Here is a 70,524-nt window from a genome sequence, read left to right as displayed (position 1 = left end):
AGGCTATCAATGATGAGATGCAATCCATGATGGGAAATAATACTTAGGTATTATTGGATCTTCCTCCTACTTGTAAACCAATCGGTTGCAAGTGGGTTTTTTGGAAAGCAAATGAAGATTAATGGTACTATTGATAAGTTTAAGGCCTGTTTAGTGACACAAGGCTTTGAACAAAAGCTTGGTATTGATCATTTCGATACATATGCACTAGTTGCAAGGATAACCACTATTAGGTATTGGTAGCTTTAGCTACAATTTATCATCTAGAGGTCCATCAAAAGGATGTTAAAATCGCATTTTTATAGGGGGAATTAGATGAGGAGGTTTATATGACACAACCCAAAGGGTTTGTTTTGGAGGGACAAGACCAAAAGGTGTGTAAACTTGTTAAATCCTTATATGGACTCAAACAAGCACCTAAGCAATGGCATCAAAAATTTGATGACAATATTTTGTCCTTTAGATTCAAATTAAATCAAGTTCATAAGTGCGTATATAGAAAATTTGATGGCCGTGGTAATGGGGTTATCTATTTTCTATATGTTAATGACATGCTCATCTTTGCGGTACTAGTTTTGCACAAGTCCAAGAGACAAAAGACCTTTTGTCTATGTCCTTTAAAATGAAGGATATAGGGAGACTGATGTGATCTTAGGTATTAAGATCATAAGAGATGGTAACCGAATCAAGCTAAGTCAATCTCACTACATTGAGAAAATACTTAAGCGATTTAGCATGCTTAATAAGGCACCAGTCTATACTCCCATGGAACCAAGTATGAAATTTGCCAAACATACAAGACTACCAATTTCATAATTTGCCAATCATTAGATCTTTGATTTTTGCCATGACTTGTACAAGACCAGACATAGCATTTGCGGTTGGTAAACTAAGTAGATCTACAAGCAACCCGGGTCCCCATCATTGGATGGAGATAAGAGGAGCATTAAGATACTTGTTGCGTACCATGGATTATGGTATTACGTATAGTGGTGAATGTCATGTTTTGGAAGGGTATTCCAATGCTAGTTGGATCATTAATGAAGAGGATAACTCTTTAACTAGTGGTTGGGTGTTTGTTTATGGGGAGGAGCCAAATCATGGTCCTTAAAGAAATAAACATGTATAGATGATTCCATCATGTCCGCGAAATTCATAGCACTTGCCTCGGCAGCAAGTGAAGCGGAGTGGTTAAGAAATCTTATGTTTGAGATACCTTTGTTACCTAAGCCAATTTCACCGGTGGTGATTCATGCAGATTGCATGATGGCTTTAGGTAGGGCTTATAGTCAAGTGTGTAATGGTAAGTATCGTCATATTGCTCTTAGGCACAGCCTAGTGCAAGGACTTATCACTAATGGGGACATAACTTTTAACTATGTGAACACTAAGTTCAATGTGGCCGATTCATTCACTAAAGCCATGGGTAGGGATTCAGTTAAACAAGCATCAATTGAAATCGGATTATGTCCATAAAAGTCAATTGAAAAAAGCCCAATTCACACTCAAGTAACATCATGACTTGAATTCAATGTGGTAAAGCTCCTTTTGATTTTTGTAAGCAACAAGTTTTAATAGCTCACTGTTGCTTTGGACTAGAGCTGTTCATGGACGGGCTACCCGCCAGGCTCGGCCAACTCTGCTCGAAAAACGAACAGAATTGGACAACGTTTTTCAAAAAAAATTAAAATTTGGATGTGTAAGACCCGCCCGCCGAGATAAATGGGCGGGCAGCGACGCCAAAAAAATATTCGCGAGTACACCCAACCGCCCGCAAGTTTAATAAATTAATTATTAAATAATTAATTTTATTGATTATGAAACTAGTAGTCTACTGTCGAGTATTACTAGTCTACTACATACCCAACTTTACTAATTAGAGTATATACCCACTTTAATAATTTTTTTAAATTTATTATGATTAGAGAGGTATATGTATGGACTTGTACTCCGTAGTAAGATAAATCGATAACGTAATGCTTTTGTTGCATTATCCAACATAATTTTTATATTCATGTAATTTGAGTATTTTGAGACTTTTTATGTATTTGGAGTATTTTGGACAACGTATTGTATTAGTTGTTATTAAAACTTAACTTTATAATTTGTATTATATTTTTAATTTTTATATAATAAATACCTGTCAACCCGCGGCTCCTGTCCGCTTTAAATATGGGCGGGTAGCGACATAAAAAAAAAGTCCCGCAAATGCGGGCAGGCTTTTGAATATTTGAGTCTACGGGTAGATTTTTTAGGTACTACCCGGTCTGCTATCCTCCCAAGCCCGCCCATAAACACCTCTACCATAGACCATGATGAATGAGGTAGTTGTCCATTGAAAGTTCTTAAGGTCAAGAATTGAAAAGCTATTAGTGTTGTATCCATTTTCACGAGGATATGTTTTATACGTAATAAGAACCTACCTATATAAGTTTGAAGTGTGGCCGCTACAAGTAGTCAAGATTTGCATACCGACTATGATAAACTTATGTATAAGACACGGACACGGTATTATAATGTGTCAGGTTAATGACTTTGTGTTATTGATTTTGTGTATACTTTATCTTTGAGTGGTTGGATGGGTCATTTGATTCAAATCTGTAGGGATATTAATTCTGGCTCGATCACTTGTAAAGTGTATTGTAGTAGGCGTTAATTCAATCTGTGGGGACATTAGCGTTGATGCATGAAATGGAATTATAAATTTTGTTTGTAAAAGAAAAAGTGGTTTTAATATACTCTAAATGGGGGAGGATTGTTGGACATTTAGTGTATATTAATCCGAACAAATATGACCAAGTACTACAAATAGTAGTGGAATAAAGTGTATTAAAAATACAAAGTCCAAAGGGGTCAAAGGGAAGGACAAAAAACAAATTAGAAACTGAGTCAACGGGAAAAGTCGACTTAGCTTTTCTATAGAGGGGAACCAAAGCCGAATCGACTTTGGTTGCTGTCCAACCTCAGTTTTTTCTTTTTGTTTTCTTTGATCAATGGACATTGAATTCCTTTTCTTGTTCACTTCTTATTCTGATTTTATGAGGTGTGCCAAGACATGAAATAATGCTCATAAATACCACTATAAACATGGTATTGATGAATGTTCATTAAGCTTGATCATCAATAGTAATTAATGTCCCTTAACTCTTGGGTATGCTATAAGTAGTATAAATATAGGGTCTTGGGTGAAGGATGCTCACACACTTTTCTGAATTCTCTTCTGATCCTTGCTTTCTCTCTTGTTTGTGTTTTTTCAACAAGAGTTGTAAACTTTTTGTTAATCTTCCAAGTTTATTGTAGCAGGAGCGGCAATCTTGATATGTAATTAACATTAGTGACAATGTTTATAATAATGTGGAAGTCTCAAAATGCCGATCTGCCAAAACTTTAAAAAAACTAAAATTTATTTATGACAAACGATAAATATTACATAAGATTTGGAAAATCAAATACATATCGTTTGTTCCAAAAACAAGTAAATTTAAGTACATCAATTAGATCATCAATATCAAGGGATAACAAAATGCAACTAAGTCCTCAATATCATAACTAAATTGTAGTTGTGGCATGGATCGAAACCTGAAACTAAATCCTGCAAAATTCTACCATCCATGATACGGATGACAGCCTATTGAATCGGTCATCGCTTAACGCTGAGCATAGATCCCTATCCACACCATATTTACAAAATAATAATTAAAGTACGAACTTATAATTAATTGATACCACCGTATACTTTTACTATATTCTTTACTGTTCCATACTTTTAAGTCATTATTAAGATACCATTCTCAGGGCTGGCAGAAGTACATTATTGCTACTTATAGAATTCGGTAATCTTAATACTTAAGTAAGTTCATTTGCTTAATACTCATAATCGTACCATGCATCATAACATCAATAGTAATCAAGTTTATCATAAATCAACAAGCACAACAATATGACACCTGATATATGTAAGGGTCTGGCTAGATTAGGGTCGAAGTCCTATATCTAACAGTGGTGGGAGTCGTCACCCCTCCAATACAATTATGCTCGAGCTTCTACAGGACAGGTAGCTTACCCTCTATCTTACATCGCATTTTACGTGCCGGCTAGCACGGGCTCCGGGATTTTACATGTCGATCCATGGTTCGACATTACCTTACTATCAGGGTCATTCAATCAATACACAGATAATTTCATACAAGCACATCACATTTTTATCGCTAAAAATTCACTTTGACTTTGACAATCGTAGGTGAAAATTTTCCTTTATCTAATATAATCATATTGAATTTACTTTTAAACCCTTATAAATTTTTAGTTTAGCATTTACACTTAGTAGTACCTCCTCTAACTTATAACTTAATAATTCATTTGTCGATGCCAAATAAAATCACTCTCATAATTTAATATTCTAGTAATAGTAATTAAATTAATATTTTTCACGAGTGGCTACTAAAGTCTTATTCAACTTGGAATAAACTCTTAGAAGTCAATTTTACCCAACTTTAATTCAACAAAACTTATTCTTTCGCTAAATTAATTATTTTATTTATAACTCCAATTTAAATTTTATAACTTTCACCGAAATCAATATTTCAAGTGAACTTTATAATTCTCATAAAATTTCATTTTTCATTATTTTTAGTTGCAAGTCAAATGAAATTTTATAATTTTCTCAAAAAAAATAAATATTTCAAGTAAACTTTACAATTTTCACAAATTCAATTTTTTTTTGACTTCACGATAATTAATGTTTTCAAATAACTTTGAAATTTTCAAACACTTTAATTTTTTTAGTTGTAATTCAAGTGAAATTTTATAAATTCACGAAAATTAATATTTTCAAATAAACTTTATAATTTTCACAATTTCAATATTTAATGCTTATAAAAGGTTATTCACAAGTATATTTGTAGCTTATTATAAACATTTAGTAACTTATTATATTATTTGATATATAAGTATTTATTATATAGTTTTTATTTTTCTTTTATTCAATTTTTTTGTTTATAGCCTACTTTTAGAATATTTTCACCTATAAACAACTAAATGTAATTCATCACAATAAATCATAAATTTAAATAATTAACATAATCTATAAAAAATAGAAACTTATACTCTTTAATTTAGAAATTTAGTATAACTTTGAGGACCCTTAAATAACAACATTTTTAATATAATCTTAGTTAATATAACATGTTCACAGGATTACACACAAAACAAAAAAATTTATTGAACTAACAATTACATACTAAGAAAAATTTTAGCATGAACATACTTAATATATACACCTAATATAACACACACAAAAAAAAAATATATACTAGTATTAATTTACACTTAACATTTCTAGAATAAAATCTTTAACCCAAATTCCTAAACAAATTTATCCTAAAATATTATGAACATAAACATAATTAATAAAATATAATCATAATTTCATCAACTAAAATCCTTAACTAAACATGTTTCATACTTAGCGTATTATAAGGTAAATATAATGTAAAATTCCACATAAAAAGTAGCGTAAGAAGTTATACCATACTAACACCAAAGCTTAGTACTAAGTACTAATTAGGAAAATAATAAGTAAGGTCCTCCAAGCTAAATACTCCAAGCTCCAATGCTCCAAAAGTGATGTTCTTATAAGCTCCATTTTCTTGAATTTCTTCAACTATTAATATTAGGAAATTTAGTAAGTGATTTTATGAAGTAAAGTTTGGAGGAAAAAGTGAAGAGATTAAATGGCTAAAATGGACTAGAAACTCATGGATAAAAGGTGTCTTTTGATAGTTTTGTTCAATTTTACCAAGAAAATCTCTTGGGTAAAAACTAGCATGGGACAAAAGGGTAATGCATTGGATAAAAGAAATTGCAAAAACCTTTCCCAAATCTCCAAGTCATAACCGGCCAACATAGAGGATATGGGTTTTGAAATTTTTTTCTAACTTTTCTTTACTTATGTAAGTAACCAGAGTATTTAAATATTAGGGTAGGTTTTGACTAAAGTTAATTTAGGTGATTAAAATTAGTTTAGGTAAACTAGCTTAAAAACTTACTTAGAGTAAATAATAATAATAATAATAATAATAATAAAATATACTAGTTTAAAATAGTTTAAATAAAAGTCTTAAAGTAGTTAAAATAATCGTTAACAAAGTTAATTAAGAAAATAAGAATTTTTAAACGTAAAATTTTACTAAACCGTAAACTAATTAACTGATTTTGAGATTTTCGTAATATAAAGTAAGAATCAAAAAGTTTGGGATATAATAATAGTAAAAATAAAAATAATAAGAAAATTAAATTTTCATATTCGGAATAGTTTAAGAAATCGAGCAAGTATTAGGAACTTAAAGGAATTAAATAAGTAAAGAATGTGGAAATCGAATTGGAAATTAAATTACAAATCAAATCAAGAAATAAATAAGACAAAAAAAATTTATGATTAAAAGGAATATAAGATTTTGGGAAGTAGATAAAGTTGGAGCTTAATAATCAAGAATTAGGAATTAAACTGAATAAATTAAGAATGGATTAAGATTAGAAATTTCGAGCCTGTTACATTTATATTTCATTCAAACATTGTTGTTAAGTATATCTTAAGTACTAACGGCCCGTTTGGTAGGTGGTAAGTTGAGAATGAAAACTAGTGTAATTTTGGTTGAAAAATCTCTTGGCTATCTCGATGGCCATGCTTGTCCAACTTTAATCATCTCATTTTCTTTATCAAATTCATTTTAATGTATTACTATTGGGAGATATGGTATTAAGTGGTAATGAAAATTTGTAAACAAAAAAATTTTTTTTTTGGTATATTGAGTTGTTTGTATCTCGTTGTGAATTTCCAGGTTCAAATCCAAATACCTTTATGGGGAAAATATCACAAAAGGAAAGTGAGCACACGCCTACAACTTGTATAAAGTTTCCAGGTAATGGTCTTCATTACAATAGCATCTTCAAGTTCTTTATAGTGTAATTGTGTAAGTTTATCTATCTTAGTCATCTACAAAGGGGAAATACAAATTCCTCCAAATTGTAATTTGTATCTGGAAAAATTACCGTGAATAATACAACTTTTCATTAATTTGCCTATAACAATATCAACTTTTTATTAACTATGAATAACACCAATTTAAAAGATTTTTTTCTAGAATAATACAAACCTTAGTTTATTAACTAATTTACCAATTTTTTTGTCATATAATATCCTATAGTTTGATTTTTAACATGTTAGGGATATTCTTGGAAAATACTCCCAAAAGTTGATATTATTCATGATTAATCAAAAGTTGGTACTATTGTAGGGAAATAAGCAAAAAGGTTGTATAATCATTTTTCTTTGTATTTCATAAAGTTATTTTGCAATAGAATTAGATGACTGATTTGATAAGTAAGAAATTGCTTATTTGCATGTAATGCTTTCACCCAGAAAACAAATTTGCTGCTTTTGATACCAAAAAATTGTTGCAACTTGCTCAATTTTATCCTGGTGAAATTTCAAGTAATAATTTATTGTACTTCGAGTATCAACTTGAAAATTTCATTTATAATGTTTGAAGTGACAAAATATTTTGGGGCATAAAGAATTTGAATGAGCATTCTATAAAACTTGTTGAGCTGAATAAGCATTTGACACATGCGAAGGTGTATCTCCTTTTGAAGTTAGTGTTGGTGTATCTCCTTTTGAAATTAGTGTTGACCCTTCTTGTGGCGAGAGCATCAGTTAAAAGATCATTTTCTGCAATGACATTTATCAAAAATAGACTCCGTAATAGAATGGGTGATGAGTTTCTAAATGATAATTTAGTCACTTATATGGAGCATGATATATTTGAAAATTTTCTTTATAAAGATATTGCTAAACTATTAAGTTTTTTATGACATATTTCTGCATTATGTATATTTTTTACCTTACTTTTTATGATGGTTTTCTTTTTTCTTAATGTAGATGAACACATGAACTGATGGACAAAGATTGCGCACTTGAGTGCTAGTTGATCAAGAAATGCTCAATTTGTTATTGTGAAGCGTCAATCGAGTTTTATCTTCGTTTTACTTTATTTATGTTATAATATTCAAGTTACGCTTTACTTGTTATTGAGAATCAAGACGCTTTTATTAACCTCGCAAACTCATGTTTTAAATTTTAGGTCCGCCATTGCCTAAGATTATGATTTTTAATTTGTTATTTTTATTTGAACATCAGTAACTAAGTTTTCTGAAAGAACTTATGTAACTAAGGGTCTGTTCTCTTCGTCTGATCTGATTGGATCTGACTTGAATTTATTACTAATCTGATCTGGTCAGGTCTAATCTGGTCTGATTTAGTCTGATCCGATCAAAATCTTTCTGATCTTGTCTGATCTGATCTGATGTCGTCTGATCTGATCTGATCTTATTTGGTTATTATTATTATTATTATTATTATTATTATTATTATTATTATTATTATTATTATTATTATTATTATAGTGAAAGATTATATTCCATTTCATAGAAAGAGGCTTTTACAAGAAGTTGGTGGGGAATCGAGCAAAAAGCTGAGCATCCACACCCTTTTGGATACATAAAGTTAGTCTCTGAAAAATGTAGGCTCTCGACTTGGTGCTTCCTGAGTGACTCGAAGCAAAAGAACCAACACTTGCTAACAAATCGAGTGCTTCTTCACCTAACTCTCCAAAGGTAGAGAAAGTAAAAGGGATGAATTTTTAATTGTAACCATTCTCCTCACACTTCACAGTGTACTTATTCTTCTTTCGTTCTGCAGCATTGGTTAAAGAAGCACCCGGTGCCCATGAGGTAATCCCTGTGGCAGCAAAAGGCGAGCTACCGGTGACATCCACACATGAATCGTTTCCATGAAGCCAGTTAAATAGAAGGATATCAGCAGGTCTAAGATCTTTCCCTACCTCTGAAGAAAACCCTAGCGGCACCTCTTTGCGGACTGAAATTCTAGCTTTGCAACATATATCCACGCGTATGTTCCAAACCAAATTGTGCCGAAACTTCACGCCAATCTCGCTGGAGCAATGTACAGCGTGGTCCCCCCATTATTATTATTATTATTATTATTATTATTATTATTATTATTATTATTATTATTATCTAATTAAGAAATTAATTAATAAATACTAATATTAGTTAATTAATTAATTAATTAATAATAATGTCATTAACATTATTATAATTATTATATAATCATTTATATTATTATTATTTAATTAATTAATTAATTAATTAATAAATATTGTTAGTTAATTAATTAATTAATATAATAATATTATTACATTATTTATATTATTAACATTATTATTTATATTTATTTATTAATTATTTAAATAATTAATTAATATTAATATTAATTATAATATTAATAAAAATAATAATAATAAGAATAATAATAATAATAATAATAATAATAATAATTATTATTATTAATTAAATTATTTAATAATATCGTTTTATTATTTAATTAATTAATTCAATAATAAGTTAGTATTGTTAATTATTATTATTATTATTAATTGGAAACAATAATTAATAACACCTAATAATAATAATAATAATAATAATAATAATAATAATAATAATAATAATAATAATAATAATAATAATAATAGTAATAATAATAATAATAATAATAATAATAATAATAATAATAATAATAATAATAATAATAATAATAATAATAATAATAATAATAAGTAATCATGATTTGATCTAATCTGGTCTGGTATGATCTGATCTGATTTTATCTGATTTAAATTGATCTTGTCTGATCTGATTTGATTTCGATACGAATAAGTAATAAGTTCAAAAATAAATTGAGGGCATGTTTGGTTGGCTCTTTTTTAATGGTATGGAATGGTTTTACAACCATTCCAATGTTGGTTAGGCCTTTTTACATTGGGATATCATACCCTCTGGATTCTCATCCCATTCCAATCCTCTAGAATCTCATACCCTCCTACCCCCCAAGTTTCAAACTCCATTTCATCCCATATTCAAACCCTAATTTCAGAAAAGTGGTGAAGAGGAGGATAAAGGTCGTGGTGGTGGTGCACGAGGGCCAAAACTGGCTGGAGAGCAGCCTTAAATCGGACAACAGCTGGCGGCTGCTCGTGGGTTGGCTGCCGGATACTCACAGCGAGGGAGGAGGGAGAAGAGAGTGTGCTGCGGTGGCCGCCTGCAGAGGAGAACAAAACGACACGACCCGCTGCTGGTGGTGGACACAGTGGCGCGGCTGCTGGTTCTTCAACTGAGGGAGGGACGTGAGAGAAGAGGGAAGAGAGAAAGAAGGAGAAGGAAGAGAAGGAGGAATGACAGCCTTAAATTATTATTATTATTATTATTATCATGTTTATTTATTTATTTTTATCTCAATTCATTTTCTTGCGAGACCTAACTAAGAGACTCACCTTCGTGGGCTCACACATTTTAATTAAATAATCATTTTGATTCGAACCTCTTTATTTAAGAAATCGTAACTATATTTTTGATATATATGTATATGAGTTAACATTTAAATTCATGTATGCAAGAAATTTATTAAAACTAATTTCAGAAATAATTAAATATATATATATATATATATATATATATATATATATATATATATATATATATATATATATATATATATATATATATATATATATATATATATATATATATATATATATATATATATATATATATATATATATATATATATATATATATATATATATATATAAACTGGACAGAGAATCCATTCCATAATTGAACCAAACAGTGTGAATGGATTGAATATCTATTACAGGATTGAACCAAACAGTTTTAGTCTGGTATGGGGTTCTGAATCCATACCATCTTAGTATAGGGTTCCATACCATTCCAATCCTGCTCACTAAATCAAACGGACCCTGAAAAGAACATGGTCTAAGTTGCCTTTTTAAACATCAAATTTAAATTTCAATCAGTGTAGTGTAATTCATATTAATCTTAAACTCAAATTATTTTTTACTCCAATTACAAAACCCTAAAACTTCCTCTTGCGTCACTCTCAAAACATCACCCACCCATTCCTCCGCAGGTTGCTCCATGCCCGTCCGGGACAGCCCACAGCACAGCCCCTGCCGCCGGTCCGCCGTATAACCCAGCCGCTGCCGCCTGTCCGGCTGTTTGTCGCTGCTGCCTGTCGGAGTGTAGGCTGTCACAATCACAAAACGAAAACCCTAAAAATCAGAATTTTGATATTCTTAAGGTACTTTCACTCTTAATCTTAATCTTTATGTTCTAATATTTAAACTTAATCTTAAATTCTTAATCTTGATGTTCGAATATTTAATCTTAATGTTGAAGTTTTTGTTAGAATGTTATGTCTTGATTATTTTTGATTATCTTCTTTGAATAGTTGAATTGAATATTTGTCAATATTGATGTATTAATGTGTTTGTTAATGTTAATGTATTTGTTTATCTTGAATAATAGAATATTTCTTGATTTTTTTTTGTTTATCTCTTTGAATAATTGAATAGGTCTTCTTAATTATTATTGGATTTTTGGGTTGAATTACACAAATTGTGGGTTTAAATTGACTAGGAAAGGTGAAATTTTTATGGGTAGTTCATAAAAGGTGTGATGATTAGTGCCACTTTAAGGTGGAATGAGATAAATGAGTATTCTAGGATTATTAGTGTTGAGAGTAGTGTTTTTTAGGTGGAATTGAGATAAGGGGTAGCGGTATGCGGATGGATTCTTAATTCTGATACAGGTTCAGTTCCTTATAGTGATCCTAGGCTATTTAGGCAACTTGCTGTCTGTGTGATGCAGAACAACCATCACCATGGATTTGTTGGTGAAATTGTGGAGAAGAAGAGGACTCTTTAGGCCAATCCTTCGTATCGAAATTCAGAGTTTCTTCTTGATATGGATAAGCTCACACGGGAGAGTAATAGGTAGACAGAATCTGGTGGAGGCAAGAGGCATAGTGGGTCTGAATTCTATTATGGGTTTAGAATTGATTGATGGTCAAGGGTTCTGGGTCTAGGCTTGTTCAAAAAAATCCGACTCTTAAATGGCGGGTCATGAAATAGAAATAAAGCCCGTGTTTACCGGGTCGGGTCATGGGCCTCAAAATAATTTAAAACGGGTACTCGTCCCATTTGTTATTTCATGGAATTTTTAAAAAATGTGTACTTTACCGACTTTTCTCCCGATTCCTCCAGCAATGCAAACCCTACAAAGTGCTAATAACCTCTTTCAATTTGAAGTCCATTAAGGCGCCGTTTCACACTATCTTTTCCAATTCTATGATTTTCTCCTTCCTTCTCTATACTCCTTCAATTCTTTTCCCTTAAATAATTTTTTCTCTTCTTTGATTTTCCGGTGCTAGAGTCCTAGACTCCTAGTAACACTGTGTCCAGCTTTTTTTACGGTAAATTAGTTTTTTTTATAGATTTTTTTCAAGATTAATTTTAGATTTTTAGTTATTCTTGGCTTTATTTTTTGGTTTCAGTTGTGATAATTTGGCTTCTTTTGTTTCCCCTTATTTTTTAGTATTGATCTTGCTTTTGCTTTCATTCTTTTAGTAGTTTTATTCTAGCATAATGTTGAAGAATGATGATTACAAGTTTTTGATGAATGATAAAACATGGACCATTCAAATGAAGTTAAATAGTATTCAAAAAAGACTGCCATAAATTGCTTATTTGATGAAAGATAATGATAAAGTTAAACACTTGATGAATGATAAAATTTGCCAATAGTGGTGATGAATGATAAATGATAAAGTTAAATATTTGATGTACTAATTACTTAATATTCAAGAAAATGTGGCCTTGAAATGCTCATATTGTCAAATAAAGAAAAGTAATGCCCCAAAATTTTGTACAAAAATAATTAAAAATCACCTCAAATAAAACCAGGTAACCGGTGTCTCGAATCAATTTTCCGGGTACCCAAATATCGGGTCGGGACACGGGTTGTCAAAAAGGTATCCGACTAATCGAGTACCCGGCTTTCCGGGTACCCCAAATGCCGAGTACCCGGTTTCGAACATCTCTAGCCGGATCATCTCTTGGCCAGAAGGAAAGGCTATAGGCGAAGGGAAATGGGTTGTAGTGCTTTCTTGATGTTTTGAAAGTACTTGAATTCTAGGTTGTCTATTATGCTGTATATTAGCATTAAATTTATGATTTATTAGAATAACCTCTATAATAAACCAAGTGCTATCAAAAATAATTCAATATAGATCTTACTAACATTAATGTTGATGGGATTACTATACATTAAAGTTATTCTTAATGTTTTTTTAACTTATTAAACCTAATATGCTAACCTCTTAATGTAAATCCGAGTATAGCTATCAAGTTTTATTTTATTAATGTGTAATGTGAATAACTTTCAAATCTTAGCATCTAAGATTAATTATTTTAGTAATAAAATTTGGTTACGTAAGGGTTTAGATCATGAGTGGTTTTACGAATTGGGAATATGAATGTGAATTGAATAGAAGTTTATATTTGAAGGCTTTTATATAAACTAGAAATTAAGATTTATATCATAACAATATGATGTGTACTATTAAATGAGTCGTAAGAGTGAATCTCATGAGTTGGTTTACGAATTGGGATTATGAACGTGAAATTGAATAAGAATTTATATTTTAAAGAATCTCACATAAACTAGAAAGTAAGATTTAGATCATAGCAATATGTTGTTTACTACTCCCTTCGTTCCTTGATTATGTGCCCATTTGTCATTTTGGGTCGTTCTATTTGTTATCTCATTTAAGAATCTTTCTATTTATATCACAAATTTTTGACATAATTAACCTTGTTCATTTTAATTTTTATTTTTATTTATGCTTATGGTTCCGACATATCTTTAACTAACTTAATTTAAACATTTTTATTTTAGGAGAGGGATTCAAGTAATTAAATTGCATATGTGAATATCTTCTAAATTTATATCCAATTTCTACCAAATTATTAATATTGGTGTTTACTTTGTCAATTCTATTATGGTTGCTTGTGGTTGAATGTAGAGATTTGAAATAGATCTTATTATTATTTGAAAATTTGAAGTTGTGTGGTATAAATTGTTAATATTTGTTGTTGGGAATTTTTTTTAGTTTAGTTTTGTAACTTTGTTGAACTTTATATAACTATGGAATTGGGTCATTGATTTTTGTGTGCTTTGAATTCAAATTTGTGGATATTGGGTCATTGTTAAAGAATCGATTTTTTTTTAAAAAAATTCCTTGAAGCTGATTTTTCATACAACTAATTGGGTTTCAATCAACAAACCTGAATGAATTGTGAAACACGTGCATTTTTAGGATTTTTTGTATGCTTTGAATTCAAATGTGTGGATATTTAATTTTTGGGTAGTTTTTAATTTGGGTATTCTATTTTTTCGATTTTTTGTGTGTAAAGTTTGGATCTTTTTTTCTCTTATTATGCAATGTTGTGTTTGTGATTTTATACTTGTGTGTTGATTTGCCGAGAAATGGTTACATTAAATTGAGCTTTATGTTATTGTTGAATTTTGACTATGAGTATACTTATGTTCAATGAAATATAAATGCATTGAGCCCATGTAATCTATATATTTTATCCTTCTGAATTTCAATGGCTTAAAACCTTGTAAAAGGATATATGATTTATATGATGTATGATGATCGTTGGGGTAAGAAAATATAAGTTGGTTATCTTGGAATATAGGGTGCTCGTTATACAAAAATTACAGAAAATTAAGTATATTGTGCCAGTTGAGGTGATAGTAGTTTCCATTTTGGAATAATAAGGTTTCTAACGAGGACTAAATAAGAGCTCCAATGATGGATGGATGTAACATAAGAAATCAAGGTCTTGAATGTAATTCTTTCTCTTCTTCCCCTTTCTAGAACTCATTTTCATCAATCCTGGTGGTTTTATTCGTGATTCAACATTCTTCTTCATTTTATTTCCTTTCTAATTTTATAAACCTAGTATTTTTCCCAAATCACAACTACAATTGTATCTTGGTATAATGTTTTTTGATGACTCCTCTTCTTTGAGTGTTTTATCATCAACATTCATTCTCGTTTTCCGATCAATCTTCATTTCTGTCAAGGCTATTTTGATGTAAGTGTAACTAGGAGAACACATAGATTAATTTTTTGTTTGCAAGAAAGAAAAATAGAATAGTAGGATTATAGCCAAATTACAAGACAGACTCAATGATAATTGGAATTATTATTTCTTTTTTTCATTTTATAAACTCAAGGTTTAAGAAAGATGAATCAACAACTTCCTTTTTTTTCATTTTATAAGGCTCCTTTTTATAGAGCTAAGTACAAGCATACACATACAATGAATTTTCATATATAATGAGCAATAAAACCTGGAGAATGAAGCACCAAAAGTCTAGTACATGAACCACCAAAAGTCCCATATTAAATGTACTAAATATGTTGATAGTAAGAAAAATAAATCAACCATTTATGGACTCTTTGTTTCTATCTTCTTTATTGTATAAACTTTAATAAAGTAAGACTTTAAAATGTTAGACCTGCCAAGAGTAATATTCGACTAGACCAACTACATACGCCCAACATGATTCCAAGTTAGCATATGACGTGTTCGGCTTAAGAATATAAAATTTCCCTAAAATATACTTGAAACTTAAAATGAACCGTACCGATATATTGGAAAAATTGTCATGTGGTTTGGTTTTTAATAAGTTGAATGCTCTTGCATCATATTTGTTGATATCAATCCATCTCATTTTATTCTTAATGCCTAACTATTTAAGATCTTTTGATAGGTTTTTTGTGTTTGTTTTGATTCAATATATTTCCCTTTTCTTGTTTGTCGAACTCCAGTATTAGTTTGATATTCTTTAGTGTTTCCTTGTAATTTAATTATGTTCTTATATATCAAATAATTGTTAAACTCTAGGTTATACTAACCGGGTTTATCTTTCTTTGGTAAACAGAGATATAAAGTTGGAGAATTTATTGCTTGATTAAAAAAATCGGGTGAAGTTGCGAAATTTCCATTCCCATCACTTGTGTGTTTCCTAATCATTCTTAAAGACATGTTCTTCTTAAGTCAATTAGAGCACAGATTAAGATTACCCCCTGATTTGCTTAATGTCCTTTTAGAAGATGCTATTAAGGGTCAACTTGAATCTATTTTCTTAGACAAGGTTTTATTTCTATTCTTTTAAATTTTATTTTCAAAAGTATAATCTTCTTAATTGTTGGGTTTCTGTTCATTAATTATAATCTTTAATAATGATTGAAGGTAATTGCTAAATTGGGTCTTTGTGTATCTATTTATGACATTATTTCAATTGATGGTGGCTTTGTCTTACCCATTGAAGGTGCTCCTACTTACACGGTTTGTTTCTTACTCTTTTTGCTTGATTTTGCTTTTATTTTTATTAGTTCATTTAAATTCTATTTTGAATACTGTGTTTTTATTGATTAGTTTTCTTATATGATCCTATTAACGATTGTCCATGGGGTGTTCGTTAAAAAGGATATAAAACAACTTATATATATAGTAAACTAAAATATATATTTTATATTTTGAATTCTATAAGTACTAACTATATTCCTTACTTTCTTGTTGCATAAGAAGAGATTTGTTTGGGGTTTTGTACTTGTCATGTTCTTGTTCAATGATCCCTAATCATTTTGTCCTACCTTCTGCATATGTTCAATGGTTTTATATAACTAATTAGTACTTAATCAATAGTTATGTCAAACATTAGATTTTGTTTGTGTTATTGGATTTGAGGTTGCTATAATAGGTTATTGTGAATCTTATGAATAAGCGGTTATGGGTCGAGAATGGAGGTATTAGTTTATCTTAGAGAGGTGCAAAAGTTTGCAATTTTTGAGCTCTAAGTTCTTTTTTTCCCAAGATCTTAACTTTGGCTTTGACCTTATTTTAATTCTTGAGTTGAGTTTTTCTTTTGTGAATCACTGATGTATGTTGAGACTTGTTTCTTTTCAAACATTTTCAGTATGATACTTACTATGAATGAGAATGTAGTTGATGGTGTAAAGCAAATGTGTCTCTTTATGTTTCATAGCTTGTAGTTGGAAGATTTGAGATTATGCGAACTAGAGACAAATTATTTATTATCCATTATGTGTGTGTGGAAATTGGTGATCTATAAAATGGATTATACCTTTTTGATGTAATTTGGATTGGGCCTAGCTTAGTGGACATGATTTAAGATAAGTTGGTTGTGCGGAGGACTGTTGGTAAACGAAATGAATTACACTTGATGATGGTTTGTTTGTATTTCAATTTATTCACACTGCCTTTTGTTGACTATTTGCCCTTTGCCCTTTATTTGGTTATACTACAATTGTAGGGACTATTGTGGTATGCTAAAGTGATTCGTGTGGAGCGAGTAAAAAGTAAACTGAACTAAAATGAGTCTGTGAAGACCATATATTATTAATGAATGAATGGTTCACAGATGAATTTTTGGTTCATGCAGCAAACACCATTTCCTATGTAATGTTCTAGTGTTGCTCAATTGACGATATGTTTTTGTGATAGAACTGGGCTTTGGAATTGGTTGTATGTAGGGGTGTGCATAATAATCCGGTATTGATTTCAAAAACCGGATAAATTATCCGATTTTTGAAATAATGCGAACCAAATATCTAGTTTTTAAACTGAATACGGGATCGGAATCGAGATTTAAGTGAAAATCGGATATCTCATTTTGATTTTTTTTTCATTTTTTTATTAAAAAAAGTTATATCAAGGCTTTTGAACATGCTAATCTTTACAATTCTCAACTACATTTAGTTGCATTACTTATCAATTGTTAATTTATTTAGGCTTTTTAACATCCAATCATATTACCTAATCTGTCACTACAAAAAAAATTAATTTTGTGATTTTCTTTACAAAGTATAAAAAAATAATACACAAATTCTTTTTTAGGACCGTCCTAAAATTAGGACGTTATTTCATATGTGATTACTTTCAAAGTTTATGTGATTACTTTTTTGTAAGGCTTATATGATCACTTTTAAGGCCTATATGATCACTTTGAAAAGCCTATGTGCTCATTTTTATTTTACTATATGATCACTTTTAAAGTTTATATGATCATTTTTAAAGCTTATGTGATCACTTTTAAGGCTTATGTGATCACTTTAAAAGCTTACGAAGATTGCGTTTTGTGGTGGTGGTGGTGGTGAACTTGAAAATTAAAAATGACCACATATGCCTTAAAAGTGATCACATTGGCCTTAAAAGTAATCACATAGGTCTTAAAAGTGATCACATAGACTTTAAAAGTAATCACTTATAAGTGATTACACATTTTTTGAATGTGATCACATAAGCCTTAAAAGTGATCACATGTGCTTAAAAAGTAACCACATAAGCTTTAAAATGATTATACAGTAAATTAAAAATGTTCACATAGGCCTTATAAGTGATCACGTACGTGTTAAAAGTAATCACATATGTCTTGAAAATATAAGATGGTCGCATATGAGATTGTCTCAAAATAATATTGATTACTTCTTTTTTCCCGTTTGATTACTTCTTTCTTTTACAAGCTAAATCATGTTTTTAATCTACATCCAAGCAATGATTGGTTCTTTTGAATATAGTGAATATCAAAATATTGGTCTCACAAATCTCAAATTTGTGTTTTTTTATATATGTATTTCAATGTTCACCGTATTCTAAAGAAGGAATCAATCATCACTTGGATGTAGATTAAATAATATATTAGTTTTGTAAGAGAAAGAAGCTATCAAAAGAGGGCTAAAAAGAAGATAGGGTTGTCATTCGCCACCATAAGATATAGAACGAAGGGATCACTTAACCTCAATAAAGAAATTTGTTCTTTAAGAAGGCTTATTCACAAGTGTCTTAAGGTGATAATGGATTTTTCTTTTGTATGAAGAGCGGCTAATTTAGTTAACCAATTATAAATAGTGGAACAACCCATGTTTTCTGCAAAACCATGCTTCAATGAGATTTTGCATGGTTTTGTTGTGGTTGATTGAATTGTTCTAGTGTTTGCAAAAATGCGACTCGTCTTTATTTTTATTTCTTAGTTTCCTATATATTGCTCTACTTTTAATCTTAATCTTAAAACGTGTGCAGTTATGCTCTTTGTTGCACTTTTAATTTTAAACCTAAAGCTATTTAATTTGCACTATATTGCTCTCAACATTCTTGTGTCTCATTCTTGGTTTTACCTAAACATGAAGCCTTAGCTAATTTGATGCTTAATTTCTAATATATTCGTTGCTTATTTTTATGGCCCAGACATTTGCTATTGAAATGAGTGCTTATTTATTTTCACATTTTTTCTTTGTCAGCATCTTCAAAATCATTCTTGGGTGCAGAATTAGATCTCGTCAAACTTTGTTCTGTGGTGTTTCTTTAGATTAATGAGTGTTTCCTTATTGTGGCTGTATAAGCTTGTCCTTTCCCTCATTTTCCATTGGATATTTATTGTCAACAGAGCACTAATCATTTTATTTACTTCGGTGGACCACACTATCCAGGTTGTCTTTCGTGTGGTCATGTTCCGTCCTTATGTTGGAGAAATTATTGCTGCAAAACTTAAATGTTCGAACTCTAAGGGGTTACAGTGTGAGTTTTTTAATCTTGACTCTATGTTTATTCAACTTAAATGACAACAGATCTAAATGACTTTTCCTGTTGCTTGGTGTTCTACAAACAATTGCCTAAATTCATAATATACTTATATTAAAAAAGCACTACAAAATGTAAGTACAAACTTTTGTTTGTTTTTCCCCCAATAAAGAACTAAAAAACCAAATTGCAATAAATACATGTAGTTTGGACCTGTTTATGATTACAATTTACAACTCTTGATGAGTTAAAGTTATGTATACATCTTTCTTTCCTTGACAAGCGTTGGCCCCTTTAGGTCAAGTGACTAAAATCAATAATTTCCCGATGTACAGAACAATGTAATTCTATAAACAAAACTTGCTTACACGTGGTTATGTTTTTTTTGGTAATTTGGTATTTGTTGAAAAATTTTCTTTCTGGCCATGATCTTAAAATTTTGGGCTTCAGATTAAATTGCAAACTTCTATTGTTTTACTTGCATAATTTCCATTTGTTGTACTGCTGGAGGAATTGATTTTAATGTTTTAACTTTGAAATCAGCAGTGTCGCTTGGGTTCTTTGATGACATATACATACCTTTCTATTCTTTGCCACAACCAAACCGTTCAGAGCCACATGAAGATCCGTAAGATCAAATGTCTACATATGCCTCTCTTTAGATGTCTAGTTTAATGAAGCAAGAAGTTAATTTAATCCTTTTTCAGTTACATAATGATTCTTATAGCAAACTGCAGGACGCAAGTGAGATGGATGTGGTTGTTCGATAGTGCAGAATTTCCAATTGATGAAGATAGTGAGGTGAGAAAGCCTTCAATTTTCTCATTACTCCATTTATCATCATTTATAACTGGTTAATTTGCTGCAGATACGGTTTCGAGTTAGCAGTGTTGAGTATCCTCCAATCCCTTTAGAACAAGAGGAAGGTTCAAAGCCCTTTGCACCAATGGTTGTTTCTGTGAGTTCTCCTCATCTGACTGATATATTATACCCTGACTACAAATATAAGGCCTTGTCATATTATATTGCTATCGTCATAAAGGTTTTCAACTTTAATAAACCGAGACTATTTCATCCCGTTGTGAAAGTAAAATTTTTGTAAGAAAATCTTGTTTTACGTTGGTTCAAGGGATCTCATAGTTACGGTAGGTATATGGCTATATGTTTTACTCTAGGAAAAAGGAAGAGTGGCAAAAGTCCCACCCTTCTGCCTCCTCTTAAATGAAGATATAATCACTCAGGTCGTGACTGAGCCATCACACTTTTTTTTAATTCTGTAGGGATCACTTGACTCTGATGGGCTCGGTCCCATTGCGTGGTGGGTTTGATTCACGCAGTTGTTGTAGCCGATCTATATAGGAAACTGAGCGTGGTTGTGGATAGGCAAAATCTGCAATTCTTGAAGCCCAGGATTGTGAGATTTACAGTCCTCATATTAGATGATGAGTTCGTGATATTTTTACGAGACTCAAATAGCTATAATTCTTTCTGTGGGCATATTGCTCGACTTAGTTACTAGTATAGATTTTGTATTTTAATTTTATGATAATTATTATAATAAAATTTTGATATTAAAGGCTATGCCATATTTAATTCAATTTTACTGATGATTGTTATGCACTGAACAAATGAAAGAGGAAAATCTATCTGTATATAACTATTACTAAAACAAAACACTGTTCATATCATCACTGTTTAATATTGCTTACATGTAATAATTTCAGCAAAAGTTTTCACTCCAAAATTCAATGATGATCTCATTGTTATTTAGACTAATATTTATATTTTGGACTTTATTATTCTAATTATGACTATAATATTATTTATATTGATTGATTTTTATATTTTTTAGGTCATATAACTTAATGTATTAGAAAATCATATAAGAATCTTATTTTATTTTTTTCAATTATTTCTTTGATGAAAGATTGTAATTATTTTTTTACACTTTTATTAAATAATTTTACATATTTTTATGTTAAATTTGATTTTGAAGTGTGTTATTAATAGTTGTAATACTTAATAAAAATTAGGATTAATTACCAACTACAGTTTAGTCATTTTAGAATAAACAGTCTCGATGTTTTTTTTTCATAGAATAGCCTTCAAATTACCAAACACAACATTGATATAGCCACTTCATAGAATAGTCTTTTGTTGTGATTTATTTGTCATGAACTAAAATTTCCAAAATTACTACACGCACGATGCAAAATATGATATAAATCATACAATGTATGTAATGTATACAAATATTCAGAGTAAAACAAAATATAACTAGGTGTGTAAAATTTATTTCTTAAAATCTTTAATTTCTTAAGTGACATATATGTCAGAAAATTTAATAAAGTTCTGCATCGCACATGCATCATCTAATATGGTATTATATCAGAATCTCTCCTGCGAGGTCGTCTTTATAAGAAAGTGTTCTCCAGGCCCAGGCCCAGGTCCAGGCCAACAATTAAAAAAAAGAGGAAAACCTAAAAACTAACGCCCACGTTTGGCCCTATTTGGAGTTGGTGTTATAACCTATTGAAGATGGTGTTATTGACCTATTGAAGTTGGTATTATAACCTATTAAAGTTACCATTTGGAGTTAGTGTTATAACCTATTAAAGTTGGTATTATAACCAACTTTAATAGGTTATAATACCAACTCTAATAATAGGTTATAATACCAACTTTAATATATTATACACCAACTCCAAATAGGTTATAATATCAACTTTAAATACCAATTTTAATGGGTTATAACACCAAATCCAAAAACCAATTTTAATAGGTTATAATACCAACTCTAATAGGTTATAATACCTACTTTAATAGGTTATAACACCAACTTAAAATAAGGTTACACAACACGCGTTTTTTTGTTAATTGTTTTTTTAGTAATAATGAGCCGGTCTGTTTAAAACATGTCTTTTATTAAGATGGTCTCAAGTAAGAATTTGCGTTATTTTATTGTTATATCAGAAAACGTTAGCGGTTAGTATTGATATTTTTCAAACAACACACAAAAATTATACTATTCAGTAAAGACTCGTATTTTAAGAGAAAAAAATCAATTTATTGTTGCATCTCTTTTTTTAAAGGTCTGTAGACTTGGCAACTTTCATTCTGACTTGCATTATATTGCTTTGCTTTTCAACTCAATTGTTCTTTTTTATTTATTTTACTAGGTTTGTCAAAACATTTCTTTATATGCTATTTTTTTTCGTGATCATTTAGTGTTTTACACTAGACTATTATTTTGATTTGAAATTTAGCCATTCTCATTTCTATATATTCTTTCTAATTGATAATCAATTTATTTTTTTCATATTACTATCGAAATTTGGTTAATAAATTAGATAAAATAATTATAAATTTAATAAATAAGACCTAAAGTATTTCAAATTAATTAAACAAATACATTATGACAACTATTTTTGCTTAACGATAATACTTTAGGTAGTAAGTCCGATAGCTATAGTTATTCATGGTAGAGTTGTCCAAAAATAACTCGATCCAACTATCCAATTCGAAATAAAAAATTATCTGATTTGAAAATATGTTTGGTTTTTTAGTTTATCGAATTGACATTCGAATCGTTTTTGTATCTAAATCGAATGATATCAAAAATGGGAAAATCGAATCAGTCATATCCGACCCAACAAAGTGTCCCCGAAACCAAATGCAACCCCATCAAAATTGATTTAATCTAACCGATTTTTAATCGAACTTGTTGTAAACGCGAACTTATTTTTAACTAAACCTATTATACGGTCGATGTAACACCCAAATTTTCTCCCGCCCTTTAGGAAAGGGGTGTTACACTCGAACCGATTTCTTACAGGATTTTGTAATCCCATATATGTTGAAAAAGTATTTGAGTATACAAATGAGCTCATTAGTCGCTGAGAAGCTTAAGTGACTATAATATCAGTTGTATTAACATAGTAATACTATAATATTGATAGTAAATTTTAGTATTAGTCTTATTAATGATAGTAATGGTCGTATTAGTATGGTAGTAGTATTATAATAATAGTCGTATTAATATAGTATTAGTCGTATTAGAATACGATTAGTGATATTAGTATAACATTTCTCGTATTAACATATAATTTGTCTTATTAATGCATTGTTAATATATTATTAATTGAAGGAAAAATTATAAGAAACTACTTAATGTATAGGTCTATTTGCAAACAATTAACTTATGTATTTTTTTTTTTTTGCAAAAAAACTATCCAATGTGATAAATTTCTTTGCAAATGACTACCACTTAATGCAAAATGTTAAGGGTTTGACCAATTTGAGAGGTTAAGTTGTCTATGTGGCAGTATCTCATTGGTCCTCGTATTTTTAAATAATTAAAAATTAAAACAAATAAATTCAAAAAAATACATTTGACGTCATTTTTACCCATCATAAGTTTTTTCAAAAAATGAACGTCGCGATTACCTTTGTGGGATAACTCTTTCGAAAATCAGGTCGAAACAAGTATTTATTCACCTATTTTCCGACACGTAAACTGATAAGTGCAATTATTTGCACTTATGATTATCATTTATATGCTCTTTTTTAGGTGTTTAGTGGTGTTTGAGGGTCGTTTTTAGCTTATTTGCCCCAATTGGTGTTCCATAGCCAATTTGTGGGAAAATGAGGTAATCATGACAAATTTGAGTTGTTTTTGTGGATTTTGTGGCTAATCAAGTTTACAGGACTTAAAGAAAGAATTGAGCCCTTGAATTCATCGATCTTCGTGAAGTAAAGATCCATTTGTTAAGTTTTGTACGCAATTTCGCCTCTAGAGCTAAGAGCCGAGTCGGCTGAGGAGTGCTCAAAAGCCTCAAAGACTCGGCGTATATCAAAGGAAAGAAATTGAGTTCCAGTGGCAAAAGTCGACTCTGTTGCAGTGAAGAAGAAGTGCCCGCCGAATCTGCGATAAGTTCTGACTTGAATGTAATTTTCCAGAAGTAAAAGCCGGCTTTGGAGAAGATAGGATGACCGCCGACTCGGCGGTGAGTACTGACCAAAATGCAAATTTTCCAGATGTTAAAGCCGACTCGGCGGTTGTCTCAAGTTCGTGGAAGCCGACTCGGTGGCAATTCAAATCAGCAGCATGTGACTTTTAGCGGCGGTTTTTCATTAAGCTTTAGGTTAATTTTCCTTAGTGATAGAAATAAGCCCTTAGTTGCTGATTAGGGTTTCTCTTTTCTTGTTTATCATTTCCTTAGACTTTCTTACTCTTTTCTCCATTAGATTTAATTAGTTTGTTCATCTTTTAAGCTTTCCATTAATCTTACTTCAAGGATTGTAAGTTTCTTTTAGTCTTTTAATTTCTTTTGCTTTTAATTTCTTGTACTAGTATTAAATCCTCCTTAGTGAACTTTAATTATTGTTATTAATCATCCTTTAATAAAAATTAGTTTTGTTCTTCATTCATTGCTCTTGGTTTCAATTGTTGTGTTTTGTTGCATTTAATCATTGCTCCTCTTGTAGTTTTTATTATTATCATTCTTATTCATGTCTAGTATCATCTTAGGGTTTGTGTTTAATGCTTTCACCATGAATAGTGAGTACATCCATTTTTAAGGGTTAGGGTTTGAACCTATAAGTTAAGTATGATTTAATGATTGAAAGTGTCTATGAAATTAGGATTAAAGTGGTTAAATTGTGTTAATAACCCTAAATTAAATATGCTTTGTTGGATTAGTCAATAGAATTCGCGTGTGAGATTAGGATCAACTTTGCTTTAGGGTAAATTTTAGTTAAATTCTTTTTAATTTGTTCAATAAAACTAGCATGTGAGAATTTTGGTAGGGTCTAAATCTAATAGTTAATCAACAGGGCTAGAGTTTGAGATTAACAAGATCATATTTAACCACGTAAGTAATTCGATATTATATAGACACTAATGAGAGTTTGATCATACAAGACTTTAGGAGATTCCCGACACCCTAAATCTCTTCATCATATAGTTTAAACTCATTTTTTATTGCATTTTTAGTTTGTTAGCTACACAACAAATTAAACATTTTCCTCTTTGAGCAATATAATTAGTAGAAATTAGCAAGTTTCTTGTCCTACGTTCCTTGTGTTCAACCCACAAGTCCACAACTACACTTATTGCGGTTAAATAAAATTTGCACATCATCAACCGAAACAGATTTTTAACGTCATTTTTACCCATTATAATGATATTTTTTCAAAGAACGGACGTCACAATTATCCTTATGCAGTAACTCTTTCGAAAATAAGTACTTACTTCGATCGGATTTTCGAAAGAGTTATCCCATAAGGGTAATCGCGACGTCCGTCATTAGGTGAAAAAATATAGAAAAAGTAAAAAAATGAAAAATGAGTATTTGTTTATCTTTTTTTGTAACTAAAAATCAATTTAACCAGAAAAAAATTGACATGTGTTATTTCTTTTTAATTTATTTTTTCGATCAAACCTAAAAATTGAACGATCAACTAACTTTTTTTCGTTGAGTGATAGCCATTTGCAAAGAAATATATCATTAGCTAGTTTCTTTTTTAAAAAAAAAAATTAAATTTGATAATTTTTTAAAAATAAATCTATGCATTAGATAGTTTGTTAATTTTCCTTGAAAAAAAATCAAATTTCCTGTTTTGTATATCTCTCGGTTTTCGCATTCCCCTTTTCTCTCTAGAATTCCTAGCTTTCTTCCTTCTTCTCTGCAAATTCTTACCTCCCATTTCTTCGAAAATCCTTCACTGGGTTTCTTGTATTTCACTCCCTAGATATATATATATCTAAAGAGAAACAAAGATCTAAGAGAGAAACATATAAAATGGGGCAACAAAATCTGATCTACAGTTTTGTTGCTAGAGGAACTGTGATTTTATCAGAGTACACAGAATTCACTGGTAATTTTACCAGTGTCGCATCTCAATGTCTCCAGAAACTTCCTGCTACAAACAACAAATTTACGTACAATTGCGACGGTCATACTTTCAATTTTTTTGTTTCCGATGGCTTTAGTATGTTCTTCGATCATTTTCTCTCTTATATCATCTTTTCTTCAGTTTATTTGAAGTGGGTTTCTTGTTTTGATCTGCTTACTTTCTGGTTTTTTTTTTTTTTTTTTTTTTTTTTTTTTTTTTTTTTTTTTTTTTACTTTTTTAGTGGTGGATTTAAGTTGGGTTCTTGCATTTTATGAGGGATTTTAGAGAAAATCTAAGTTTGGCTACTGTTTGTTCACATGGGTCTTTTTAATTACTCGATTATTTATGTGGGTTTTTGATTTTGTGTGATGGGTTTGTGTTGGTTTTGATTATGGGGTCCTTTATTTTGCTATTGGTGAAAAGTTGGTGATCCTAAATTCTAGGGTTTGTATGATTTTCACGCGTTTATGTTTTTCGAGCTTGAAGCTTTACTGAATCTATGTTATTATAGCTTATAGATGCCAGATTAAGGTAATTTGTATTCTTAATCTGTTCTTTTTTATTCTGATGATGGTTCTTGTTTCATTTGAGGAGATTTGATGGCATTTGTTATATTTTCTTAAGAAATTGGTGATATACTCATTCGTTTAATGTGGGTTTGGGTTTAAAATGCTAGTATTTGGATTTTTGATTCGGGCCACTCAATATATCAGGATTTGTATAGCTATCTGTGCATGTTCCTGGCATTTTTTTTCAACATTTAGGAATATAGATTATAATATGAGTTTTTAACTTTTATAAGCATCGGAGCTTTTGTTGTTAATATTAGCTAACTGCGTGTAAGTTATGGATAAAGTTTGAATAGGAGATTGATGTGTGGATCGGATCATGATAGCATTTTGTTGATTAGTGAGGATTGCAAAGCCAAGTTTAATTAAAGTTTAAGTAGTGAATAGTATCTGAAAAAAGTTGCAAGGATGTGCTTGCCCATTGATGGTTGATATTACATCTAATGCTTTGAGGTTCATAGGTGTGGGTTCCAAGAAGTAAGTAGAAGCTGTTGTACTTGATCGTGTAATGTCGAACGATTTGCTTTCTTCAATGGCTAGTGACTGGTATATGAAGCATATTATTCATTCAGGTTGATTAGGTTTGGTTTATTTGCAGGATGACTATATTAATAGTTACTCTTGTGTCCCACAGAAAATGCTACATATAAGACAGCGTACGAAATTAAATTTAGTTGGTTGATTTGTAAGAATAAAACAAAAACCTTAAAATTGTGTGGATTAAATTAAAAGAGAAAGAAAATGTGCAAGATGAGATTACATGGAGCTCGTGGAGTCCTTACCTAAAATAGAAATGTAGTGATCTCAATGAGACAACCATTTTTGGTAACACAGGGAGTATGCGTTTATCAAGTGTTGGGAAAGAAATTGGTGAACTTTATTTGAGCTAATGTTGGTACTGCTACTATGGTCTACAAGCTGTCTTCTATCTTATGGCTGGCTACTGTTGGGTGAGTTTTGGAATTTCAAATTTTTAAACTACTGTTACTGTCGTAGGATTGAATGTTTTGGAACATGATAGGTAGTGCAAGTAGTGCAGAATAATAATGTGCTATCTACATTGTGGAAGTTCTGAGTTCTCCCTAGTGCATTAGGAAGAAGCCAATCTAGAGGCCAAGAGCTTTCCTTACCCTTCCTTCTTTTCCTTTCCTTTCCTTCCTAAAATCTTATCAAAATATAATGTAAGTCTTTTTACAATGAACCTTGGTGTGGTGTTTTGGATGATTATTATTTTACTAACTTTGGGTAGTTCTGGTTTTCCGAATGTAGACTTGATCTTTGTTATGCTAGACTTACACTAAACTATTTTCTTGAATCAAGTAATTTTGTCAGAAATCTTTGAATATTATGTCTTTCCTTATTATATTTACTAAGACCTGGGATGCTTCTATACTTTCTGGATATTGCAGCCTACTGCGTGGTTGCAGTTGAGTCTATTGGAAGACAGATTCCAATGGCATTCCTGGAACGAGTTAAAGATGATTTTAACAAGAGATATGGAGGTGGAAAAGCTGCTACTGCACAAGCAAAAAGCTTGAATAAAGATTTTGGGTAGTTCTCTCGGTCATTGATTTTTTTATTTTGCCCGAATTTATTCATGTATATAAACGCTAATAACTGCATTTTCTTCAGGCCTAAACTCAAGGAGCACATGCAGTACTGTGTTGATCATCCAGAGGAGATGAACAAGCTTGCTAAGGTACAGGCCCAGATTTCAGAAGTCAAGGGAGTAATGATGGAAAATATCGAGAAGGTAACAGACTTTATTGAGATGCAAATCGAATGTTATAACAAGGGCTGGTTTTGTAAGATGACAAATAGCTATTTTGAGTGTTACATTGTTTCTAACGATGCTTATGTCTGGCCTTTGAATGTATTTTACATTTTCAGTTCAGCATCTATGATCCTCCCTTAATTTGTCTGATCTGATTTGAACTTGCCTTGGGCTGAAGCTTATATTCATTGGTTCTGTCATTTTCTATTTAAATAGGTTCTAGATCGTGGTGAGAAAATTGAACTTCTGGTTGACAAGACAGAGAATCTTCGTTCACAGGTTTGTGTTGGTTTATGTACCATTGTATCTAATTATCCTTGTTTTTCAACTTTCTTGGGCTTTATTCTTCACCCGTTATGCCTAATTTCATAAATATAACATTTTGCTGCGGTTCCTTAGCGCTATACGTTGCCATTAGGATGTGAAATCCACTGAGAACTGTTGACTTTATTTCCGAGCAGTTGCCACATACGTTTCAGTTTTTTATAGTTACTTGACATATTGAAGGTGCAAATAATGGGTGATCCTTGGTATTTCTGGTGCAGGCACAAGATTTTCGTCAGCAAGGAACACAGATGAGGAGGAAGATGTGGCTTCAGAACATGAAGATCAAACTAATCGTGTTGGGTATCATCATCGCCTTGATCCTCATCATAGTGTTGTCTGTTTGTCATGGTTTCAACTGTGGAAAGTAGGTTGGTTCGCGTTAATTGGGGTCGGGTTTGGGCGGAGGGAGAGGGCTGTTGGGCCATTTTGAATGGAAGCTTGTTGATGAAATATATCGCTGTAGTGGGTCTCAAATACATGTGTTCCGGATGTTGAATTCAATCTTGATAATAGTCCAGACTTTCGAATGTTGGTAGAAATTTGCATTTATGTGGTGGCACTTTGGGATGTGAATGGTTGTATTCAATTCCAAAACTTGGTGTGTATAGGTTTTTTCAAGTATGAGACCGAAAATTCTTAGTGTTAAAATGTATGGGCTCGTTGTTATTTTGTATTCAAAGCTATAGTTGACGGCTCTGGTATGATCGATCTGCTGAATTCGATTTTGGTTGAAAATTCATTGTAGTTGATACCTCAATTTTCTACTACCTTGAGTATTTGATTTGGGGTAGATTCTTATATTGTTAACTTGAACTTTCAAATGTTCCTTACATGTCACAACCTGATGAAAATGATGTCGAACTTAAAAGTGTCGAACTTAAAAGTAAAATCATCGTCTAAGACAGTGTTTAAAAACGCTGTCTTAGACAATAAAGATTTACCTTTTATTTTTCTTCTTTTCCTTTATTATTATCTAAGACAATAATTTTTACTGCTTATATATATGCTTGCCTTAATCTCGACATTTTCCAACAAGTCTTTGAGTCTTAATCACCATAACATTTTTGTCAGTATTCTTGGTGACTAAATTCTTTAATTTCATACAAGAAGCTACATGGGGTTGGTGGAGGCTCGGCCCCTTTATAGAAAATGTGATCTTTTGTAAATTTGATTTTGCCCCCTACTAATATGAGAGTATATAATTTAAAGAGAGAAAATATAATAAAAATTACTATAGCTCAATGGTTGGACTAACACAATTGTAGTCTAAGGTTAAGAGATCAAACCCTAATTTAAACTATTATTTTTATAGACCAATAAATTTATACTTCCTCCGTTCCATAATACTCGCTATATTTTCTATTTTTGGCAATTCATATTACTTGCTACATTTTCGTTTTTAGTAATAAAACAATCATTTAAAGTTCTACCTACCCCTATTTTTATCCTACTCTATACTCTATAATAAAATACTATACTATACTCTATAAAGTAACCTAACAACCTATTTTTCCTTTTTCTTTCTCAATTAACAATAATAAAATACTATACTCTATAAAATAAACAATCAGCTACAGTGTAGGTCAATCACTTTTCTTAATTCTTGTGCCCATGCAAATGTAACGACTAAAATGGAACGGAGGAAGTATGATTCAAGTTCATTTAAGTCTATATGATTTTTAATATTTTTATAGCTTAACTATATGATTTGTGCAGGTCATTGTTGATTTCGGGTTAGGTGTTTTGGGTGGGTTTGAAATTGGATTTTGTGTCCATATTGTTTTTACATAATTGTAAATCATTTTTAAATTCAAGTCAAATCGAATTCGGTTACAATGTCGTGTAAACTTCGGATCATCATGTCAATTATGAGTACCTTATATAATAAATAATTTTCTAGTATATCGACAATTTAACCCCCTAATTTAAAATCCTGATTTCGTCCATATTGATAAGATTACATAGTCAAATATACTGCTGTGAAACGCTTTATCAAAATGAATTGCCTAGCCAGTATCAATTACTTGGTAAATGCCTTGAGTGTGGCACATAATCTTGGCTAATTGTGACATTTGAAATTTTACAATTTTTTTATTAAATTATTAGTGTAGAAATCTATACAATGTAATGTTATTTAGTATAGATATCTGTTTCGTTTATGAAACGAGGAAGTGGAAAACACTTGAAAAACTGTAAGTGGAAGCGTTATCAGGAGCGGCGATTCGTGGACTGAAGCGACATGAATTCCTGCGAAACAACACGTTAGCCTTGTTCGGGGGGTGATCTCCCGAAAAACCCCTCCGACGCTTAAGTTAGAACGTTGATATGAAATTATTGAGGAAATGATTATATACTGAATGCAAGAAGATGTCGGGTTTGATATTGTTGGAATTTGGGTAGGCTAATGAAGTGGAGTATGAGTAAGGATACTTAAGAGGAATATTTTCCGATGATCCTTCCCTTCTGATGTTGGCCTCTATTTATGGCGGTAAAGAAGGGGGTTATTTCTGAGAAGAAGTGGATTGTCATGGGAGTGATAGGCAGTTACCAGCCTTGGAAGAAGGATAACCAAGCAATGAGGGGAACTGGGAAGTTGGGTCAAATAGGAGGTTATTCCCTGGAGGGAGTTAGGGTTTCATATGGATCACTTGTTTATGGGCCAATTGAAGAGATGGGAGAATCCAGAAAGGTCCATTGACTAAAAGTCAAGGTCAATCCAGAAGGTCAAAGGTCATTAAAGTAAAATGATATTAATAATTTAAATGAATAAATAAGTTAGGTAAGTGATACCATGACATTTAGCCCCACGCACGAAGGATGATATAAGAAAGGCAACCCTGATGAATCGAAGTATCTTTCATTGTGCGGAAACGGTGATCGTCATTAGGTAGATCTTTTGGCGGATCCCGGAAATTGGATTCGTAAGCTTTAAATCGACTGTTCACATGCCGAATTCCGAGTTGTAACGAAAAAGTTATGGCCTTTTCAAAATAACCGCAGGAGATGCTTCAAGAAAAATAAGTAACGTCAGCCAAGCCGCGGCTTCAAGCATGTCGCGGAATATCCCTGTCCGCCTATATTATTTAACGACAGGGATATAGATGTGGAGGCTGGATCCTGATTCACGTTTTATTGATGCCGCGGAAGCACCCAATACTTAGTATTTTGAAATGAAATAGCCCCTAAGGGGGGGTCCGACTTGTCGACCATACGGGTCTTTCAGGGACTGGAATATCTTTGAATGGGATCACCATCAAAGCGGGTCCGACTCATAGACCTCACGGATGAGATGTTGGTTTTGTCTGATCTATCTTCCTTTTTGTTGTCGTGCTATAAGCCGTGGAATCAGGGGAAGGTATCATACCGCGGCATGAATGAGTTGACTCGCCAGACAACTGAGTTAAGTGTGTTGAAGACGCGGCTTAAATTTATACCTTGATTTATTATTCTTCACTGAGGGACTTAAGAGAGTCCGACTTATCGATGTTGCGGGAAAAAAGATTTGAACCGTTTTCCTTGTTCTAATAAGCCCCCGGTTCTTCTAGTACGCGGAATGATCACAAATAGGTCGATTTCTTCGATTATACGGAAAAAGTGGAAGAATTTCTCCCATACTTAAAATTTGTACACCATAACTGGAGGCACCTGGGGGTCCGACTTATCGATCATACGGACATCCCTCATACTTGTAATAATTTCTGTTCTCTTGGGGTATACTTCAGGGTCCGACTTATCGACCATACGGCTTCAATAGAAAATTTAATAACTTGGAGAATTTGTTGACATTTTCTCCCATCTTGGGGGTCCGACTTATTGACTCCCCAGTCATAATCAAGATCTGATACTTAGAAAAAATTTTCAATATTTCCCCTCGTTGAGGGTCCGACTAGTCGACTTCACGGACATAGATAAGAATACTTAGACAAATCTTTGACGTTTGGCCCCTCATTGGGGGTCCGACTTATCGACTTCCCGGTTTAAGTTTGGGATTCCTCTTTTCGTTCAAGGGATGTTTAGGTTCGATGTTTGAGCATTTATTGCTGCAATAAATAGGGTTGTTGGAACAGTTCCCTCTCACCTAACCTTCGTTAATTCCTTCAATTCTTCAAATCGCTGGAAAGAGAAAGTAGAGAGAAACGCTCTGACAACCTTCAACCCTTCTTCAAACTTCTGACAAATTTCTCGAAGATCTTCAAGGATTCTGACAGAACTTCATCAAATTTCTGACAAATCTTCAAAATTTCCTCAAGGTATTCAAATCTTTCTCCCAATTCTTGAATTTCTTCAAATTATTCTTCAAACTGTTCTTCAAGTTCTTGAATGTTTAAAGTTAAATTAGTTTTATGAAATTAGTCAGTATCCTTTACAAGTTTCGCCTACTATTTTATGACTATCATTAATATGGATGTCGCGGCTACTCATGAGACAATAGCTAACTTCGACATTAACTCGGCTAACCCGACGTAAATTTCTTTGGTAGCATGTAGACGCTTTAATAAAGAGGGGTTGCTAATGAATGATTCAGACGATAGTTGTTCGGTGAGAATCAACCCCTCATTACGAACCAATAAAGGCTAGGGATGAGTCATCTGTATCCCCTATATACCCTCCGGAGATAATGAAAACTGCTCCTTGGGAAGTGAGCGTTGCTTTCTTCCCCAATTGCTTGCCACGAATAAATCCTGACCTGGAAGGGTTGTTGTATGTAGATCTGGAAAACATCGAAGGATCATCCGAGTCCTCAGGAAGGGAGAGCGCGGCACCAGTTCCTCCTCCATTTTACATCCCAAGCGGCGGGCCCCTTAACTACTTCGTAGATTTACAAACCAAAAGAGACTTAGACAAGCGTCGGGAAGCCATCTCTCAAAAATGGGGTTTGAACTTTAAAATATGATATCAACATTATAACACCGGGGAATTATGACACCGTTAGGTTTCCTCCCCCACACTGTATAGCCGTATATTTTTCTTCTTTTGAGTTAGGACTTAGGTTTCCTCTCCATCCATTTTTTAGGGAGGTATTAGATTTTTTGAATGTTTCAGTGCCCGAGTTATATCCTAACGCATGGGGTTGTATGGTGGCGTTTTTGATTTTGTGTAAAGTTTTGGCCGTGCCACCAACACTTACTGCCTTTAGGTATATATTTAGAGCCCGCCAATGCAATTCTCAATCATACGGCTGTGGCTGGATAACTTTCACCCATCGTCGTGGACTGAAGATAGTCCACGACCTCCCTGACAGCCAAAAGGGATATAGGACAAAGTTCGCCTTTTTATACAATTCAGGAGGATGGAATATTAAGACCTCCTTCGACATCAAACCCAACCTTTCGGGTTTTAATAACGGGATCCCGCAATGTTCTTTTAATGATGCGGTGATCATAGAATACGCAAAGATGGACGTTCAATTGGGGAGGAAACCCATGAATGTCCAACTCAACTGGATACCGGGTCGTCCTGAGTTGGAGAATGAGAATCTCCTCTCAGCTTTCGGCATCAGCATGGCTACCGATCGGAGTAAGAGTCGTCGGATTTCTTCCTTCCGTTTTCTATGGTATGTTTACTTGCTTCTAACTCTTGATTTTTTCAGGGATAGCCAAGGAAAATTTACGAGCAAAAAATCAAGAACTCATGAAGAAATTCAGTGTTATGCGATTCGCTCAGAGGACCATCCAACGGCCCGCGGAAAAACCCTACCTCTTCCTCCAAAGGTATAAATTCATACATAGATTTCGAACCATGAGGGACTTCTTCGATTTCTTCTAACTTCTTTTCCTGTAGGACTCGGCAAAGGTGGAGAAGGGGCTGGACGAGGTCCCCTGCGAAGAGGAGGCTCTCCGGCTCCTTGAGGAGAGGAGGCGAGTTCACATTCCCGATGACTCTCAGAGGGTAATCCCTTCTAAGAAGAGGGAATCGAAGAAGAGAGAGAGGAAGAGAAAGAGAGTCTCTTCCTCCCATGAGGAGAGTGCCACAAATAAGGCCTCTGCGGGAACAATAATGACGGCCGTACCTCTGCAAATGAGGTCGGTGGAGGAGGAGGTGGCTTCACCTCAAGCCGAGGCGTCCCCGGTCCTGAGCCGGGGCAAAGAGAAGGTGGGGGAATCGGCAGCGGCTCCTAGGGCGAAGGTGGAAGAGGTGTACCGTCGTCGGGAGGTTCTACCTTTTCGACACGACACCCCTTTTACCGATTTGGGGCATAAGGGTATGATTACCCGATTCAACAGGGCGACATCCCACTTGATCAGCCAGGTGGATGTCGACCTTTTGGAGTCCCTGTCCCCCACCGATAGGGTGCGTCAACTCCAAGTTTTCGCGGCTGAGGTAACGTCCTTCCACTTTTACCTTCTTAAGTTAACTATGCTTGGATTTTAACTTATTCTATATGCAGGCTTTTCTGAGGTTGTCCTTTGAGCTCAACCTCAGCCGCCAAAGTGCCGCGGACAGGGAGACGCTGGCCGCCCTATCCTCCCGCTGCGATGAGCAGGACGAGGAGCTCCAAAAGCTCCGAGGAGAACTGCCGGGCTTAAAGGAAAAACTGGCTAAATGCTCTGAGCTGAAGGAGCGTTTAGTCAGAACTGAACAGTGGCGGGAGAGGGCGAGAAAACAGCTGGAGGAGACCGTTGGGAGTCTGGACGCGGCTTCTAACAAATCGGCAACCCTCGGCCATGAAGTCGGTCACCTAATGGACGTCCATGCTAAACTGGTTCATCAGAACCAGTGTCTTTTGGAACAGGTGTCGGCTGATTCGGCCGAATTCAAGACTTTGCTATCCGCGGCTAGGGTGTATAAAATTAGCTTGGAAAGACGAGCCCGGATAGCTAGGGATTGGCTGACTTCGGACGAGCCGGAGGCGTCAAGTTTCTTGGGGGATCTGACAGTAGAGATGGTGGGTACGGGTTCCACGATTACTGAAGAGAGGTACCGTTTGGCTGCCGCAGAGTTAGGCGTCGACTTCGATTCCCTCCAACAAAAGGCAAATCACAAGGGGGACGAAGCTCTGGCCAACCTAGCTCCAATTTTGGAACGGGAGTCGGCGGTACTGGTGGACCTCAACTGGGATGTGAAAGAGGCAAGGGCTTGGTCGGAGAGAGTTGATGTCGCGGCTGAAAAGGAGGCTCTATGCCTTGATCTGGATAAGTTAACTCTCTCCCCCTCCTTCGGCCTCGGGCACCCCTGAGAACTTGACGCTTTCCCAGCTGGAGAGTTTATGCTTAGACCTGTCCAATCTCCTTATCGATGAAGGAAGAAACCTCCAGGGCTTGTCTAAGGAGCTGTCCGAGATTGAAGTGGAGCCGTTCAACATTGAAGATTTTGTGAGCTTCACTCCAAGTCTTGAAGAGGGGGCAGCCGGGTCTCCTCAGCTGCCGGCCCAGGATCCAGAGAGGGACATCGAGGCCTTCTTAGATGATGTTTAATTTTGTTTTGTAATTGTAATTTAAACTTGACATTTTTGACCGGTATTTGTAATTCGATTTGATTTACATGTATATATTTTCGAATGATATTTCTATCATTGATGCTGCCTTTTTCAATTTTAATATTTCTAAGATTTCGTACTTCCTTGTTCTAACTTTTAGTCCGCGGACTCTTTTCCCAAAAAGCAGGGAGTGACGCGGTCAAAATTTCACTTAGAACAATTTTGGTCTTGGGACCCTATTCTGAGCGTCCGACTTGTCGATGCTACGGCCAGGATCAGTTGAAATTGACTTAGACTAATTTTGAACTTGGGACCCCAATCTAAGGGTCCGACTTATCGATGTCACGGCCGGGTGTCATTGAAGATTTACTTTGATTTGATAAAGGACCTTTAACTTGAATTAAGATTTTTTGGACCTCTATCTAGGGGTCCGACTTATCGATTTTGCTGGAGGGCAAGATTTTTACTTAACATAACTTTGACATTTGACCCTTATTTTTGGGTCCGACTTGTAGATGTCATGGATTCGTGGTGACTTAGAATAAATTTGAATGTGGGACCCCTATCTAGGGGTCCGACTTATAGATATTACTGAATTTAATGAGATTTGCGATATTACTAGAGGGAGTAGAATATAACTGAATACTTGTTGGAGCCGGATAATTCTGAAAAAAATGGAATTTCTGATATATTGAAAATTGTAGACAACGCGACTATGCCGCGGGATAAAGCTACTGATTCTGGTGAAATTAATGATCATTGACTGGCCTCTTGCGAATCTCATTAAATGAAGTACTTCTTTAAGTGGTCTCCATTCCATGGGCGGGGTAGCTTCTTTCCTTTCATGTCTTCTAGTTCGAATGTTCCGGGTTTGATGACGCGGGTAATTTTGAATGGGCCATCCCAGTTGGCCCCAAGTTTCCCTTTATCTACGATCTTTCCCGTGGCCTCAACTTTTCGTAGGACGAAGTCGCCAACTTGAATGTGTTTAGTTTTGACGAGTCGATTGAAGCTGCGAATCATCTTCTGTTTTTGGGACATAGATCTTAACAATGTGTTCCCCCGCGTTTCTGGAAGCAGATCCAAGTTCTCCTTTTTTCCTTGTTCATTCTCGTCGTGTGAGTAGTAGGTAACCCTTGTAGAGGGTATGCCTATTTCTACTGGAAGCACGGCTTCGCCAAGGAGAATGGAGTATGCCCTGTTGCTTCTTTGACGGTTGTTCGGCTTGCCCATAGGATGCCGGGTAGTTCTTCGTCCCAAGTACCTTTAACCCCCTCTATTTTCTTTTTGATACTGTTCAGGATCTCCTTGTTTGCTGATTCAACTTGCCCATTTGTTTGTGGTCGAGATACGGAACTGAATCGGATTTGAATTCCAAATCTGTCACAGTATTGTATCGTGTTCTTACTGACAAATTGTCTCCCATTGTCGGTAATGATCACACGAGGAATGTCGTATCTCGTGATGATATTTCGCCATATGAATTGACAGACTTGTTTGTCCGTGATGGAGCTGAGGGGCTCTGCTTCCACGTACTTGGTGAAATAATCAATGGCCACTATAATGAATTTGTGTTGCCCCTTTGCGGGAGGAAAGGGGCCAAGGAGATCCATACCCCATTTATCGAACGGTAAGACGCCTTGCATGACAGAAATGTAGTTAGAGGGTTTCCTTCCTATCTTTGAGTGGTATTGGCATTCGGGACATCGCTTGACCAAGGTTTCCGCGTCTTTCCTGAGAGAGGGCCAATAATATCCGCTTCTGAGGACTTTGCTAATGACAGTTCATACTCCTTGATGTATACCGCATCCGCCTTCATGTATTTCGCGAAGGATGTAGTATCCTTCTTCAGGAGAAACACATTTTAAAAGGGGATGGGTATATGATTTTTTATAGAGCATGCCTTCGTGGAGCTCGAACCATCTGGCCTTCTTTTGAAGCACTTTGGACTGATTCTCGTCATGGGGGAGCGTCTGATTTTGCAAAAATTTGATGTATGGCTCCATCCACATTTCTGATCTATCAACGGTGTTAACCATGAGGTTAATACTGGGGTTTGGAAGGACTTCCCAGATAATATCGCGAGCCGCGGATGTTTCAGCTGAGCTGGCGAATTTTGCCAGGGAATCGGCTTGTGCGTTTTGAGATCTTGGGATGTGGACAAATGTGAATTTGTCGAATTTCTTGACAAATTCTCTTACTTGTTGCAAGTACATCTTCATGCCATCATCTTTGGCCTCGAATTCTCCATTCACTTGTCCGACTATTAGCTGGGAGTCAGAAAAAGTGGATAATACTTTCGCCCCTGCTTCATGGCAGATTTTGAGCCCCATGAGTAATGCTTCGTATTCTGCCTCATTGTTAGAGGCCGCGAACTCGAATCTGACCGCTCTTTTCATACGGACCCCGGCAGAAGACACGATCAACAGCCCAGCTCCGCTAGCTGATTGTGTCGAGGATCCATCCACATACAACTTCCATTCTTGACTAGGTTTAGGATGTTGGGGGATAGTGCTTTCGGCGATGAAGTCAGCTAAGGCTTGTGCTTTGATCGCTATTCGTGGTTCGTATTCGATGCCGAAATCTGCAAGTTGATTAGCCCAATCAGTGACGCGGCTTGATTTGTTTTTTCCCTCCAGAATCTTTTTCACAGGTTGGCTGGATCTGACGATGATCTGGTGGGATTGGAAGTATGGTTTCAGTTTCCTGTTCGCCATCACGATTGCAAATAAGACCTTTTCTACTTCGCTGTTATTTCCCTCAGATCCTCGAAAGGCGTGACTCACATAGTATACGGGGAATTGCTTCTTTTCTCTTTCGGCGATCAGTACTTCCGACAGAGAGTATTCAGAGACCGAGACGTATAAGACCAGATTTTCCCGTTGAATGGCGAAACCAGTTTCGGCAAAGATGACAAGTGCTCTTTCAACCGCTGGAAGGATTCCTCGGCTTCTTTTGTCCACTCGAACTTGCTTTGCTTGAGGGTTTTGAAGAAGGGCGAACATCTGTCCGCGGACTTTGATAGAAACCTTCCCAAGGCAGCTATGCATCCCGTTAGTTTTTGAACTTCTTTTACGGATCTCGGGGACTTCATGTCCTGGATTGCTTGTATCTTGTCAAGGTTGGCTTCTATTCCTCTTTCGTCAACAAGGAAACCAAGGCATTTCCCACCGGTGACTCCGAACACGCACTTTTCAGGGTTGAGTCTCATTTGATGTTTTCGGAGGGTGTTGAACGTCTCACGTAAGTCCGCGGCATGTTGGGACGTCTGCTTGCTTTTTGTGATTATATCGTCCACGTATACCTCTAAGTTTCGGCCTATCTGAGATTGAAAGACCTCATTGACCATTCTCTGGTAAGTAGCTCCAGCATTCTTTAGCCCGAAGGGCATAACCTTGTAGCAGTATACTCCGGCATCCGTAATGAAGGCCGTATGTGGCTGGTCTTCTGTGGCCAAGGGAATCTGATGGTAGCCGGCGTTAGCATCCATGAAACTTAGTAGAGCGTGGCCTGCTGTGGAATCTACCAAAGAATCTATCTTAGGAAGAGGATAATCGTCCTTGGGGCAGGCTTTGTTCAGATCCGTGAAGTCAATGCACATCCTCCACTTGCCGTTTGATTTTTTCACGAGGACGACGTTTGAGAGCCAATCGGAGTATTTGCATTCTTTGATGAATCCAGCTCTCAGCAATTTCTCCACTTCTTCCTGGGCGGCCTTTATCCGCTCCCTTCCTTGATGTCGCAGCTTTTGCTTTACGGGTTTGTAGCCTGGTTTTATATCCAGTTTATGGCACATGACACTTGTAGGGATGCCAGGCATTTCTTCCGTGGAAAAAGCAAAGACGTCGCAGAATTCAGTAAGGGTGGCCATGATATCTTGCCTAACAGGGCCAGGGAGGTCTTTCCCTATTTTGAGGCGTTTTCCTTCGAATATGTCCACCTCCTCATACCGTTCTACAGGGCGAGGCCTTTCGTGGGGGTTGGGATTCTCCAGATACACGCTCATGACAGTAGGGGATTTTTCTTCCCTTTCCCTTTTGGAGGGGGTGATGGAAGCTCCTCGTTTTAAGGTGTTGATGAGGCATTGGCGTGCCGTCACCTGATCCCCTTTGAGGATACCCACTTGTCTATCATCCCGCTCGAATTGTAGCAAGAGTTGATGAGGGAAGATGATGGCTTTGATTTTGTTGATGAGCGGAAGCCCCATGATAGCGTTGTAGGGAAAGGTGAGGTCCACCACCGTGAATCGTATAGGCGTGGTTCTGCTTTCATTTTTTTCCACTACCCGCACGGGGAGGATGATCGTGCCTAGTGGAATGACCTGACTTCCTCCAAACCCGATCAGCGGTTTGTCGAGGGGTTGCAAGTGCTTTTCTTCGAACTTCATTTTTCTCAGGCACTCCATTGTTATGAGATCAGCCGTGCTCCCGGTATCTACGAGTACCCTCTTGACTTTCATTTGCCCAATTTTGAGGGTGACCACCAGAGGGTCAGTATGGGGTTGTTGCAGCGTTTGGGAGGTCGTGACATCGAACCTCATGATCGGTCCACTTGATGAGGCTTTCGGGGGCCCTTTGAGCAGAGTGTGGACACTATTTCTTGCAGCGCGGATGGTAGGATATTCTTCAGTGTATCCTCCGAAAATCATGTTGATAGTTCCTTGAGTGTTGGAACTTTCGCGCCTGGCCTCATCCCTTTTGCGGGATCTGTGTCTTTGATTCCATGGCCTCCTTTCTGCTTCTCTTCCGGCATCGTAATCCTTCCGGTTGAGGAACCTGGACAATCTCTCATCGGCCAATTGATGCAAGATACGTTTGAGTTCGCGGCATTGGGCCAAAGTATGGCCGTGCTCTTTGTGGTATACACACCACAGATTATAGTTGCGTCTATCAGAGGGGGTGGCAGTAGGAGGTGGAGTTGGCAATTGATCCCTGATGGCGAAGAATATGTCCTTCCTGTTCCGGTTGAACAGTGGATCGTTGCCGCCATCTAATAAATTCCGCGTCCTGGGCTCCCCTTCAGCGACATATACGTGTCTGGATCGTGGAGATCCCATATCTGACGGAGGTTCTGGACGGCGCAGCAAGAAAATTTTTTCCCTCCTTGATGACTGTTCCTCTCTGCTCCTAGAGGAATGATTGGCCGTGAGATCCTTCTTATCTGACCTCCGTTACTTGGGATCATGTGCCTGACATATTTCGGAGGTCGTAACATAATTTTGGCATTGCTTCATGGCCTCCGCGTATGTCTTCACTTGGCTCTCGACCAACTGGAACTTCAGCCTCTGATCTTTCATTCCGTTGATCAGGGCGTTTAATGCAACCGATTCTTCCAAGTCAGTTACTTCTAGTACCGCCTCATGAAACTTTTTTAAATATGATGATATGTACTCTCCTTCCAATTGCGTGATGCTGAGCAGATGGAAGTTTGATTTTTCCTGTCTTCTTGATGCTACAAAATGACCCAGGAACTTGCCCTCCAATTGGGCAAAGTTGTGGATACTTCCTCCTGGAAGGGAGGTATACCACGTCAGAGCTACTCCCGTAAGAGTAGTTGGGAAGAACTTGCACCATAATGACGGGTCAGTGGTATACAGCAGCATCAGGTTCTTGTAGGCCATCAGGTGTTCCTCTGGGCAGGATGTCTCATCGAAGGCCGCCATGTTTGGGATCTTTATTTTCCCGGTGTTGGGAGTATTCAATATCTCCGGAGCCAGTGGAGAGATTATTGGTATGAGATTTTCATGAAGGCTACTTTTGCCGGCCTCATTCCGCGGCATAGTAATGTGGCGGCTAGATCCCGCGACTTGTGCATTCTTTCTTTCTTCCCTCCTTTTATCCACCAACGATTGGACGTTTTCAGACTCCCTTTGTTTCTTGCTTTCTAGGAAGGTACGGGCGTCTTAAGAGGCGGTTTTAGATTCGCCATCTTGCGGATCCGTCTTGTGGAGGCTTGTGAGGGTCCTGGATCTCTCCCGCCTCCTCTTATTGCGTCTACTGGAGTGGGAAGTCCTTGAGTTCCCATCTTGAGATTCATGAGACTTTGGTATCTCTTGATGGGGTTCGATTCGTTCCGACAAGTTTTTTATTTGGTCCGTCATGTCTTCTAATACTTGTTGTTGAGTAGGAGTATTATTTATGACGGCGCGGAGTTGTTCAGAGAAAGCGGCAGTGAGGTTTCGCGCTAGCATGTCCAGATCACGACGAGTCACGGCTTGATTATTAGCGTGACCTGCGGAAGGGTCTGTATCTGTGCTGTGCACGGTGGCGGTTTGAGTCGGACTTTTTTTAGGAGCCATGACTTCTTATTCAATTCCCCACAGACGGCGCCAAACTGTTTCGTTTATGAAACGAGGAAGTGGAAAACACTTGAAAGACTGTAAGTGGAAGCGTTATTAGGAGCGGCGATTCGTGGACTGAAGCGACATGAATTCCTGCGAAACAACACGTTAGCCTTGTCCGAGGGGTGATCTCCCGGAAAACCCCTCCGACGCTCAAGTTAGAACGTTGATATGAAATTATTGAGGAAATGATTATATACTGAATGCAAAAAGATGTCGGGTTTGATATTGTTGGAATTTGGGTAGGCTAATGAAGTGGAGTATGAGTAAGGATACTTAAGAGGAATATTTTCCGATGATCCTTCCCTTCTGATGTTGGCCTCTATTTATGGTGGCAAAGAAGGGGGTTATTTCTGAGAAGAAGTGGATTGTCATGAGAGTGATGGGCAGTTACCAGCCTTGGAAGAAGAATAACCAAGCAATGAGGGGAAGTGGGAAGTTGGGTCAAACAGGAGGTTATTCCCTGGAGGGAGTTAGGGTTTCATATGGATCACTTGTTTATGGGCCAAGTGAAGAGATGGGAGAATCCAGAAAGGCCCGTTAACTAAAAGTCAAGGTCAATTCAGAAGGTCAAAGGTCATTAAAGTAAAATGATATTAATAATTTAAATGAATAAATAAGTTAGGTAAGTGATACCATGACAATATCTATACATATGATATTAAAAAAGTCAAGGAAATTTATGTAGTATAAACACTCAATTTTAACATTTTTCTAAGAAATGTATTTTGCAGTATTTAAAAAAAGTTATATGTCAAATATTTTTCTTAAATAACGTGAATTTGAAGAGTCTATTCCCATTATATTGCTCAAAAAAAAAATAATTCCCACTTTGCATTATGTGGGAAACTATTTCCCACATTACCGTCCACGTCAGAAATTTTTTTTTTTTCAGACAAAACCGCCACTTGAGATGGCGGTTTGCCTTAAGCACTAAACCGCCACATGAAGTAGCGGTTTGCTTATTAATTTTTTTTTTAAAAATAAAAAAATTAAAATGACATGCTGTTTTGTACTGCTATAAAACCGCCACTTGAAGTGGCGGTTTGCTTACTTTTTTTTTTTTTTTTTTAAAAAAAAAATTTAATAATGTTTTGTACTACTACAAAACCGCCACTTGAAATGGTGGTTATCTTACTTTTTATTTTTAAGAAAAAAAATATTGTTTTGTACTACTACAAAACCGCCACTTCAAGTGGCAGTTTACTATTTTTTTTAAAAAAAAAATTTAAAATCCACAAAACGCCATTTCAAGTAGCGTTTTAGTTCAGATCTCTTAACAAAACCGCCATTTCAGGTAGCGGTTTTATTAAAAAAAAAAAAAAATCTGACTGTACCTAGGTGTTTAATTAATTTAATTTATAAGTTATTGTTATTTAATAAATATTGTAATGCATTATATTTTGATAATGTTATTGTAAGTAGTGGTATTTAATATGAATTTGAGAAGAAAAAAAAAATTAAATCCAGTCGCACAAAAATTGCGACTGTACCTAGGTACAGTCGTACTTTTTGTGCGACTGGATTTAAATTTTTTTTAATTTTTTTTTATTTTGTAAGAAAAAATTTGTTTATTTATTTATTTTTTTTAATTTATGATTGAAATTTTTTTAATTTATTTTTATATATTTTTTTTATTTTTTTTTATTTTTTTAATTTCGAATGAATTTATTTTGTTTATTCAATTTATTAAATTTTATTGTTAATATATTTATGAATATTTAAAATGTTGATTTGTTGTAAGTGTAATTAAAATAAATATTACTTAATTTAATTTTTATGATTATAATTTTTTATTAATACTAATTAAAATATGAAAATTGTAGTAAATGGCTGGTAATCAAGGAAAAGGAAAAGGGTTTTTTAGAGGGTTATTGAGCGGCAATAGCTCTAGGCCGACTTTAAAGAGAGGGGATCCCCATGAGAGGGGGGTTACGGGATCTGCAAGGCGTGCAAGGCAAGAACAGGCGGCCAGAATTAGTGAGGCCCAACGTTCAACTACCCTAGACCATGTGCGTGGTCGATTTGGCCGCCAGAGTAGCCTGCATAGTCATACGGTCGACTCAGGTGACGATGATACTGATTACGACGATTCTGTTAGCCGGGAAGAGGTTGTCGGTCAGTATGAGTCTGCCTGTCATCCTGTTGATTTGACGCTCGTTAGAGGGCATGCCGGTCAGTTTAGGATTAGAGGTCATAGCGCGGCTGGTTCTTCTGATCATGCAGGAGCCAGCCAGGATGAGGATGCAGCTCCACGGGGCAGGAGGCGCAACCAGTCCGCGGACATGGACTGGTTGATCACATCACCCCAGCCCGGGGGCCCTGTTGACACTACTTTAATACCCAGCTACGGTGGGCATGTAACAAAGCTTATATTTGAGGGATCGGAGCGCACCCCTCCGATTTTGGAATGTCGTCCTAGGAAGAGGACGTTGGATGCAATCATCAGACTTCAGGACATGTCTGATGAACTGTACGGGGTGTTACCTGGCACTCCTCTTGGTCGTCTCTCCTATATAATGCACCAGCACATTGATAGTGCTCTCATTACGGCATTTGTGGAAAGGTGGCAGCCTGATACCAACACCTTCCACATGCCGTGGGGGGAGATGACCATAATGTTGCATGACGTGCAACGAATCTTAGGAATTGGCATTGACGGTTCACTTCCCGTTGAACCGTCTGATAGTGAGTGGCACCTTGGCCTGGCCGGCTTGTTTGGGGTCAATCGCCTCACCTGCTCACTTCTGCCGCCATCCAAATCTATTTTTCAGCGCTGGTTGTAACAGCCACTATTTCAGTACAACTTATTTATAGTACTAATTAAGTTAAATTGGGATTCGAGCTAAGTTAATCCGAGTAATATTATTTTATATATGATAATTTGTCTTATTATATATTTTGACTCGTATTCAAATTTCTTTTTATTTTAATTAAAGTGACGATTGAATAAGGTAAATTTTGAGACTGTTTTGTTTTATCTACGATATTTATTTTAGTCAAACGTATTTCATAAACTAAGACAAAAGGGTAAAGTATGGTATAAATTTTGAGTGTCTCATGTTGAGGTGTCATGAATTGAGTAAACACATCTTTTGACTAGTTTGAAGTTAAGACACATGTTATCTTTATGTGTCATCACCAAATCTTTTGAATCGAGTATCACATAATGATACCACTAAGTACTCATTCTGATACTTGCAAATGAAAAGCATAAATATATCTTTTCCTTCATCTTACTTTCGATCATTTTAATTCCTTCACCATTTTTTTCTCTGTTTGAAAAATCTCTACTAATTAAAGAGCTTTATCATACTCAAATCACTCATGTAAATCTCTTTTATGTCTCATCTCAACAGCATCTTCCTCCGCACATTATAGAAAAATAAAAGTTCATCTTATTTAATAAGTGTTATTCTAATCTTTCTGTTTTTGATAAATTTCGAATACCTTCTGACAATTTTTGGGTTTTAGTTTCTTTATATGAGTTGTAGTGCTCCGAGTCGAGGTCGCGTGGACACTTGAATCGCCTCAAAATGAGTTCGTATGAGAATGTTATGCCTATTTTACTAACGATGTGTCCTGAAATGGTACTAATACGAAATTTATATAGTGGGATTAGAGACTATGAAATAAATTGGGTATTCTTGTTTAAGGTTATTTATTGGAAATTTACGATCAATTAAGGGTTATTATTCTTTTTTCAATTGGGTTTTATTAATTGGTATTGTTGAGTTATGGGTTCTTATTTGATTAATCTAGGTCTTTGGTTCAAATATCAAATATGGGAATGTTAGTATCAATTAGGTATTTTGATTAGTTGATATTATTTGAATATGATATAAGCTGGGTATTTAGGATTTAAGATTGGTATCAAATTGGTTAAACTCCATTAATAGTAACTCAAGCTCTTACGTAATTGTTGATGATGATTTGATGGATATGATAATTATTGATTGCTATTCATGGCATAAAGAGGTAATCTTACAAACACTATTATTTTTTAAATTTAATTGAAGTATTTCAAAGTTCAAATTACCTTATACAAGGTGTAGTATTATTGCTATTGATATTTGAGCAAAATCGTATAATTTTTGGTGTTCGAAACTTTGTATTTTGACTTTGTTTGACCTTGCTTCTAGTTGATCAAAATTATGTTTTGTATGTTTACAATTTATAAATATGAGCTTTTCAATATTGTACTCAATTTTATAAATCTCAGTTTTTCAATATTGTACTATGAAAATGAGTTATGATTATTCATTTTAAAGAAAATTACGTGACTTATTGATTCATTTTATATTAAAATGTTCGACATTGAAAAAGTCCGTTTTTGAGAATTGGCAATGGATATTTGTATTCGGATTATTGCGAAATCTCATAGCTTGATAATAGGTAATGGTTATTCGGATCGATCTCGAGCCCCCGATTCCATTTCGTTCTTGCGAGAGTCGTATTTTCGGTGATGATGATCACCCGTGTTCTCAGGATTTAGATCAAGCCTACTTCTTGACGGTCCATATATTCCCATATTTTAAAATGTTGTTATATTATTGTTTTAATATAAGTTTTGAATAAATACGTTTGGTATATAAAGTTTTTTTTTGTTTCGCAATAAAACCATATATTTCATTTGTCGTATTATTTTGCTATCTATTTGTAAAGTAATAGCCGTATTTTGATTTCGCTATTAGCTTGTAAAGTAATAACCGTATTTTGATTTCGCTATTAATTGGTAAAGTTAAAGTCACATCTTGATTCACTATGAACTAAAGGTTCTTAGTCGTATTTATGTCGATACCAAACGATCTTTTAAAAGAGTTTGGATTTTGTTAAATTAATGTTTTATAAGGAGTTACCAAATGAGGAAAAGATTAAATTGGAGATGTTAATAACTTGTATATAAATGTGATAGTTTGTCGGATTACTTAACAATTTAATTGTTGACAGTCTATGATGGGGTCTATTCCTTACGGGGGATAGATGCACTTTCAGGTTAACTCTAATATGGATAAACTTTTGCTGCTCTTATGTGTTATATGCCGCGATAACGAGGACGTCATTTTAGGAAAGTTAATTTGTAATGATATTTTAAAGAATCATGTGTTGTAAAATTGATAGAATTAGATTAAGTATCAAATGTTTTGTAATTATAAGTTTGGATTATTTGTAACTGTTTAAGTTTAAATTATGCAAAGTTTTTACTTACTTTGATATTGGTTTGCTGTTGCTATTGAGCCACATGTTGGATTCAACTCAAATTTTTATAAGTCTTGTGCTTTGTAGACAATATCATTATACTGTTTACGCTGTTTTGAGCTGTTTTACTGGTGCAGTGGATTATTGTTACTATATTGGGTATTTAGGCTGCATTTCTGGTTTCTTGATGTTAGGGTGTGATTGGAATTGCAATTAGGGTTAGGGTTAGTGTTAGGTTTTGGGTTATATTTCAGTTTTGTGGCTGTAGCCCTACTGGTGGTGCTGGACCCATTTCTCCGGCCTAGCCACGACGTCGGCCCTAGTTTCCGATCCACTTTCTCAGCCCATATGGCGTTTGCTCCAATGTAGTGGGACCTAAGACTCAACTCTTTCTTGATATTTTCTTGCAGCCCCCTCAAAAAGCCCCATTTAAAATGGCTTTTGGCACCGGCTCCAGATGAGTGATGCCGCCCACAAGCTCTCTCTAATATTCTACCACCGATCTCGATCTCCGCTGTTGAAATGCCTTAATATCAAATGCTTAAAATCTCTTCATGTCTCTAATGGGGTTCGCTTGATCTGCCATTGATACCACAACATCGCCTCACCCTCAAAATATACCACCGCTGCCTCGACTTTATCCTTCTTCCCCAAATCGATATTAAAGGTGGGTAAATCAAGCTTCCGAGATTTCCAATTATTCCCATTGTTTCTCCTAATGATGGAAATTGTACGACTCATTCACCTGTTCCCTTTCTCCATTATCCATCCTTTTCTAATTTACTTCTTTTTGCCTCGTCTAACCGTGTGTCGTGTGTACCTCCTTTTCCAGCATTTTCATTTGCTCCCCACCAATTAACTAATGTCTTATCAGTGTTGTCCTGCTTCTTGGACATTCTTTCTTCCAATGCCGCTAATTCTTCGCAGAAAAGGTCTTTCATCCTTTCAAGATCATAATTCAATTTGGTCCAACAGTTGTTGATTGGTTGGATTCCTCATCAAATCAGTGACGCTTTAATACCAAGATGTAATAACTGCAATGCTCAAGAATACAATGATGTTTAAGAACATAATGTTCTGTGATTCTGTGATAATATTCGAGCTTGCGTAGCTTCAGATTTATTCTCTTATTTACTTCTTTGGGATAATCCCAATTATTACAAAAATTTTGGCTTATGTAGCCCTAGCTTGACACCTAATAACTACCTTTGACAACCATACAACTCAACCTAACAATCATAACAGAAATAACAAACATAATCGAAAATCACATAGTAATAATCGCCTCCTAACCACATGTATATTACTGCCTAACTCCTTATTCAGCCTATTCGTCCTCTTGTATGTAATCCTTACTACTCCTTATCCTGCCTATTGCTCCTCTTGTGTGACAAGACCAATATTTTTTAGGAAAAATTATGGCGAATAATATAAGTATTTGTTAATTTTCCTACAATAATATCAATTATTGATTCACCATGAATAATAGCAACTTTAGGGCATATTTTACTAGAATAATACAAATTTTAGTTAATTAATTTACCAATTTTTTTGTTTTATAATTACATATAGTTTGATTTTTAACATATTAGGTATTTTCTAGAAAAATACCCCTTTAAATTTATATTATTCATGGTTAATTAATAGTTGATATTATTGTAGGGAAATTAACAAAATATTGTATTATTCAGAGTAATTTATTCTATTTTTCAAGGTAAAAAACAATTGATACCGTAACAAATACGCGGCGTATAACTATAACGTCAATCCTCAAAGAGGGAAAACGACCCGTTTTGTTACGGGGTCAAGTATTTTTCTTATTATTTTCCATTGACTTTTCAAAACTTGGATTTAGTTTTTGATGTAATAAAAGCTTGGATTTGCAGTATTCTGTTTTCACATCCATTCGGGTTCATTTTGTCTTTCTGATGAACAAAATTATAAATTCTTTCCTTCTTTAACAAGTTAATTCGTTCACTATAATCGTCCCTTTTACAAATCATTTGGGATTTAATCGATTCTAATCTATTTGATGGAATATTAAGTTATTTCATCCATGGATTTTAACTTGGATAAGAAGAGAATTCAGATTGTGCTCTTCATTGTTGGGATCATTGTTCTCAGCATTACTGGTAAGTTTTAATAAAATTTCAGAGTTTTTTTAATTGGGTATTAACTATTTTGTATGATTTAGCTTATATGCATATTTATTGCCTTAATATTTTCCCTTCCGGATTGTGATTGGTTTGATTAAGTAAAATAAAAAAATACTTCTATAAATGCGAATAAATATTACCTGAAGTAGATCTGGATTTCATTAAAGACTTGAGAATTGAATGTGTGTAATCTAAGTTTTTGATTGATGTAGGATTTATGATTTCAACTGTTTTGTTTGGGGAATTTGATGCTGTATTGTTATATATAGAAGTATACTATGTAATACTCGATTAGTTCCATTATGTTCTTATTTAATGTTGGCTTATGAAGTAATTCTCTACCATGTTGTGGCCGCAGTGGTGGATTTGATTTTTTTGACGTTGGTGTTTTAAACTAATATTTTTGTGTGATTAATGAGATTCAAGTCTAACAATCAATCTTGTATGCTTATGATCCATGGTAAAACCCTTGATTGATTAGAAAATCACAAAATCAAAAATAAGAAATTTAAGTGTAAAAAATGTAATGTATAATCAATGATATGAGTTACAGAGGGTCACTCAATGTGAGCTACGTTCCTAAGGCCTAAATGTGTTTATTAATTGATACAAAACAAAGTTCTCGAAGAATTTCAATGGAGGTTTCTAGAGTTGGAGAATACGCACTAATTGTTTAGGGTTAGGATTACAATTGAGAGAGAAAAGAATCTTTCGAGAATATTTTAGATTGGGTCAAAGTGTATTGGAGAGTATTTATAGATGATACCCCCTATATAAGCACATTAGACACGAGGAAAGTAAAAAATTGAGGAATGCGCGTAAGCTTTAGCAGACTCACACGCTAGTCGACTTTCAAGATGCAAACCCTAAAGCTGAGCTGACTCGACTTTAAATTCTACCTCAAATCCAATGTTCCAGTATTTAAAAACCGGCTCCTCATTGGGACAAACACAAGGAATGTCGACTCCCCTTATTTCTCTGTCCTATTTTTTCAAAATTTTCATCCTTTCCTTGATCCTTTTTGGCTTCTCAAACCAAACCTCATACGTTCCCAATCAATACTGGACACTTAGATACCAAGCCTACACACATAAACATTTTATGTTATTATGGTTAACTATTTTTCTATCACTTTGAATATGCTACATTACGTAAACCAAAGTGAAAAATTTTAAGCCCAACAATTTTTCTAGTATGTTTGTAGTTATTAGGAAATTAATATTTTAATAATTAGTCATTAGTTTCTAATTAGAAGATATGTACAATTGTATATTGGTTACTATAAAAATATTTATTACATTGTAGACTGTAGTTGTGCTTTTGTTTTTTTATCTACATCTATACATTGTATTCAATTTACCATAAAATTACATAAAATAAATTTAATTCAGGTCTGAGTACTTGCGACTAATTTTTTAAATGCCATATTCTTTTGAAAAAAGAGAAATGAATTGTATTTTTTTAGGTAAAGAAGCTGAAAGGATGTTATATAAAAATGCAAAAAATAGAATTATATTTATAATGTTTGGATACTTAAAATGTAATATTCATAGATATATTTTGCACAATTAATAATATCATATTTGAGGTATAATTTATAATAATAACAATGATTTCATCATGACATGGGGAACATATTTTACTTAAAAGTGTCAAACTAACACACAAGCAATTTTAGGTGAGGATAATGTCATCATGGTTTCACTTCAGTTATAGATTTTATACAAATATAGTGCATAATTTCAATTATATTATAGGAAAAATATGGAGTATACAAATTTAAGTGGGGTAATTGAAAACACAAACATGTATGTGGCTTCTCCAGTTAAGAAATCGGACTTGGAACAGATGGAACAGAAAAATGTTGTTGTGAATTGGTGGCTAGCATTAACATGGGAAAAAGTGAAAGTGTAAGGAGCATCATGAAATGCAATGTGTGAAACTGCTAGTGTGAAGAACAACATGGACCGAGGAGCGGAGAGCATGCTTTTCAGGGTTCCTTAGTGATGTACGTTTGGAACTGATTGGTTTTTAGAAGAGCCAATTAACCTAAGTTAGTTTGATATATTACATTAGGGAGTGAATGTGATTGAAGCTATGCCCTATGGGATGCTTATTGTGAGTTTTGTATCGCAAATGTGATTGTCGATTATGTTACAATGATTGTATGGGAAAAGCTTGAATATGGTTTATGGGTGACTATGGAATAAGTTAATTTTTTCAAGGGTTTTAAAGGGAGAAAGGTACCGGTTATTGTGGTGTTTGGCTGATTGAAAAGTGTTTGATGCTTTTGTCAATTGGAATATGATACTCTTCTTTATTTCAAAATTATGCATAGTTAAGGCAAGTGATTGTTAAGTTTGAATTCATTTTTTTCCTTTGTGAGGATTAATGTATTAGATTTCATCGAGTTGTGTCAAATTGAATATTACACTCTATATCTTTATCTTCTAAACGTAGTGGAGCTCCAAAGCTTGTTAGAAGTCAACTCGTTTTGAGTTAAGTATATTTGAGCTCAGCTCCTGTATCAACAGTGTTGAGTTTACGACCAATTTGCATTCATTTACAATAAATAAGAAAGTTTTTTCAATGTCTTTTTCCCCTAAATTGACTGATTGTTAGAAGGTTTTGTAAAAGATTTAAAATTAGTGAAGCTTTGACATTGTTGTTGTGTTGTTCATGCTTTAAACAAAGTTTAACTATCATTCACAAAACGAGTTTTTTATGAACAATGCGTTGTTAGTAGTCATTACTGAAGGAAATGCTCAAGTTCAGATGTCAAAAGATTTGGAATGCACTCAAGTTCGTTTTTAAGTGTCAGCTGAACTTGTACCTTAACTGTTTTGCTTGTCCTCCAAAACACTAGTTACATTGATGGTAGTTTGATGAATGATCATTGCTTGTGATGATTCCAGATGCCTTTTGTTTTGGTTCCTGTGACTATATGATGCAGAATTTGGCAGGGAGTGTTTAAGGAGTGGTGTTGCTGTGGCTGATGGAGGTATCCAGGCAGGTGTGTTTTAGTGTATTTACGTATATACATAATGCATGTTGAAAGGTTGATACTAGCTTATCAAAAGGAAGGGTGACAGAAAAAGTGAGGGATGGAACGTAGGAGAAAGAGAGGAAGGGGGATGGGTCAAGAAGTAAAAGGACCGAGATTAAGAGAAAAGATAAGGTGAGGGGGATTTGAGAATGATACAAGACATAGGGAGAAGAGGATAGAAGAGCACCAATTTTGATGGCTTTAGTTTCTAATGAACAGGGGAAAGGAGAAATATCGGTAATGTATGCATTGTTGTGAGTTGCAAAACGGAAATCACTCAAAGCCCTTCTTAAAGTTTAGCTGACGATGAATCAATCAGGCTACTCAATCTAATTTATTAACTTTGAACTGTTTTTGTTTTCCATATTTCAGTGGGTAGTCAAGGATTTCAGTTAAAGTTAGAGGGTTTATTTTAGAGGTGATTGAGTTGAGATATCAGTTTGGGTGCAATTCAATGCTGTTTTAGAAGAGTAAGTTGTACCAGACTAAAACCCTTTTTCCATAATCCATATAAAAAGTGGGGTCAAATCGGATTTGGTTACAAGGTCAGGTGAATATCGGATTATCAGATCTGCTTTGAACACCTCCTCTAGTCAGGAGAAGCTGATAGGATTTTTCTAAATGCTTAATTAATTACCTAAATTCACATGAATGAATTATTTTGCAGAATTTTTTTATTGAATATTGACTAGACAACTTATGGCTTATAAAAAATGTAAAAAGAAAAAATCACTAGAATTAGGTGTATAAGACATGATTATTTGTCACAAAGTCCTTTTGGTAGTATCATTGAATTGTGACTGGCAAGTAACTCCTATCCCTATATCTTTTTAATTGTTTTCAATATGTCGAGTTATCGTTGAAATCTTTGTTATTAAAAGGGTAAAGGTTGTACACCCGACTGCATAACCCTCTTGGGTGGGAGCTTAGGTGAGAGTCACTTAATGATATTGGGGTGATAGAATATTTGTTGTTTCTAAGTATACATTAGCTTAATAATTCTCTTTGCTTTGTGCTCAATGTGGTCCATGCCCTGTAATTTTCCATCTGATCTACATAAGCCATGGTGCTTAGCAATTTAATTTTTATCTTCCCTAAAATTGAAAGGCTGTGGCAATTTAATTTATGCATCATTTTTGTTTTTCGTTTGCATTTAATTTACAATTGTTCTATGCAGCTGAAAAATGCAGGCAGCTGGTGGGGGAAGAAGCAGCATCAAAGAGTGGGCAGTTCACTTTCCTAAACTGCTTTGATATGAGCACTGGAACATTAGCATGCTCAGTTAAAGAGGGCGTGAAGCTCTACGTCAACAACATCCAAACTGCTCATGTCGAGCTAGCTAGGAGTCAAGCACTGGAGAATGCACTGAACGATGCAATGTCACAGGGATTGAATGCTAAAGATGCCGCCAAACAAGCTGCTAAAGAAGGAAAGAAGGCTGCAAAACTGGCTTCTCGTAAGGCTAGGCGGATCACCGGACCAATTGTATCTTCGGGGTGGGACTTCTTTGAAGCCATTTATTTTGGAGGTACAATGACCGAAGGCTTTCTTAGGGGAAGTGGGACATTGGTTGGCACCTACGTAGTAGGATACCTGGGGGAACAGAGGCTCGGGAGATTTGGCTATCTCATAGGAAGTCAAATCGGCAGTTGGGTTGGTGGAAGAATAGGATTAATGGTTTACGATGTGGTGAATGGCGTCAACTTCTTGCTCCAGTTCGGTCAGAGTGAGGTAAGTGAAAATTATGAATCTCAAGATGTTTATGTGTCTGAAGAATTGTAGAATATGACTTTTTTCTTTATGGATTTTCAGCTGATAAAGATATATCATATAATATCATAGTAGGGATAGATTTATAAAACTCGAACTTATCATACTATGGTTCTTTCACTTGCATTTTTATGTGATAATGACAATAATTAGAGATGAATACGAATGTACATCCATGGATTATACTTGAGCGATTACTATTTGGGTTAGTGATTACATTATATGTGCACATGGCATACCTTTCTTCTTTTCTTCTCGTGGCTCGTGGTCGTGTTGATGGACTATGATTTGTGCTCTTGGATGGAATAAGCTAAACTAAAATAAGTAAAAGAATGGGCCACTTATAACCCTAAAAATGATTTATTTTTAAAAACTTAATCCCTTGTCTTTTACAAATTATCACACTAGCAAATTTGCAATAAACTATACTTTTTAGAGATAGGGCATGAATCTTGGACCATAAGAATTTAGACCCTACTCGATCCTATATAAGGGTCTTGATCCACCTATTTTTGGAATTTAAGGGTCTTGGTCGGATTCAAGTACATGATTTTAGTGTCCAGGTTCCGGTCCGTGTCAATTCATTTGAGACACAAATCTCACTCATAATGTTGTTCAAAAGTGATCCGAACTAAAAACCCTGAACCAAAATCGAAAGTAAACCGACCCGAAAATATGTTCCTTTTTTAAGTTCATCGAACTGACACCAAAGTTGTACTCGAACTGGATGACAACCGAAAATGGGAAAACTGAATTCGAGCTGCAACCAATTTTTGTAACTGACACATAATCGTTAACCGAGATTACCAGAACCTAATAATGACCGATCTGAGTCATATCCGACCCGAATCATGCTCGAAACTGAACTCGATTCGGCGAAAATCTACTTAATCTGAACGAATTTTAGATCCAACTGTTGTAAACCTGAACCAATTTTTAACATTAAAGTATGATTACTCATGTTCAATCATCTTATTAGTTAATCTAATAAAGTGATAAGATATTTTAAAATTTTGATTTTATAAATACATGGTTTAATAAATTTAGAGTTAATAATCAATGGTCAATGTTTATTTAAATACTTTTAATCAATTAGATGAAAATTGATAAAACTTTATAATTTTATTTTCGCTCAAACAAGTAAAAGTAATAATGATTACTAATTCATTTGCATTTTAACTATTTTGCTTTAAGTATAGGAAATTTTATCATCAATTAAAAAATGACTAACAACTTAATCTGATAGTGACTCGATCGATAGTAATTAGTAATTTGTAGCCGAATTCTACTTGAAAAATACCCGAACCCGATCTGTACCCGGTAAAAACGAAACAATCATTAACTGATGAAAACACGAGACCGATTGACACTCGACGCGAACTTCAGACGACACCGAACCGATGATAACCAAATAGCTTGAATAACTGATCTTCAACCGAAGCTTGACTAATCTACTCGACCCGAGTGTGACCCGTCGTAACACACATCCGAAAAATAACGGATCTGAAATACAACTGAACGGAATGACACCCGACCGAAACAGACCCGATCACCCAAATGAATACATCTACCCACATAGATTCAACTCACATACTCTTTTGCATTTAATTTAAAAGAAATCTATAAAAATTATTATGAGTATAAGTTTGTTTGAATTGGAATTTTGTTATATTTTGGAAATTGCCTAATTTAGAAATTTGTTAATTTATATAATTTTGAAATGTAGTCGTTGTATTTGTATTATAAAAATCAAAAGACGTGATTAATATTTTGTTAAAACATGAATATTGAAAAAGTTTATATATTTGGCCCCTTAATTAATATAAAGTATAATAAAATCCTTGTTAGTTAAATATATTTAAGTAATTATATACGAATAGACAAAATTGCATAATGTATATATGTTTATAGTGTTTTTATAGAAAAAAAATTTGTTCGGATCTAGATTCAGATTCAGATTCTAAACCCGCCAGACCCTAACAGTCTAGGTTAAGATTTAAACTTTCCAAACCCTGTCTATTTGGATTCGGATCTGAGTCTAGCTAGTTCCGCTCCTTGCTCAACCCTAATACTATATCATAATCTTATATGCAAACTTATTATTTTTTTATTTTATTTCGCATTTCTTCCGAGTTGTTTTGTTTTTCACTTTTCTAGCACTACTCTATACTCTTGTCGGAGGTTATAGGTCCTATTAAGTAGGAAAATTTACTTTAAAAAACTCCACCTTGGGATGGTTCTGTTTTAAAATCTCATCTTGTGATTATTTTTGAAAAATTTGACTTTTAACTCTCAATTTTTTAAAAGGTCTTCTTTGTAACCATTACCTATTGTATTCGATTTTCTCTTTTTATAAAAATTTTTTATTGATACATGTCATGCTATAGTTTGTTATTCTACTTTATTATATAGATAAAAAAAGAAGAAAACAAAAAACCCATCTCCCCTCCCTGTCTCCCACCCTATTCGATCAACAGCACAACCATACTCCCACCATATTGCGATGCAGACACCAACATTAGGGGCGATCAATGGGCTGGATAAGGGCAAGCCGGACATAAGTAAATATGTCTGGATTGGATAAGGATCATTTAAATTTAATATTGGCTTTAAATGGGGTGGGCATTGAAAGCCCGACCCGACCCATTTTTATTACCAAAAATTATTTTAATCCCCATTTATCAATATATTACAATTAAATTGAAAAGATATTAATAATCTCCATTGACATTGTCATTTATAATATTTAAATTATCCATAAAATTACACTATATACAAAAGCCTGTTTTCGACCCTTATTGAGCCCTTTATAGTCCTTTTCATTTTAATTATAGTAGAGGCAATTTTCGGCCCAAGCTTTAGAAAGCCCTTCAAAAAAGGGGCCCTATAAGGGCTCAAAATAAAGGCTCGACCAATTGAACACCCCTAACCACCACCTTCATCAATATTCACCACCCTCAAATATACATACGCGTATTCAACTCGCTCCAACATCAACAGCAATGAACCTACACATCTACAACTCCCGCCACCATCAATAACCATCGCGAGACCATTATAGCCATTGTTATCTTATTCGCCGAGAAATGTTTAGGGGAAGGATACTTTAGTGAGGGAAATATCTAGAGAAGTGGGGTTTCAAGCAAGAGGTTGCGAAAGGGGCACGTTGAAATGAAAGTCTCAAAGAAGTTCAACAATGAAAATAAAATGAAAATCAAGTGTAAAATGAGCACAAGTGTTTATGAGGTATCTTGGATACCTCCCCCTCAAATATAATTTATTGTATTGAATTCAACAATTATAAGTATAATAAACCTTCCTTTATCTTGAGAACAATCTTTCAGGATCACAAATATTAAAACAAAGTAAGAACACTCTCAAGTTTCTAACAATGCAATAGCCTACGCTCAATATGTCTGTGTGGTGATTGTGTTTCTACGAATAAGTATCCTACTTATAGTGGAGAATACATCATTCTATAATCACACATTCAATCAGTATTCTTAAAAAATTTAACATCACAATAAAGCATCACAATTAGTATGATCATAAATAAGACAATAAACAAGAAATAAACAAGACATTAAACTACCCTCTCAATGGTTTACACGAAACAGAAATTGACAAAAAGGATCCAATGCACTGTGCTCGGACGAGCTTGGACCCTGCTCGAACGACCTGCCTGCATAGTAGCCTTCTGTCAGATGCTGCCCATGCTGCTCGAACGAGCAGCCTCTCTGCTCACTAACTTGTTCCTTTCACGTTGCCTCGATTGCGCACCAACCCTATCATGCCTTGCCTCGTTTAGTGAAGCTTCATGTGCTTCACATTCAACACCTCATGAACCGTTTCAAACCTTAATCCAACAATAGTTGACACAGCTTCACCATCCTCCTCCAATGTACATGATAAAGCATGTTCGACAATAAGATTAAAGTTAACGTCATTGTCACAAATATTGGTACTTGCTTTAAAACATGTAATGATGGTTGCTGGTATTAGTTTTCAAGGGAGGGTGGCATGAAGGTGGAGAGAGGGACGTGATATGGTGGTTGAAAGATTGGAAGGAGAGTTGGGTTTCCTTTGTCTTTTGCTATCTTTTTTTTCCTTATATTTAATTTTAATTACCTTTTTTAGTTTGTTTCAATGAAAAATCCAAAAGCGTCCTAAAGAACCGGCCATAACCTCACAAGTAGTTAACCATTTAGAAGAAAATTAAGATTAAAAGTCGAATTTTTCAAAAATAATCAAAAAATGAGATTGTTAAAAAAGAATCATCCAAAGGTAAAATCTTTACATTTTTCTATTAATTAGTATTGATTACATTTGAAAGTTTTATGGCCCCTTTTAATTTTTTTTTTCAAATACACTCTTTTTTTCTCTAAATTTGTTACATGTATTATTTGGTCTATTCCATTAGATTTGTCACATTTATTGAGGAGTGAATTATTCTCTTCAGTTTCACCTGTTCTAATCTATATATTTTATCTTGATTTTAAAAGAGAGCAAAAAAATAATCGGGCTATTAGAAGAATAGGTGCAAAGTAAGTGAGATAAAAAAATATAAAAATTGAGTATAAATTAATTCGAACATCAGGAAAAAACGTGAAACTATACAAAACATAAAATTATAGTAATAACGGAATATAAAAAAATTTATAACAAAGACAAGGTGTCTCTGTCAAAAGAATTATCTATATGGACAGATTAACATGACAAGTACATCTAATCTGGAATATATTCACATAAGAACATTTTCATTTTTTTTGTCTATTTTTTAACTTAGAGAAAATAAAGTGGGTATGGAAATAAAAGCGAATTTTATCCTTGTCATTTGCTTTGAATCAAGAATGAGACAAGTTAATTAGAGTGGACACCCTCCTCATCAGATTCTGAAAACAACTTCCCATATACATTACAGTATATTTAGTAGATCTAACAACAAAATCATATAATGTTGATAATATTTTAAATATGCATTTAATAAGGTTTAAACCTACGTCAATGTATTCACTTAATAAAACTTTTATAAACTAAATCAGCACATATATAAGTATTTATAGTTATATAATTTTATACAAGACTTGATTGCCTTATCAGTTGACATCATTGTTAAGTGTTAACCCTAGGGATGGCAATGGGTCAAACTCGGCTCGGATTATACATACTCCAACTTTGCTCCGGATTTTAGTCGAACTTTTTTTTTCAATCCACCTCCACTCGGAGTCGGATTATGCATACTCCAAGTTTTTCCTGACTCGGACTCTCGGACCTCCAACGGAGTCGGATACGGAGTTGGATTATTATCAAACTTTATCATTGTGATATTGTACTAATGATTTAAAGCATACGAAGTTAACAAAATATATTTTTCAAATACAATTTGACAAAAAATATGTACTTTGAATTCAAGTTTAACATGAGAAATATTCCTAATACTACAATTTAACAAAATTTTCTCGCATTTTAATTTGGAGTATTTTATTTCTCTTGATCTGATTTATCGTATTTTGATTGATTGATCTAAATAAAAATATCAAGTAGTTTTTTAAAATCGAAAATTACAATTAGTATGAGAGAGAGTTTGAATTAGTCACGTCCAGAGTTTTAAAGGAAACAAAATATTGGGTTAAAAGTCAAATTCAAAGTCGGATTTCCTTCAGGGTCGGAGTCGGATCGGAGTGTCGGATTTTTAATAAGGTCCAACTCTGGTCCGTCTCTAACTCGGATTCGGATCGTGAAGTCGGAGTTGGATTCGGACTCGAATCGGATTATTTTCCTCGAATCGAGTTGGACTAGGGTCGAATTCGGACTGAATTGCTATTCCTAGTTAACCCCAAAATCCGATCCTGAGTAGATGATTATACTTGTCTTATTTGTTGTGAGGAATCGAAAGAACATATTAAATGACATAAATATTTGATATAAAACATAGAATTGTTACTTTGGGATTTCGATCTTGACATGTTTAGTATTTTGATTAAATTGATCATTTTACATGATATTAGAGCCAATGTAAATAAAAGATGATAGACATTCTTATATAAGGGGGAGATGGTGGATCTTTTAAAGGGCCGGTTGAGGTGTGATCATCTTCTATATTTTTAATGCTTAAAATTCTTATTTTTCTGTTAAATGTTGTTTTAAATTTAATTTCGATCTATTACGTTGTTCACCTTCTAAAATTATTCAATTTATCAGCAAATCTCCCGTAAGACGATCGCATACGTGCGAGTGTGCGACCACTCATAGGTGTAGCCTGTAATTTTGAAGTTGACAATTTTAAAGCTTGAATTTGACATTTTAGACCTTGAAATAGGTATTTTAAGTCATGGATTTGACAAACTTTAAACCAATTCAATATACATTTTAATTCTTGAAAGGAATATTTTACAGTTTGAGTGAGTAAGTAAAATATAAAATTAAGGGTTGGAGTAGGAGTTTTAAGATTTAGAATTGACATTTTAAGTGGAAAAATGGGTGTTTAAGGATTAAAGTCGATAACTAAAAAACTTAAATTAAGCCTCAGGACAAGGAAGATTGAGACTTAAAGCAGGGGTTTTAAGTATTAAATTTGGCTTTTTAAATTTTAAAATGAGTGTTTTAAGACTTGAATTTGACCAGTATAAAAATTTTTAGGCGGCACATAAAAGTTTTTGTGAAAATTTAATAGAGAGGCATAATATAATTGATCAGTATCAAATCAATCATCAACTTAGAGTCTTTATAAGTTTTTAATTTTCATTGTTAATTTGAAAAACTTTTCATTTTTATTTTTAATGATGATAAAGATTGTGCAACTTATATGGATGGAAGGATTAGTAATAAAATCCTGGAGGTGTATTGTATCTCCATATTGTTTTTGCAATAATTAGAGTATGCCATTTAATCCATGAAAAGTTATTTCATAATAGTGGGAAAGGCAGCTAATATAAATATTGTAGCATGGTTGTGAATATCATTATCATCTTATTCAGTATATCTCGCTCATAGAAAAACTATAGACAGGTTCTGAAGAGGAAAGGACGACGACAACTTATATCTATAAAGGAGTGCGCGGCCAAAGAGTACCCGGCTCGATGCTTGTGAATATGTAGATTAAATTAGTTATTGTAGCTGAGTGTCTGTTATTGGTTCACATCATGGATACACATTGCAGAACCACTGTAAATGGAGTATGTCCTCATTCTTTCACACAAGTTTTTTTTTCTTTTTTTTTTCTTTTTTTTTTTTCAAAAACAACAATTTAATTCAATTGATATCATTAGGCGACTTCCAATTATATTCCCACCAAACCAAATATAATGTTGGATGAACTTTTTAAGTGATAACGTCGAATTAGATATTGATAGAATATGTTTTTCCCTTATAGTCATTTTCCCGAACATTTTTGGCATGTAAACTAAAAAGTTAAGTATAATGAATTGCAGATAGTAAAATATTTAAAAGATAAAAAAATATAAAGTAAGAATTATAATGTCATACCAAAATAATAATAAGACAATTTTATTGGAACATATTAAAGCGAAAAATTGAGCAAATTAAGTGTGATGTATGAATAGAGCTGTTCAAAACAAATCCGACCCGAAATCGAAAATTATCCGACCCGGAAAAATATAAGTTTTTTAGGTTTACCGAACCGCAATTACCGAACCGATACTTCACTCGAACCGTTTGATAACCGAAAATGGCAAAATCGAACACGAACTGCAACCGAATTTTATAACCGACTTATAAACCTTAACCGATGTTACCCGAACTGAACAGTGATCGACCCGAGTCAAATCCGACCCGCATTATGCACGTAACCGAATGTAACCTGACTAAAACTGATTAAGATCGAACTGTTTTTAACCTGAACTGATACAAACCCGATCGATTATTAATCGAACTGTTTTTAACCCGAATTGATACAAACCCGAACCGTTTGTAAATCGAACTGTTATAAATCCGAATCAAATTTTCACCTAATTTTAGCAAATTAAGTCCAATTTCAATTTTCTAATAATACAGAAAAAGGAAGAACACAAGTTCTATACAGAAGAGATTGCATACAGAACATATATATATATATATATATATATATATATATATATATATATATATATATATATATATATATATATATATATATATATATATATATATATATATATATATATATATATATATATATATATAAACTAATTGAAATAAATTGATCTGCCTATTAGGGCTGGCAAAAGCTGACCCGACCTGTTAACCTGATCTGAAATCGACTCGAAATTAGCGGGTTTGGGTTTAGATTTTTGACCCAATTAATTAAATGGGTCAACCCGACCTGATTTGTTTATTAAATGGGTTAGGTTCAAGTTTAAAATTTAAACCCGAAAAAAACATGTTTAACCCATTTATTAAATTTAAGACGGATCAACATTTGCCAAATACTTCGTAAAACTAAGATAATACCAATTACCATGTATTGAGGGATTTGTCAGTTGAAGATGACTTTCAATAAGAAAGGAAGTTGTCCCACATCGGCTAAGGGATTTGTCAGCTGAAGATGACTTTCAATAACAAAGGAAGTTGTCCCACATCGGCTATGAAAGATACTAATAAAAGAAAAATCCTTTAAATCACTTCCACAGATCTCATACCAACTTACGCAGCCACGCCGTGAGCACAAAGCGAACTATTCTTTCGCCTTTTACTAAAGAATACCGTGTGTTCGCTGCATTAAGTGGCATACGTTTATTTTTGGAGGAAGCCTTTAATTAAGGTTAAATGGGTCAAATGACCTGAAATATATGAATTTAATGACCTAAAAAAAGTAGGTTAATTGGGTCATTAGCAGGTTGATCCGATCTGCTACAGATCAAGTCGGGGTTTCAATTTTTGACCCATTAATTAAATGGGTCAGGTTCAGGTTAAGGGTTTATTGACCCATTTATATATGATCCGAACCTGAAAATGACCCAACCCGACCTGTTTGACACCCCTATCTGCTATATTTGATAAAACAATCGGTAATTATTTTTTGTAAGTAAATGAGCATACATCAATTAAAAACCTGACTATTAACGTATTTCGATATTGACCCGATCAATAGTTATCCGTAACCGATAACTACTCGAAAAATAAAGCTCGAACCCGATCTGTACCCGAAAAAACCGAACCAATTAGTAATCGATGACAACCCGAGACCGATTGACACTCGACACGAACTTCAACCGACACCGAACTGATGCTAACCCGATAGCTTGAATAACCGATCTCTAACCGAACCTTGACTAACCAACTCGACCCGAGTGTGACCCGTTGTAACACACATCCGAAAAATAACCGATCTGAAATGCAACTGAACCGAATAACACCCGTCCGAAACCGACCCGATCAATCGAATGAACACCTCTATGCATGAATATAACATATCTTGTGGCTAAGTATTTAGCCTCATGTACGTACGAGAAAAACATTTGACAGAATTCTAACCCAAAAAACTTTCATATGATTTAGTTATTGTGCGAAAGCATTTAGATATTATCTTCGGTTCCTAACAAATTAGATATTTAATTAGAATATATAAAGGAAGTAGCAATTTCATCCTTGTGGAAATATATTATTCTGAGGATATTCTGATTTTGTTGCTCTTTTTAGACAAATGTATTAGAGCAAGTACATATTTCCTAGTTATATTTTTTTCCTTAGTTAACTCCTATTTTGTGTATATAATGGTGCTGTAATGGTAATTAAAAGGTAATACAAAACAGTATTTATTAACCCTAAATTCCGCTTTCTTAAATTCTTCATGGTATCAGAGCCAAAGGTGTTTTCCGGGACCGACAACATTGTTGGTTATCATCATTTACCTTAAACAACCTCACCAGGAACAATGGCAGAAACCGACCCAAAACAACTCATAACCATGGAACAGATAGAACAAATGTTCAAACTGTTTCAATAGATGCACAAACTAAACACGCACAACCCTCGAAACTATATCACCAGAACTGAAATTGGCCGAAAAACTAACTTACCAAAATTACACAACTTGGTGTAAAATGATGCAAATCGCTTTAGAATGCAGGGGACGTCTCAGTCACATCATAGACGATCCTCCTAGCATCTCGGATCCAAATTACAAAGCATAGAAGCAAAAGGACTCTATAGTTCTGTCCTGGATTATTTCAAATATCGACAGCGACCTCATAAACCAGTTCTTAGATTATACAATTGCAAGGGACTTATGGAGAGGGATTGAAGTCCTATTGTGCAGTGGAAGGGACGAACTCCAGATCTTTTATCTGAGTTCTCAAGCCAACAGTTTAAAACAGAATCAAGACCCTTTGGAGGTCTTCTATGTAAAACTAACCACAATCTGGAAGAAAATGGACCGACGGCAACCGAATCCGATGATACATGCTGAAGATATCACAATCTTCAACACTTTCATTCAAAAGCAAAGATTATTCCAGTTTTTGGTCTGGATTCACGACACTTTTGACAAACAAAAAAGAGACTTGTTAAATCAAGACCCACTCCCAACAGTTGAACTTGCCTATGCTACAATTAGGCGTGGGATTATGACCCACACTTCATCACCGGGAAAAATTCCCTCAAAAATAGGGAGTGGGTTGGCTGTTAAACGCCGGTCGGATGTCTCATTCCGGCGTGATATGGAGGACAAAACTCACCTGAGATGTAGTCACTGTGGAGGAAGCCGTCACACAAAGGAAGGATGTTTCAAGTTAATTGGCTTCCCGGAGTGTGGGAGGAACACCGGCAAAGGAAAACCGCCACCAAGGTTCAGTCAGTTAGAACCGGTGGCAAGGCTCACTTGGTCACCGGCGTTCCCCCTCCCACCAGCGAATCAACCCACTACACAGAGACAAAGAAAGGCAATAATGGTGTCGAAGGTGAAACAGAACAGAGAAAAGGAGACGGACCAGAAGAGAGAAAGGGAAAAGGCTCTAGAAGCAAAACACTCCCAATCCCACTTATTTATACCACAACACTCCCAAAACCCTAAGCCCACAAATAACCACCGGTCCATTTATAAAACCTCCCATAATCTCACAGAACCCAAAACCTCATGTGACACCCATAAACTTGGTCTCTTATTTAAACCTTGTTTTTCATTGCAATGGATATTTGATTGCGGGGCCACCGATACTATGACTTTTGACCCTCGTGATCTTTTATCCACTAATCCAAAAACCCGCACCTACATTCAAACGGCTAATGGGGAGTGTGTGAGTGTTGATCAATCTAGGCCCGTTACCATTTCTCTCTCTCTTAAAATTAATAATTGTCTTTTAATTCCTAACTTATCTCATAAGTTGTTGTCTATTAGCCAGTTGACTCGGGAATTAAAATGTATTGTGCTTATGTCTTCTTCTGGTTGTGTTGTGCAGGATGCTCAGACAGGAAAGATTATTGGTCGTGGTACTGAACGAGATGGTTTATACTATGTGAACGAGGCGATTCAAACGGGTCACACTTTGCTTGCTCATGGGTTCTCTGATCATCAGTTATGGACTTGGCATCGACGTCTAGGACATCCATCATTAGGGTATCTGAAACGTATTTTTCCGTCATTAACTAAAAGTAACGTAGTCTTGGTGTGTGAAGCTTGTGTCCTTGCAAAAAGTCACAAACATTCTTACTCTCCTAGTTCTAATCATAGCAGTGAACCTTTTTTTTTTGATACGTTCTGACGTTTGGGGCCCTGCTCTTGAGTTTAGTAAACAAAGTTATTCATATTTTGTTTCATTTATTAATGATTGTACTAGAATGTGTTAGATATATTTCTGGAAACACAAATCTGAGGTCTTTGATGTTTTTGTCAAGTTCTATAATATGATTGTCACGTAATTTAAAAGTAAACCTCAGATACTTCGATCCGACAATGGGGGGGAATACATGAACCAACATATGGAAAATTTCTTCACTACCCATGGTCTCATTCATCAAACTTCTTGTCCTCACACACCACAACAAAACGACATAGTTGAAAGAAATAATCGTACTCTCCTTGAAATGGGTCGAGCCCTTATGTTTGAAGCCCATGTCCCATCTTATTTTTGGCTCGAAGCTATTGCCTCTGCCACCTACCTCACAAATAGACTACCCTCCAAAACTCTTAAGTTCAAAACCCCCCTCGAAGCCCTTCGTACCCACACTACTATTCCCTATTTCCACTCCTTACCCCTCGGATCTTTGGGTGTGTTGTGTATGTCCATTTACCCAAACTTGCTCGGAATAAACTGGAACCTCGTGTTGTTAAGTGTATCTTTGTGGGTTATGGTACTAACCAAAAGGGATATCGCTGCTTTGATCCGACTCAGAATAAACTGTATACCACAATGGATTGTGACTTCTTTGAGCATTCCTATTTTTACTCCCAGCTTCGTCCTCAGGGGGAGACTACATGTGATGACTTGAGCTGGCTTACACACTCTGTAACTAATGATCTGAACCCCAAAGAGCAAGTAGGTAATCTAACAGACATTGCTATGGAAAACATAGTATTACTTTCTCCTCAGGCCTCCCCTACCTTGTCTGAAGCATCTAATGATCAAGAGGTTGTCTGTGAGCCTCAAGAGGTATTAACTGAACCTAAACCTCAAACTAATGATGATATATCTGGTATTGTTAATTCCCCCTGCAGATATGAATTACCTCCAAGGAGCAAAAGAGGTGTTCCCCTAAGAAGGTATGATCCAGATTTTGAATCACAGAGATCTCGGTATCCTATTAACCGAGAGATGAGTAACTTGGCACAGATAGCTGTAGCATTCCAAGCCAGTCTATACTCAAGTTCCCTGCCCCGAAGTATTGAAGAAGCTTTCCGAAACCCAAGGTGGAAAGAAGCAACGGAAGATGAGATCTGGGCTTTAAAGAAAAATAGCACATGGGACAAGTGTATGCTACCTAAAGGAAAAAAACCAGTAGGTTGCAAATGGATTTTTACAATAAAGTATCATGCAGACGAAACTATTGAGAGATACAAAGCTCGCCTGTGGCAAAGGGGTATACACAGACTTACGGGATTGATTACTCTGAAACCTTGTCTCCGGTTGCCAAGATAGACACCATCAGGGTTATATTCTCCATAGTTGCTAATAAAGATTGGCCTCTCTACCAGTTTGATGTAAAGAACGCATTCCTACATGGCGAGATTGAAGAAGAGGTGTATATGCATGCTCCACCGGGTTTTTCAGGTGATTTGCTCCAGGTGAAGGATGTAGACTTAAAAAGGCGTTATATGGCTTGAACAGTCTCCGAGAGCTTGGTTCGGTAGGTTTACCACAGCAATGAAGAAATTTGGGTATGAACAGAGCCATTCCGACCATACACTGTTCCTGAAGAAAGGGGATGGTCAGATCACATGTCTAATCATTTATGTGGATGATATGGTAATAACTGGGAATAATGAGAGGGAGATAAAGGAGCTCAAGAGGAAATTATTCATGGAGTTCGAGATGAAGGATTTGGGGAACTTGAAGTACTTCCTTGGTATAGAAGTTTTCCGGTCCAAGAAGGGAATCTTCATCAATCAAAAAAAATATGTCTTAAATCTGTTAGCAGAGGTACGTATGCTTGACTGTAAACCAGCAGAAACACCAATCGTTGTTAATCATAAACTCCAGACAACACCTGGAGAAGAACCAGCTGACAAGAAGAAGTATTAGAAATTGGTGGGCAAACTGATCTATCTATCTCACACTAGACCCAACATATCATATGCAGTTGGTTTTGTGAGCCGATTCATGCACTTACCACAGACCCCACATATGGAAGCAGTGGTAAGAATCTTGAGATACTTGAAAGGCATGAGTGATAGAGGAGTCTTCTTTGGCAAAAACCATCACCTTGACCTTGTAGCTTACACAGATGCTGACTGGGCAGGCGATCGAGGCAGTAGGATATCTACATCTAGATACTTCATCCTTGTAGGGGGTAACTTGGTTACTTGGAGGAGTAAGAAATATAAAGTAATTGCATTATCAAATGCAGAAGCAGAGTTCAGAGGGGTAGCAAAAGGAATAACAGAGATCCCATGGCTAAGAAATCTTTTTATACGAACTCGACTTTCCACCAACAGAAGCATGCAAATTATTCTGTGACAATAAAGAAGCTATTGATATCTCAGAAAATCCGATCCAACATGATCGAACGAAACATGTGGAGGTTGACAGACACTTCATAAAGGAAAAATTGGAGAAGGAAATCATCAGCATCCCACACATGAGATCAGCTGAAGCCTTTGAGACAACGTTATCCAAGTTAGGCATCGGAAATCCTATAACCTAACTTGAGGGGGAGTGTGAAAATATATTATTCTGAGGATATTATGATTTTGTTACTCTTTTTAGACAAATGTATTAGGGCAAGCATATATTTCCTAGTTATATTTCTTTCTTTAGTTAACTCCTAATTTGTGTATATAATGGCGTTGTAATGGTAATTAAAAGGTAATACAAAACAGTATTCATTAACCCTAAATTCTGCTTTCTTAAATTCTTCAATCCTCAATAATGTGCGTGAGAGAGAGAGCACGTACGTGAGCCTCACACACATTCTTTGTGCACAAATACTCAATTGAGAAAGTTTTTTTTTTTCACAGATTGAAAAAATATATATTTTAAAATTTTTTGAAGTGACAAATTATTTTGACAATATGTTTAGATATTTAAAACCCTAAACTAAAGAACAATTTTTAAATTATGTAATTTAGTTGTAGTTGAGAATTGTAAATATTAGCATGTTTAAAATCCTAAATTGAGTTTTTCAATAATTTTTTTAAAAAAGTATTTTAAATTAAATATTCTGATATCCGGCTTCATTAAAATTTCGATTTAGAACTAGAAATCGATTTTGAAAGCGAATATCCCATACGAATTATCTAATTTTCAAATAAATTATAAGATATTAAAATTAAATATCGTGTTTTGGATTGGATAATTGTGAACTCTCCTAATATGATGAGGCACGTTACCGTTGATTTAATTTGACCTTACAATTACTCTTCCGCCCTAAAAATTATTTGATCAAATCAATAAGAAAAGAAACTCGTCCATAAAAATTCTAAAATATAGAAAAAAAGGTAAAGAAAAATGGATTTTGTTATAAAATGCAAACGTGTTAGGAGCGGGATTTTACGTAAGATCGTTGAAAAATTAGGATTGAAATCAGTAAAATTAGATCGTAGGATCGTGTGATCCTACAAATATGCATTAATATATATGCTTTGGATAACTGATTGTGAATTATATTTGGATAACTAGAGAAAATTTTTACGATTAAAACTACCTTGTAGGATTGAATCGTTGGATCGTAGAATTGTGTTATGATCCTACCACCTAAATTCTTGAGGTAAGTTGAATATATCACAATTCCACCAACATTAAGATCCTACTTACAATCCAGATCCA

General features: G+C 34.6%; 4 protein-coding genes and 1 non-coding gene across 9 annotated transcripts; 4 read left to right on the top strand and 1 right to left on the bottom strand.

The window, feature by feature from the left end:
• Positions 1-10,957: 10,957 nt before the first annotated feature.
• Positions 10,958-21,368, top strand: LOC130817865 (uncharacterized). 4 transcript variants are annotated; one of them, XM_057683821.1, is made up of 8 exons: positions 10,958-11,236; positions 15,955-16,167; positions 16,266-16,361; positions 19,523-19,610; positions 20,160-20,241; positions 20,351-20,414; positions 20,482-20,571; positions 20,894-21,363. In XM_057683821.1, the coding sequence occupies exons 2-8, from the start codon at positions 16,057-16,059 to the stop codon at positions 20,939-20,941; spliced, it is 579 nt and encodes a 192-aa protein (XP_057539804.1). In that variant the 5' UTR covers positions 10,958-11,236; positions 15,955-16,056; the 3' UTR covers positions 20,942-21,363. The 4 variants fall into 4 exon arrangements, with proteins under 4 accessions (XP_057539804.1, XP_057539801.1, XP_057539802.1 ...); XM_057683818.1 differs by having other exon boundaries at positions 10,969-11,236; positions 20,157-20,241; positions 20,321-20,414; positions 20,894-21,368; XM_057683819.1 differs by having other exon boundaries at positions 10,969-11,236; positions 20,321-20,414; positions 20,894-21,366.
• A 4,843-nt stretch (positions 21,369-26,211) lies between these two features.
• On the top strand, positions 26,212-30,001 carry LOC130817864 (vesicle-associated membrane protein 721-like). 2 transcript variants are annotated; one of them, XM_057683816.1, is made up of 5 exons: positions 26,212-26,606; positions 28,489-28,630; positions 28,712-28,832; positions 29,070-29,132; positions 29,399-30,001. In XM_057683816.1, the coding sequence occupies exons 1-5, from the start codon at positions 26,417-26,419 to the stop codon at positions 29,546-29,548; spliced, it is 666 nt and encodes a 221-aa protein (XP_057539799.1). In that variant the 5' UTR covers positions 26,212-26,416; the 3' UTR covers positions 29,549-30,001. The 2 variants fall into 2 exon arrangements, with proteins under 2 accessions (XP_057539799.1, XP_057539800.1); XM_057683817.1 differs by lacking the exon at positions 26,212-26,606 and adding an exon at positions 26,766-28,029.
• Positions 30,002-37,754: 7,753 nt separating this feature from the next.
• On the bottom strand, positions 37,755-39,314 carry LOC130818565 (uncharacterized). Its single transcript, XM_057684729.1, has 2 exons — positions 38,518-39,314; positions 37,755-38,331 (listed from the first exon to the last, which is right to left on the bottom strand). The coding sequence occupies exons 1-2, from the start codon at positions 39,312-39,314 to the stop codon at positions 37,755-37,757; spliced, it is 1,374 nt and encodes a 457-aa protein (XP_057540712.1).
• A 10,680-nt stretch (positions 39,315-49,994) lies between these two features.
• LOC130817863 (uncharacterized) lies at positions 49,995-55,291 on the top strand. Its single transcript, XM_057683815.1, has 2 exons — positions 49,995-50,268; positions 54,516-55,291. Exons 1-2 carry the CDS (start codon positions 50,193-50,195, stop codon positions 55,118-55,120), a joined length of 681 nt encoding a protein of 226 aa, XP_057539798.1. The 5' UTR covers positions 49,995-50,192; the 3' UTR covers positions 55,121-55,291.
• Positions 55,292-63,754: 8,463 nt separating this feature from the next.
• On the top strand, positions 63,755-63,870 carry LOC130819591 (U5 spliceosomal RNA). Its single transcript, XR_009044631.1, has one exon. It is a non-coding gene; the product is annotated as a U5 spliceosomal RNA (small nuclear RNA).
• Positions 63,871-70,524: the final 6,654 nt, after the last annotated feature.

This window comes from Amaranthus tricolor, chromosome 7 (assembly GCF_026212465.1).
Source record: "Amaranthus tricolor cultivar Red isolate AtriRed21 chromosome 7, ASM2621246v1, whole genome shotgun sequence".
In the NCBI taxonomy this organism is placed as follows: domain Eukaryota; kingdom Viridiplantae; phylum Streptophyta; class Magnoliopsida; order Caryophyllales; family Amaranthaceae; genus Amaranthus; species Amaranthus tricolor.
This window is presented reverse-complemented; position numbering and strand designations above follow the sequence as displayed.

Excerpts from the sequence above, each read along its gene's own strand:
- LOC130817865 (XM_057683818.1), top strand. The coding sequence starts at position 16,057 with ATGTTCTTCTTAAGTCAATTAGAGCACAGATTAAGATTACCCCCTGAT. Across the intron at positions 16,362-19,522 it reads AAGGTGCTCCTACTTACACG|GTTGTCTTTCGTGTGGTCAT; the intron begins GTTTGTTTCTTA and ends CACACTATCCAG. Across the intron at positions 20,415-20,481 it reads CAATTGATGAAGATAGTGAG|ATACGGTTTCGAGTTAGCAG; the intron begins GTGAGAAAGCCT and ends AATTTGCTGCAG.
- LOC130817864 (XM_057683816.1), top strand. The coding sequence starts at position 26,417 with ATGGGGCAACAAAATCTGATCTACAGTTTTGTTGCTAGAGGAACTGTG. Across the intron at positions 28,833-29,069 it reads TGATGGAAAATATCGAGAAG|GTTCTAGATCGTGGTGAGAA; the intron begins GTAACAGACTTT and ends CTATTTAAATAG. Across the intron at positions 29,133-29,398 it reads CAGAGAATCTTCGTTCACAG|GCACAAGATTTTCGTCAGCA; the intron begins GTTTGTGTTGGT and ends TTTCTGGTGCAG.
- LOC130818565 (XM_057684729.1), bottom strand. The coding sequence starts at position 39,314 with ATGGCGAACAGGAAACTGAAACCATACTTCCAATCCCACCAGATCATC. Across the intron at positions 38,332-38,517 it reads CTTCAAAAGAAGGCCAGATG|GAAAGACGCGGAAACCTTGG; the intron begins GTTCGAGCTCCA and ends GCCCTCTCTCAG.
- LOC130817863 (XM_057683815.1), top strand. The coding sequence starts at position 50,193 with ATGGATTTTAACTTGGATAAGAAGAGAATTCAGATTGTGCTCTTCATT. Across the intron at positions 50,269-54,515 it reads CATTGTTCTCAGCATTACTG|CTGAAAAATGCAGGCAGCTG; the intron begins GTAAGTTTTAAT and ends TGTTCTATGCAG.